The sequence below is a fragment of the Myxine glutinosa genome, chromosome 2, assembly GCF_964187855.1.
Source record: "Myxine glutinosa chromosome 2, kmMyxGlut1.1, whole genome shotgun sequence".
In the NCBI taxonomy this organism is placed as follows: domain Eukaryota; kingdom Metazoa; phylum Chordata; class Myxini; order Myxiniformes; family Myxinidae; genus Myxine; species Myxine glutinosa.
Genome location: NC_136262.1, coordinates 168,229,925 through 168,302,013, shown reverse-complemented (window position 1 = coordinate 168,302,013; position 72,089 = coordinate 168,229,925). Strand labels below are relative to the sequence as shown.

General features: G+C 40.8%; 1 protein-coding gene and 1 long non-coding RNA gene across 2 annotated transcripts; both read left to right on the top strand.

Annotated features, from left to right (window-relative positions):
* The first annotated feature begins 20,770 nt into the window (after positions 1–20,770).
* On the top strand, positions 20,771–30,206 carry LOC144890983 (uncharacterized). The gene is made up of 5 exons (XM_078772876.1): positions 20,771–20,793; positions 20,960–21,143; positions 22,257–22,354; positions 23,947–24,033; positions 30,059–30,206. Exons 1-5 carry the CDS (start codon positions 20,771–20,773, stop codon positions 30,204–30,206), a joined length of 540 nt encoding a protein of 179 aa, XP_078629002.1.
* Positions 30,207–51,000: 20,794 nt separating this feature from the next.
* LOC144890931 (uncharacterized) lies at positions 51,001–52,483 on the top strand. Its single transcript, XR_013622589.1, has 3 exons — positions 51,001–51,015; positions 51,454–51,602; positions 52,419–52,483. It is a non-coding gene; the product is annotated as an uncharacterized LOC144890931 (long non-coding RNA).
* Positions 52,484–72,089: the final 19,606 nt, after the last annotated feature.

The following is a 72,089-nucleotide window of genomic DNA, read 5'->3' as shown; positions in this document are numbered from 1 at the left end:
CTACCTGGGGACAGCCCCTCTCCTGGCTCTGTCACCCCATGGTGCCCTCTGGCACTGGGCTACCCGGGTCCGTCCTCCGGATCCTCGGGCCCCATCCACAACAACTACTACCGGCTCCCAGAGCCCACCTGCGGCCTCACCTGGCCGACATCCTTACAGTGGTGGAGTGCCCAAACCAACTACTCACACTAACAGGCTACACGCCCAGCCATTTCCACAACACCAACGCACCCATCCACATACCATTCTGTCACCCGCACCACAGATGCCAATATCCAACCACAATTTACCTGTACCCTCTACCTAACACTTACACTACCCGCCCCGGGTATCCGTGATGGGGGTCCACTCTTCCCCCATTCACACCTTCGCACCATCCACTCCACTCCACAATTTCCACCATTCTCACTCCACGACCATCCATTCCAATACTCCAGATATTCCACACTACCATTTATTCCACACAGCCACATACACCTGCTCTTCATTCACCTGTCGTTGCACACCTGTGCAATCATACCTGGTGCCACCTGCACCCTCCTTTCTTCCTGGACCATTTGGTCAGCACAACACGCAATCACCACTACTCCCTCATACACTGCTCCATTCACCTGTTCAGTTGCACACCTGTGCAATCACACCTGTTCCATTCTCACCTGTTCAATCCTCACACACACGGCATCATCTCAGCTAACTACTCCCCTCTGAAACTTGCGCTTCCCAGTCGTCCCTTTAAACTATTGCGCTCCCGCGTCATTATAATCCACCCTAATCTACCTGCGTCCCCACTACAGGTATCAGTCACTAACTAAACTTAACGTCACCTAATGTCATCTTCGCTAGGGCCCTATCAATATAACCTAACCCACCCGGGCTAGTTTTCACTGCCATACACCCCATAAGCTATAGCTCCTTTGCCCCCACGTCTGTGAGGGATGGTGGATTTGCCATCCCACCACATCGGGGGTCTTTCACTATCAATTTTGTTCGTCCAGATTCCAACCAATTCAAAAATTTTCCATTTACTGCCAATTCTATTCACTTTTCTAAATTTCGTTTCAAATCACTACCATCATCATAGTCCGCTATATCCTAGCCTCGGTGCGTCATGACATCATTAAACTCGGCTTCGTAAAGCCGAGCAATGAATTCGGGTGGTTTGGTTGCCTGCAGGTTGAATCCGTCCGGCTTTCGGTTCAAGGGAGGTGGTTTGGTTGGACCGAGGCTCCACGCACCATCTCGGCGCGGCACCTTGCGGTCCCGGGCCCGATGGCTCAATCTCCCCCGGTCGGAACCCCGTCCCCACGAGGGGGCACCGTTCCGCCTCCTCCCACTCGCCCTCGAACCGGACCGGTCGCCTCGCCCGGCAAAGCCCGGACTCGACCGTGCGGGGCGGGGCCAAGCCCGAATCGGCAACGACGCTTCGAAGAGAAGCGACGCAGCATCGATCCGCGCCGGGCCTCGCACCCAACAAAGCACCCCCCTCGCACCGAGCGCTCGCATCGGCTATCCGTCGCCCTAACCGCTAACCTGGTTACCATCGATGCTTTACTTGCATGCTTACAAGCATACGCTACCCCTTTCACCCTCACAAAACCTGGCGTTCCAACGCCGTCCGTACATTCCACCAACGCTCTCCCTGTTACACACCACACCTCTCGCGCACACTTTGGTCCACACCTCTCCTCCGTTACGTCCTCCGTAACACTCACCATGGGCATGCACTCTTGCATCCACCCACTAACGCGCTCACATGGGCTCTCCCACACCCGCGCCATGACCAATTCAGGTGTGCTTTCTCGCACACGTTCCACCACCACCTTACTCTCCGTGTCACACTTCGTACACCCCGACGTGCATTCTCGCTCGCACTCGGTTTCACACTCGCGCTCCGATGTGCCCTATCGCACCTGCGCCATCACCAACTCACTATTCGTGTCACACTCCGTACACCCCGACGTGCATTCTCGCTCGCACACGGTTTCACACTCGCGCTCCGATGTGCCCTCTCGCACCTGCGCCATCACCAACTCACTATTCGTGTCACACTCCGTACACCCCGACGTGCATTCTCACTCGCACTCGGTTTCACACTCGCGCTCCGATGTGCCCTCTCGCACCTGCGCCATCACCAACTCACCATTCGTGTCACTCTCCATACACCCCGACGTGCATTCTCGCTCGCACTCGGTTTCACTCCCACACTTTATAACACACCCACTCGCCGACGCACACTTTTTTCTCCCACGCGTGCCATTTCCACTCACATGGGACCCTTCACCAACGCCCGGGTGCCATATCGATCCCAATCGCGAGACAATTCTTTTGTCGCCAAACATCCTCTTACAAAATCTCCCCGCACAATACACAACAGCACGACTCACCTGGGGGATCCTTTTCTCCAAGAGAACCTGCAAACTTCCATTCGGGTTAAGCACAGCATCGTGATGTGAGCAGGGACTTTGTACATAATCCATTTCTCCCTGCAATTCCCGGGCTACCTCCGTCATCTCTTCAATTTTAATTATTCCCGCTACTGCTTTTTCTTTATTAACCTCGACGACCGTTGGCTTTAATAAAACACCCTCCTCTACCTCAGCGGTCGCCGGCTTTTCTAAACCCCGTGTCGCGATTTCTACCCCCGTCATTGTACCCGTGCTTTCCTCCGCTTCGCTCAACCAGCGCTTTTCGACCCGCGTTACTTCCTTGTGCACCCCTGGGACCCTTTCGCCCAACTTGCGGTCTCTGTCCCTCTGCTCCCTTTCCTCCCTATCGGCCCTCATTCTGTTTTCTATTCGTTCCATAATGTCGTTTTCTCTCTGCATTTCCACCATGAATTGGGCCATGAAGGCTCGCATGTACCCTGGCATCTCTGGCTTGGCTGCCGCGACCACGAGCGCGGCTAACTTTGGTGCCGCAATAACCATGTGCGCGAGAGCGCCATTTTGTGCGTCTGAAACCTCCGCAACCACATTGCCATTTTCCTTCTCCCTTTCCTCCACATACATTTCCCCGAGGTCCTGGGTCGATTCCACCCTGTCTATCTCTCCCACCGACATCCGATCGCCTTGATTGTCCATGGCGCGATCTCAAAATTCGGGTTTTATTTTTTTTTCGTAAAACAAAATCAAATTTCGCCGTTATAATTTCGAGCGCGTGAAACGCGCTCCGGATCGAATTCTACTTCCCAACAACAAGTTACCCTAATGGTACAATTGGTGTTCCAAAATTTGGGCCTAACAAATTTAGTCCCAGGTCCGAATCCAACTCCTCGACACCAAATGTTACAGACGCGGGTTTTAGATGTTATATTGACCGAGCGGTGGTGTATTTAACCGCGTCCGAACAGTTACTCCCCGATTAAAACCCGATTCCACCCGACGTTGACCAGATCGCGACACAGATATTCAATCGGGAAATCTCTAAAGCGACCGAAAGAGAATGAAAAAGAAGAAGAAGAAGAATACGGCGGAAGAACAGATTTTATTATACACTCACAAGCAATGGATGGAAGAAGCAGTAACACAGCGAATCCTTAACTTACACTATTCATTTTTACTTAGCCCCAAGACAAACGAGCAGGACAGGACGTTCACACTTACACAGGGGATAATGCAGGCAGGTAAGGCTTGAGATGGAGGCAAGGTCGGGAGGCCGCCGTTCGCAATTCCTCGCGGTTTTGGCGGGAAACCCTCCGTCGTGTATCCGCTGTGGTCGACGGCACGCGCTGGTTCGGCACACCTGCTCCTCTTCTGGGGTGGGGCCGTCTCCCTCCTTTCAGCGCGTCTCTCCAAAGCTGGTCTCCTTGCCGAGTACCTCTCCTCTTTGGCTTGGAGTGTTTCGCATCTCACCGCCTATTGGTGCAGCCTCTTTTCTCATCTCCCAAGGCCTCTCTCAAGTCATCTCGTAAAGCAGTCCCTTGCAGGCGCTTTTATCACCTCGAGCGAAATCAAGCCGCCGACTCCGAGGGCACGCCTACCGGGTCACTCACCGCGGTGTTGATTGGCTGTTAGGGCTGGTTCACTCCTTCCCTCTTATGACGAGGTGGAGACACGCCTTTCTTCCCCAACCTTACCTCGTGGCCAATGGTGGTTTGAAGAAAACCGGCCAAAATGCGGAAGGCAATTGGAAGGGAGGTTTTGGGGAAATTGGAAGGGCCTACGCTTATTTTGTTTGATACAATGCAAAGTCAATCTAGTGGGAAAACACATACTTAGCCTACATGGAATAAGGAAATACACTATTTAAAAGATATATCGTGACCTGCGTGTACATTTCATGCAATTAACTAGGACGCTGACTGCGACCATTATTTACATTACAGGGTGGTACCGTACGTTTGTAACGTTCACATTGTAACGTTTCCACATTCGTTACAATATGTTATTACATGCAAATATCATGAAACCATTATTAAATCAGATTAATGATCTTCATTAAACAAGAACTTTAATATCCATATATTTGCATGTAGATCAAATATAGATAAATGTAGGCTGTAGTTCAAATCATGCAGATCACAGAGTATGAAAGAAGTTGTCCTAGCAAGCATTATGAGACGTGAATCACTCCTTCAAAGCATTTACACTGGATATATTAGTACATGTATATTAGGGTGGTCCAAAAAACATCGATCTCTCCGATTTTGATGCTCTACTGGATTATTGTTAGAAATGGTCTAAAACATTCACCCACCAAATATTTTCGCTCAATTCCATCTAGAAACTCATACACACTTCAATTGAAATATGGCGTTTTTCACCAAATTTGGCTAAATGAGAACAATCCAATAGCAACCTAGGGTGGAAAAAGTACATGCACTATTGTACTGAGCCATTCTGTGGTTCATGACTTTTTGCATGCGCTTGCGCCTGTGAGTGTGAAATCATCATGGTCGAAACATGTTTGACAATGCTTGAAACATGTTTGAAACATGTTCATACATGTCTGACTCGTGTTTCGACCATGAGGACTTCACAGGGGTATGTACCATCAATGACATTATTTAGGAAAAAAATATTTCTAAAGTCTTTGTAAGCCTCTCAACATGGACGATTTTCATTAAAATTGACCAAAATGACAAATTTATATATTGAGTGTGTATGAGTTTATAGATGACTCAGATGCAAAATATTTTTTGGGTGAATGATTTAGACCATTTCTAACAATAATCCAATAGAGCATCAAAATCCAGATAAAAAAGTGATTTTTTTTGCATTTTTGGACCACCCTAATGTATATGTACCTCAAAGGGTTAAAGGGATGCTGCTAGAGTGAAATCCATGTTTATGGATTTATGGGTTGTGCTATACAAAATGATGATGGTCATAACTGAAATATGCAGTAAGATTTGACTTTAAAAAGTGCAAATTCATTAGAATGCATGTTAATGTACCCTGCTTATGGTGATTATGATGGGATATATGAGCAAAAAAAATTATGACAGGATATTTGTTTCAAGACAACAGAATATTGACACCTGGAGACTTCGTAACAGACACAATAATGGTCGTTCATTTTACGTTTGCCGATTTTACCAATGATAAGCATTTAAATTTGAAATTGAATCAATGCTCAGGACGCCTTACAAGTGAAGTAACCATACAAATGCATTCCAAAATATGCTTTTAGTTGATGTCATGACCATCCCAAAGGTTTACTTGTGCATTACTTTCTGTGCTTTCCTGTTTTTTCGCTGTTTGCTTAATTCCATCAGGTTTCTGTTCCTGAATTTCAGCGCATAGTGAATACGCAAACTCACAAAAGTACAAACAATTTTTGATTTCACTTGGTCGCTGCATAGTTCTACTTCTTTGTACTCAAATAGATTGCTGTGATTCTGAGATGAGGAACGAGACACCATTGTTACCATCTGGAACATGTGTGTTGTGAACAGCTTCCGGGTTGTTGGCGAGCGCAAGCTCACTCTGCCTGCCTGCTAAAATGGCCGCCGAGCGCGTCCATTGGATACTTCACTGTTTCGCACGAGTGGGCTAACTTGCTCCGCTTTACGATCTTTGGTTCGAAGTGAGCCGATTGTAGATGGGGAGGAGCATAGGGATGGAACCTCCCTCGCTTCCGAGACGGTCCCGATAGATACCCAGGCCTTAATGCAATTTACGAAGGGAATGGAGGAGCGAAGGAATAACAAAATGGATGCTCAGAGTGAGCAGATAGGGGGATTGAATGAAAGGATGGATGCCCAAAGGAATGACATAAATGCTCAGAGTGAGCGATTGGAAAATAAATTGATGAATTGAAGGGAGACATGAAGCGAATGATTAACAAAATGGATGCCCGGACGAATGAAGAATTGAAGGAAGGACGAAAGAATGGTGCCGGTGGGGCACAGGAGCAGGGAATTTTAACGGGATTCGAATTAAAACGGGAGACTGTTTGGAGGTGAATGGGGAGTGTCTACAGGTGAATAGGGAATGTAAAAATGTATTTGGGGGAAGTTGGGGAAGGAAATTTGGAAGTAAATGGGGAATGTTTGAGGAATGAAGGCCTGGAACTGGAAGGTTATCGGGGCCGGGTTCATGCCCCAACACACCAAAAGGGGGAGCAATTTGGATCCTTGCTGCACAAGTGCAGTGGTGCAGAGCAAGAGGGGGTAGGGGTATTGGAGGTCTGTGTGGCAGAACCGGACTGGGTGTGTAATGATGAAGGTCTGTGGGGGATCAGAACTGATTGGGAATGTGAGTGATGATGATGATGTACAGGATTTGATCCAGCGGTTGAGGACCTGGGACAGTCCCATGGAGGACAAGGTTGATTAGGCCCAAAGGAGTTTGGGGGATGAGGTGAGTCGGTCCGAGGAGGTGATCGAGGGGACCCTCACCATGCACTACAATTTGGTAACAGAGGCTCCGAAATTACATACCCAGCAGGGGGAGTGTGTTGGCTCCGAAATGGATTTGGACTTGGGAGAGTCGTGAGATAGAGTCTCGGAGGATTTGGTCCCTGTAGGGAATGTGGAACAGCTGCAGGGAGGGGCAGAACAACATGGAGGGGTTGTTACCTGCAGCTGCGGTTTGGCAGTGGGGATGAAAATTTTTAAACGAAAAATAAACTTAGATTTAAATGGGAATGTGAATTGGAGCAGCCTTGGTGGGAGTTGGTCCCCGGGTTGTGGAATTTGGACCAGGAGAGGTCATTGGGGATGGCCTTGGGGGAAATTTTCCCCCTGGAAATGTTGTTATGCCAGCCAGCTGGGGGGCTGGGCAGGCGAGATTAGGACGTGGGGTCCAGCCATGGGTGTCATGGTACGACTTGGGCCCCATCGGGGTCTGGTGGAGGGTGGCGTCCCTTGTCCAGCGGGGTGCCACCCGAGCAGGTGGCTTGGGCCGGCAGGGTCACCGGACCCTCGTGGGGGTTAAGACATCCATGGGGTCCGGGGTGGTTTCTCACAGGCCTGGGATGGCATATATTGAGGACCACTGGGGGGAGGTGTTGTGGGTCACGCTTTGGTGGTGGCATCGCGGACGGCCAACATGGGCCTGATGTGGTGACCGCCCGGGCATGTGGCCTGACACCCTCTCCCTGAGACTCTGCAACAGCCAGCATGTGATGACCTGCCTGCTGCTCTAAGGAAGCGGGTCAAACCGCATGGACAGGGATGGATTATAGCCCACCGGACAACCATTAGAGCATCTGTGGAACATGATGGTATGAGAATGATCTTCCACAGATGTCCTGTTGTGATTTGTGGACTCTCAGCTTGGGAAGTGAGCCATGGGAATTGGTAACGAGCCGAGCATATGGGCCATGCTCGGCTGGCAAGTGTATGGTGAAGCACCCTTCTTTGGTGAGATTAGTAAAATGTGAGAAATGTTTGGCATGGGTAATCTGAGGGTAGATGCAAATTTAAGGGTGAATTTTGTAATGCAATGGTGGTCACTGACAGCCGTGACACCATTATTGATCCAGGTGTGTTAGACCAAAGTGTTGGAGGCTGTGATAAAATTTGACAGGTTAGCAGGACACAGCTTTCAACTGGTTGTGGGGGCGATTGCGCCAATATTTGGAACGCGGGGTTATGGTGATGTAGTTGGGGTCTGGGGGTCAATGTGGTGCTATGGGTGTCCAAGGTGTGTGGACCATGTCTTCTGGAGGAGTCTCCTGGTGGAGCATGGCCGTCGACTGGACCTTGGCATGGTCAAGTGTGGGTGGGCACTGGGGGCTGCAGTTGTGTTGACTGGGGGATGAGGGCAGCGGAGATGATTTGAGGGTGGATGCCACGCACTGCCACCGTCTCCCCCAGGGCCAAAGTTGTGAGTGTGGTTGTGTTGTTGGCAGCAGGTGCTCACCACGTTGGTCAGCTGTGGCTATAGCAGCTGTGTTCCTCGCAGGGGGGCCAAAGGATGGATGGTGGGTCACACCCTTATGGACACTCATGGGCCATGTTGGCATTTCGACTGCTCAGCTTGTCCCAATGACCCTTGCACGGTAGAGGTGCGGAGCTGTTGTAGCCACATGTAGTTGTTTAGAACAGTTCACCTTTGGATGTGGATCCACATACCTGCCAGTACAGTGGGGAGAAAAGTGAAATTTGGTGGAATTTGATAGGCCCAATGAGAAATTTTGGGATTCTGTAGGGTGGATGACACTTTGGACCTGACGAACTGGCAAATACCTACATATCATGGTTGGGGTAAGGCCTTGATGGTTACTGTCCCGGCTTCAGGACTTGCTTGAGAAATTGGGGACATGTAATTTGGAGTAGGGGGCGGGTGAGTGTGATGACATGGTCGGTGAGGGGGATGCAATGTGTGCCACAGTGTCTTGTCGGTGGCGTTTGTTTATGTGTAGAGGTTTGGTGTTTTTGTGTGGTCGTGAGGTTGGAGATAATGGATTGAGTGATTATTATTGTGTTTTGAGATGTAATGTGATTTAAATGTAAATGGGGATTTCACATGAGGCAGGCCATAACATCTTTATGGTACCATCTTTTGATTGGAAATGTGTTTGAGAATTGAATGGCAGCGGGGGAGGAAATGTGTTTTGGGGATTTTTTGGGTGGGGAAGGTGTGTGTGTTGTCAAAGTATTTCAGGACTTCAGTATGATTGACTCTCTGAATATGTCCATCTAAGTGAGTTTTCACTTACATCCAAACTGCTTGGGTCTAAAACTCTGACAATAGCAAGATATTACAATTATTTTTGTGCTCATGCTAATAATAATGAAGATGAGCTTTGGGAAAATTATATAATCATTAGAAATATGAAATGAAACGTGCTAGAGCTTAGAGCAGAGAGAGGCTCGTGTGGTGATTTTTTTTGACCTGCTCTGAGCAGTTTGCTGGCTAAAGTGCAAACTCGTCCTCTTATCTCGGACTGCACATTCTTCCAGTCTGTAACTTGTGAAAATTCTGGACGGCGGCGCCTACTTGTCTGGGATAAAATGAACTATGATGACATTTTAAGACCCATCTGCTTCTCTCCACTGTCTTCAAAGAAACCACACAACTCTAATAGAGACAAGTCAGGAGACGACGATGGTTCACGAGCTAGCGGTATTCAATGACAAAAGTCAAAACTGACATTGAAAATATATAAATAGGAAAGTATTATCTGTTATGAGACTAGCTAGCTACACAATACCGAAAATTTGTTCGATTCCGACAACTTTGAAAATTTGACCTTTGTGACCTTCAAATGTCAAAACGAAGGTTACTGACCTTGAAATGAGATAGAAAATAATGTATAATCAGTTATGAGTTTAGTTAGCGACACAATACCGAAAATTCAGTTCGATTCCGACAACTTTGAAAATTTGACCTTTGTGACCTTCAAAGGTCAAGGGTCAAATATTCTGAAATTTGTTTCAAAACTTGTATTCCATGATGTATGTGATAATATAAGAATGTACGACATTTCATCCCATGAGGAAGCGAACAATGTAATAAAACCATCAAAAATCGACTTTTCTAAATTTCGTGACCTTGTGACCTTGACCTTGGGCCGAAAATGAAAAATCGAGCTGCGTGGGGCTCCGAGCCCTAACACATGACATTAGCCTGACTAAATATTGAAACCCCTGTCAGATTCCACCAACTCCCTCGAATAAGATGTAGCTTGAACTCGATTACCCCCTAAAAATACATCTTTTTCGGGCGTCGCTCCGCCCACAATGGGCGCAATACGCCCACTCTAGGCAGGACACAACTAGATCATGATGTCAACCTCCCACCCAAGTTTCATCAAGATCAGATGATATCATTGGGAAGTTATGCTGTGGACAGACAGACAGACAGGCAGACAGACGCACACCCATGACGAATATAGTGGTCACTCTGTTTGATAACTCATGAACCAACAGAACTCTCGGAGTGAAGAGAGAATCTATGTGGACGTCCACTGTGTGGTGTCGGGATGAAGTGCATGTGACTGTAATCTGTAAAAAAAAAAAAAAAAAAAAATTTTTTTTTTTTTTTTGTGTGACTGTAATCTGTGTTAGCAAGTATTAAATATATTGCCCTCAAGAATGTGGTTTTCTCTCTCAGTCATCTTATTGAGTAGAGAAAATAGCCACATCAGTTGGCGAGCCAGGCAACTCCGCAACTCAAAGATCTACCAAGATCCCATGCCGAACAAGGTAAGACCTACTTGGCCGGCATTTGTATTTTGTGGACCTCTGAAGACACGGGTATACCTATGAATGAAGGGACAATTTAATTAACTTGCTGTGTTGTTTGTACTGTGTTTGTGGCCTAAAGTATTTTATCATGCAAGTACATCTTGTCATTCATTTTGTTGTCTTGTTATCTCTCTTGTGTTGTTGAATGGATGGGATGAAGAGCTCTCAGGGAAACTCTGCTTGTCTAATGACTCGAATGAAGGGCTCTCCGCGCAAAATGGCAAAAACCCTGCTTGTCTAATGACTCGAATGAATGTGATGAAGAGCTCTCCAGGAAACTCTGCTTGTCTAATGAGGGATTGTGGTTGTGGATTGCAGTTGTTGTAAGAATCAGAGATACAACATTGTCTCAAGTAGAGTTTAATCGTGATCGATCTCAGACAGCATCTAGAGAGAATCAGCAATCATAGTATCAGTGTCACTACAGGTACATTCAGGTGTGTACAGGTGATATCTAATGAAGCGAGCATGCAGCGCGCAATGCAGAATCCTTACCATTCTATGGAAGCCTGGAGGTGCTATAGAGTTGCATGGCACAGAACTACCTTCTGCGCTGAAAGGCAGTCTCTTTTATAGGAGCCGCGGAGGAGTCGCGTAGCGGCAATGAGTAGAATAACATCAGGGTCGTAACTTAGGTGACAATTTCATCACATTCTCCCCACGTTTAAAACTTTACTAGCAGGCCATTGAACAGTAGGCAGATATTGATAAACAGCAGATGGATATATAGAAATGCAAAGAATCGAAATACATCTGAAAGGATGTTACTGCCAGTCGAAATGCCCGGGGCATCATCATTCCCAATTACGGGGTTTTTTTTTTTTGTATACTGTATCGAGGCTCGTGAAAGAGCTAACATTTATTTCACAAACAAATCAACCAGACAAACAAAATATATAAAAAGAGGGAGTGGAAGACAAGATGGGGAGAGAAGGGGAAGCACACAAACACAACATTTGAGAGCAGGGAGAAGTGTGGGAGGGAGAGGTCTTGGGGGGAGGAGGCGTGGGAAATGGGAGAGGTATAAAACACAAGGAGACCAAGGACTTCCAGGACAGAAGTTGGTATTTCAAAAAAGTGTAGGATTTGGGGTGAAATTAGCGGGGGTAGAGAACATCAAGGTTTTGGATGGGGGAAGATAAGAGATGGTGGTGAACAGCTGTTTTAAAGACCTGGAGGGTGGAGTGGGATTGAAGAGAGTGAGGGAGTTTGTTCCAGAGGTGGGAGAAAAGAGGAATGAAGGAGTGAAGGTGAGCAGAAAGTCTTGATTTTGGCAGTTTAACCATAAGAGGGTTGCAGGCAGATCTTGTGCGACCTGTAGGAATATTTGGGGGACAGAGCCCAGAGAGAGCTGGGGGGGGGGGGGGGGCAAGGCCAGAGAGGAGTCGGTAGAAGACGGAAAGACCACCAACCTGCCTGCGGTGAGTAAGTGAAAGGCCCTCTGAGATAGCGTCATCGCGGGAGATTCCAATGATTCTGAACGCTTTGGTTTCAACAGCGTGAAGACGAGCTAGGTGTGAGGCAGGAGCACCAGACCAGAGGGGAGAGCAGTATTCCATAGAGCTGCGGATGAAAGCCTTGGAAGTGGTGAGGAGCTCAGGTGTGCCAAGGAAGGACTTCGCACGACGGAGGATGCCCAGTCGGCGAATGGCTTTGGAGGCCAGATTTGAAATGTGGTTTTCCCAGGAAAGATCATGGCAGATAGTGAGACCCAAAAGCTTGAGTGACAGAACTTCTTGGAGAGGATTATTCAGAAAGTGGATGGGAGGGTTGTCCAGTCGGTCTTTTCGGAGAGACATCGTAAGAGTGTGAGATTTGTCAGGATTGGAAGACATGTTCCACTTGTTTGCCCAGTCTGTGATTTTGTCCAGGTCTGCAGAGAGTGAGGAGGCTGCAGACTGCCGATCTGAGGTATGAGGAATGGAGCGACAGAGAGTAGAGCCGTCAGCAAAGAGATAGAGAGGATTTTCAAGAGAGTCAGAGACATCATTGATGAAGACCAGAAAAAGCACAGGGCCTAGAACACTGCCTTGGGGAACTCCAGCCTGAACAGGAAGAGGAGATGAGAGAAACCCATTCAGGGCCACACGTTGACTACGACGAGAGAGGATGTCCACCAGCCATGCGTGGAGATTTCCATGGGTTACTGCAATTCAACCGCACACTCATAGTTTGGTTAGCAATCAGTTTCTAGATATATATGTAGAGAAAGGAAATCCCAAACAAGAAGATATCGAACAAAGCAAGCAGTGCACACCCCGTGCATCCCGAGAGAAGATGGAGAGCCCTTTGGCGGAACCTACGGACTGGACCCATCGAATTCTCCGCTAGACTTGAGATGAAACGTCGCAGTAGTCTTACAGTGGGGTAGCCGGGCACAGTAGCTAGGTCGGATGATTTGTACCACGGCGAAGAACGAATCGTCATTGGACGCACGGCTCATTTACAGGAAACAGATCCACCTCCACGTCGGCCTTTACCTGTACTAAGCCTACAGCGGATCATTCGTGCTAACCAATCACTGGCAGCGATGCACAATCGCAACCGAACAAGCAGGAGCCGCATGCAGTGAAGCGTCCAAGGGTCCATGTTGGCATGGAACAATAGCGAGAGCAGGGGTACACATCGAGGGGGAGAGAGAGCAACGATATGAGCCATTCGAGCCAATAGCTAATGCCTGACGTGCGGCCGCAGCCCCTCGTGACCAGGCCTCGCTCGGCACATACGACGAACGTCCTTGCGCACGTTAAAGTCAAACGTCAAAGATATCGTACTCGCGTAAAATGGCGATTCATGAAAATCGCGGAGAATGTCGCCTGCGGTGAGGCCCGCTCAGTCGGCCCACATTGTCACATCCGCAGCGAATGCCCCTCACCAGATCCACCCCTCACCAGATCCCTACACCAGCCGATAAGCAAAGGCCCCACGAGGCCTCCGTTCATCTCAAACACGCCCGACGGCCATGACGCGTCCCGCCCAGCAGCACAGCACTCTGTGGGTCGGTAATTACCTCGGACGGAACAAGCACGGCATGCGATGTCTCGTGACCTAACCTAAATTGTCCTCCGGAACCTAAATTAGCGTTAAGGTTATGGCGGCGGAATGGAGGACGAACTGGATCGGCCCAGTTATACTGATCGAATGAGCTCAGACCTAGCTGGATCGCTCCATGCACCGATGGCAAAGTGACGCACTGACGCCGTGGACTCGCACGTGATGTCCTGGATGGGTTCCCCCTATTGACAAAACCGAGAGGATGTTCTCATCCACCCCTCCTCCGAGATTGCAGCTGCGCCCTGAGTACCGAAGTAGAGCGACCTTCGCTGTCTAGGTCAGAGGGAAAGTTATGCAGGCAAGAACTGGATGAGGCGTCTCGCAGTCTCGATCCCGGCGCGAATGAGCTGTAAACAATCCAAGAGCTCTGTTCAAGGGCGAACAGTCGGGCGGTGCCACCGTGTCTAGCACGGGAGGCGAGGGAGTCGGGCCCCGCGCGCAGTGTTAGCGTCTCTCAGGTCACCGTGTACCCCGACTGCACTATAGTCCTACCGGATAATGGAATGAGTCCTCGTTGATGCTAGTCTGCTCGGGCGCGCATGCCTCTAGGAAGCGCCGCAAGTAACATTATAACACACACGTATTGAGCTACAGCGGCCAGTTTGAGTATGTCCGCAACCATGGAGGTACCAAGGTAGATGGAAACTCAGATAAACGAATCTCCGATCTTGAGAAGATTTGAAAAGCATGCAATTATATTAATGCGGGCAACGCGTGATTTGATAGGTGACGTCATCGGTCGCACTCGAGTTACATCAATGCCGCCTGAGGGCAAACGCGTGATTTGATAGGTGACGTCATCGGTCGCACTCGAGAAGCATGCAACGCATCATCAACGCATGCAATTACGTTAATGCCGCCTTTGGGTAAACGCGTGATTTGAGAAGGCCATCGTCCTGGCCGTAAGACCCGCGATCCAGGACTGGACCGATGGTGCCAGGCACTGCGTATTGGGTCCTCAATGTCGATTGGATCGAGCGCGTTCAGGCGGGGTTGACGGTGAATTCCCCATCATCGGATTCCCCGGGCTGAGTTCCAGCTTAGCGGAATCCCCGCAGTAGCCCCGCACAGAGCAAAATGACGCACCGAAACTATAGACTCGCGTCCATTTGGCAGCAGCACACGAGCGTGCTCGGGATTGGGGTACCGAATACGAACCTTGTTGACGAGCAGGTCGTATTTACTCGGGCAGACCGTGCGTTTGAGGAAAGCCCAAAATATATCGAAAGTGGCCTGTCGAACCAGCGCTGGGCATGCCAGGTCGAGTGGGCGAGCATGCTGGGCAGCGATAAATTGTACATCCTGAAATAGCGTCTCGTTCGATAGCTATCGGCCATGTTTGTCAGGAGTTAGATGCGGGGATAGCGTCATTAGATGATAGTTAGATGTTATGGATATATGTTATGGATATATGATATATGATAGATGTTATGGATGGATAGTTAGATGCGGGGGTATTCGGCAGAAACATGACGGATAAATCATCGAACTTCATCTCTGGCCACCCATGTCGAGGGAGGAAATTCGTGTCGAAGGTGAGCAAGACCGTTAGGCGATCATCCGTATACATCATGCTATGGTGTAACAACAACTAGCTTGATACGACATTCCCCTGTAGCGCCCGTGTGCCTGGGAGTATATGAAGATCCCGCACAATGTCCTCAGAATTGGCCTTCCATGCAGTGGTGGGTCTGCTAGGGATGCCAATCGAGCCTCAAGCATTGAGGCGATTCAGGCCAGCGGCGATCGCCGGCCTCGCAGAGTAGTCGTGCATAGGCGGGATTCCGACGATCAGCAATCCGTAGTCGCGCATAGGCGGGATTCTGACGAGCAGCAATCGGGATCGCCGGCCTCACAGAGTAGTCACACATTTTTTTTTTTTTTTTTTAATTTTTTTTTTTTTTTTTTGTATACTGAATCGAGGCTCGTGAAAGAGCTAACATTTACTTCACAAACAATTCAACCAGACAAACAAAATATATAAAAAGCGGGAGCGGAAAACAAGATGGGGAGAGAAGGTGAAGCACACAAACACAACATTTGAGAGCAGGGAGATGTGTGGAAGGGAGAGGGCTTGGGGGGAGGAGGCATGGGAAGGGGGGGGGGGGGGGTGGAGGGAGAAGTATAAAACACAAGGACACCAATGACTTCCAGGACAGAAGTTGGTATTTCAAAAAAGTGGAATTGGGGTGAAATTAGCGGGGGTAGAAAAGATCAAGGTTTTGGATGGGGGAAGATAAGAGATGGTGGTGAACAGCTGTTTTAAAGACCTGGAGGGTGGAGTGGGATTGAAGAGAGTGAGGGAGTTTGTTCCAGAGGCGGGAGAAAAGAGGAATGAAGGAGTGAAGGTGAGCAGAAAGTCTTGATTTTGGCAGTTTGACCATAAGAGGGTTGCAGGCAGATCTTGTGCGACCTGTAGGAATATTTGCGGGACAGAGCCCAGAGAGAGCTGGGGGGGCAAGGCCAGAGAGGAGTCGGTAGAAGATGGAAAGACCACCAACCTGCCTGCGGTGAGTGAGTGAGAGGCCCTTGGAGTTAGCTTCATCGCGGGAGATTCCAATGATTCTGAATGCTTTGGATTCAACAGCGTGAAGACGAGCTAGGTGTGAGGCAGGAGCACCAGCCCAGAGGGGAGAGCAGTATTCCATTGAGCTGCGGATGAAAGCCTTGTATGTGGTGAGGAGCTCAGGTGTGCCAAGGAAGGACTTCGCACGACGGAGGATGCCCAGTCGGCGACTGGCTTTGGAGGCCAGATTTGAAATGTGGTTTTCCCAGGAAAGATCATGGCAGATAGTGAGACCCAAAAGCTTGAGTGACAGAACTTCTTGGAGAGGATTAGCGGAGGAGCACACATAGACGGAATTCTGACGAGCAGCAATCGGGATCGCCGGCCTCGCAGAGTAGTGCCCGCTATGGGTGCAGCACGCGATTCGCGCATAGAAGGGGGTTCCATCCAGCGATGATCGGGTACGCCGGCGGAGTGAGGCGCGATAGACATGGGAGTCATGAGCACGCGCGTAGAAAATCACATCTCGTGCCCGGCACGCAAATCCAGGAGGACTCCGATTCTCGCATAAGCAGCCGCTAGCGTTTCCCGTAACCGAGGCAGTCACAGCCAGTCTTGTACCTTCGGTTCCGAGCACGCCCGTCGACCCGACGGGGTTTCAGCTGCAAGACGTTTCCCAGTAGCATCGTTCTCCAGGCGTCTTGCTGGAGTTCGTCGCACCTCAGCTGAATCTCAGCTGTTTCCAAAACGAAGTAGTCAACAAATAGTAGGAAAAGGAGCAGATCAAGATGAAGCACTTGATTCTGATGAAACATCTTCTACTCCACTCTTTAGTGCTTTAAGTGCTCAAGAGAGTGAGGTGGGTGATGACAACACCATCTATATAATAATACCGTAAGGACTCGACTTTGTTATCCCTTTTACGCCGTACCCAGTGACCCGATGCCCACGGCACTAATGCATTTTCCATCTACGAACCGCGCTCTTTGTTTATCACGTACAGCCATACTCGAAAAATCTGAATTCGCCGACTTTGGGACCCAAAAGCATCCGATTATCGGCCGATACGACGCCATCTTACGACACCATCGTATTGGCGTCTGCTGGGCGAAGGCGATGCGAGCCGTCCGCTGATTCGACAGTCGAGTGGTGTGAACCAAATGGTCTTTTTATTCCCTTGAACATTTTAAATTAGGATATATAAGGAAACGTCTTTATCGTCATTTTAATAAAGTTAAATGGAGTGATGCGATACTCGGGGTGCGTTGCATAAATCCTCGTAACTCAGAGAGGTGTAGCAGGTGGCGAGACGTAAGGAAGCTTAAAGATAACGAGCTGAAAACAGACGAACGATATCCCTTCCGTGGATGTTCCACGGGTTTCATGTCTTTATCGTCATTTTAATAAAGTTAAATGGAGTGACGTTGCGATCAGTGAGTTGTATACGAAGAGATAAAAGAATGGCATTGACTTCGAGACGGTACGTGATAGTTGGCTGCGGCTGGCTGATGCCACGTTTTTTTTTTCTAAGTGCCATGGATGCTGATGGACATAATAAAGGTATCGGCTGATCTCTCATCGTAATATTACCCGATGGAAATGAACTGTTTCTTTGTTTGTCATTTCCTGTGCAATAATGTCAAATTGATAAGTCAGACATCCTTTTCTATTGACAGCTGCTCTCCTTTTCGATGGCATCGTCTATTGATATGCATGTTCTTCTTTCATATAATTTTACACATTCACAATCAGTATTTCAACTCTTGCAGACATTGGAAAGGAAGTTGACTCACAGGCCAACTCTCTGGCTCAATCACAGGCCGACGCACAGGCGATGTAATTGTGAGTAGCATTTTTGCACAAGTGAAAATTGATCTTTCTTCCTAACTCTTACTCGGACAAGCAAATCCCCTATGCCATCCATAATGGTACACTCTATCCATACACCACATCCTCCCTTCCGTGGATGTTCCACGGGTTTCGGCTAGTCACCATGGTTTCTCAAGAAAATGTTATTAAGTTCCTTGATGAAACGTTGAGGAAAAGACTTGTAAAAATCAAAGACTACTTTCCGAATCTGGATGATTTTACTTTGACTGCAAAGAACATGACTCGTGAACCCTATCAGGTTAACATGTCAGAACCTCAATTCCGGAGGCTAAGAAAATGTGTAACTCGAGCGGGTAAGGAACTTCATGAATAGTTAACAGAATGGAGATAAAAGTAGCATCCTTAAACGTCAACGGTGGTCGCAGTTGTGTACGTCGTCTCCAGGTGTTTCAAATTTTTCAGAATGAAAAAAATGATGTGCTGATGTTACAAGAGACGCATGCAAATCAGTCTTCTGAGGTTGAGTGGCGTAAAATCTTTAAAGGTTGTCACTTTTTCTCCAGTGCTTTCGTTGATGCCAAGGCTGGTGTGGCAGTCGTGTTACATCCCAGACTCCAGCCGTTGGAGATCAGATGTAGGGAAATTTGCAAGGGCCATTTACTATCTGTGGAGTTTGTCAGTGGTAATCAAAAGATTTGCACGACTAATGTATACTGCCCTAGTGCTAACTCTGCAAGAAGTGCTTTTCTTCACAAGTTAGCGGGTTTTTTAAGCACTATTGACCTGTCCATGTTGGTTTGTCTGGGGGGAGACTACAACTGTACCCTCAACCCACAACTTGATAGAAATACTCCTGAGCCTCATCCACCGAGTGCAAGGCCTTTGGCACAGCTCATTAAAAAATTTCAACTTGTGGATTTGTGGCAGGTACAGAACCCTAACATCCGGCAGTACACGTGGGTTTGTGCCGCAAGAAATCTTTTGACAATGGCTCGTTTGGATAGAATTTATGTTAACCATGATAAGGTAAATCTTGTCAAGAATTCTTATATAAGGCCATCTGGTTTTTCTGATCATCACATGGTCGTTGTTGTATGTGGCTTACCTCATCACGTTTGTAGAAGTGCATATTGGACTTTCAATGTCAAACTTTTACAATGTGAGCACTTCAAAGAAGCATTCAGAATGGTATGGAAGGAATGTGAAATGCAAAAGTTTTCCTACCTAAATTTTAGGCAATGGTGGGATTACACAAAATCCCAAATTAAGTGTTTTTGCCAGCAATACTGCCGTTATAATACATGTAACACACTTGGTGTGATATCTGCCTTAAAAAACGATATACTTTATTGTGAGCAGAAATCTGGAATGTCCAACGAAAATGTCCAGCCATTGTCAGAGAAAAGAACACTACTGGCTGAAATGGTGAAAGAGCGTGCATCTGGTGCTTTCGTCCGACTGCGAATGCACAATATCCAACTTGAAAAACCAAACAAACACATTTTTCAATTTGGAAAAGACAGCCAAGATCCCTCAACAAATTCACGCTTTGCGCTCTTCTGCCGGTGCGCTTCTGTCTTCTCAAAGTGACATCAAGAATGAATTACGAAACTTTTATTCAAAGCTGTTTGCCTTGAGAACGGTGAGCCAGGAAAACAGAAACAGGATGTTTGAACTGCTCCCATCTGTCTGAAGACCAGCAACAACAACTGGAGCCTGGCATCTCACTCGGAGAACTTACTGCTACTCTATCACCCCTGTCAAGTGTGAGTCATCGTTGGAGAAATCAAGCTCCTCCATTACACGCCTTTCCGCCATTTCGGCCTCGAAGAAGAAGAGGCTGTCCGCTTGGTGCATCTTGTTTTGCCATTGGGATTTCCATATCGACCTCATCATGTTGATGGCCGTTGGTTTACCTATCGGCTCAATTCCCAAATCGACCTCTCACCTCGTAACTCCTCATCCAGTCGTGCCAATACTTGCCTGGTTGGCGTATCGACTCACAGTTGGCGTATCGTGAGTTCATTGCTTCGAGAGCATTGGGGAATGATGGTACCATCATAGGTATTGTTAATTTGATGCAAGTGACCTTTTCATTGTAGTTTCTTTAATAGTGTTATTATTGTGTATGTGAGAGTCCTTCATGCAATGACTTGTTTTGTTCTACAATTACATTGGTGTGGTTTTACCAAGGTTTATTAGAAAACGCAAAATAATAAATCTTTCTGCCGTGTTCCCACTCCAGACTCTGAGGTGCACCGTAACCTTTTGGGGATGGGTTTGGGGAGGTAATACATAACAGTAGAGAATGTCCCTTGAAGAAAAATGCCCTTTCCTTAGTGCAACAAGTGTGTGCTTGTTCAACCGGAAAAAAATGCTTCCTTCTTGATTTAGGAAGGAACAAAACGTGTTGTAAAATAAATGTTTAAGGTGTAATTTTGTTTTTGCATGAAAGGAGCACTGTTTAAAAGACTGTTATTTTTTTTACCTCGGCCACCAAAGGTGGATGGAGGTTATGTTTTCACCCCTGTTTGTTTGTCTGTCTGCCTGTGAACAATATATCTCAAAATGTTGTGGACGGATTTAGGCGAAACTTGGTGGACGAGATGGTTAGATGACAACAACAAGCCGATTCAATTTTGGTGACGATCAGAATCCGGATCAGGCCCATCAGTGGGATACAAAACAAACTGTACAGGCTGGCGGATGTTTGTGCTCTGCCCGTGCTGTTCTCGTTCACAATGTACTCCCTGCAAGAAAGCAGGTATCAGCATCTTTCATCAGCAAAGCCACACCTCAGACAATAAAAGTGTTGAGAGGACAAAAAGTGTTAAGAGCACAAAAAGTGTCGAGAGGACAAAAAGTGTTGAGAGGTGCTATATAAAGACCAGGTTAGACCTCACTATTTGTGTAAACCTTTGAGTCCACAGTTTCTACAGTTTGGAGACTGTTTTTGCCAGCCAGAAAAAGATGGATAAGTCTTTGTTCTTGTTCTTTTTCATCCTCGCTTGCTGTTTTGACATCAACCACGCCTTGAAAGTTTGTTCATTTAGTGGGCTGAATCGCAAAAGAAATACAACGAGCTGTCCTGACGCTGTAACGACACTGCTCGATGTAAGTAAAAACCTATCTGATGATAAGGGCTTTGGATGGAGGTTTTAAAAGTGGAGATGATGAAAGGGACGAGGAAAGTAATTGTTGTGTCTTCGTTGCAAAAATAAAGACAGTTCCATTAAAACTGTCTTTATTTGTGGACGGATTTGGATTTGTCACGTGGTCAAGTTCTATCATTATTCGCACATTTTAGTCAAATTAGTGACATTATACGGTTGTACATTTATCTTAATTGTTTCGAATGTAAAATAATTTGAAGGAGTGTCTCTTCATGCGATTTTAACGAGTGTAACATCACGATTTACTAAATGTGTGTCACCTCAAGAGGGTGCTCTGATCCCTCTGAAGGAGGAAAGACAACTTCTGAAGAGTTGCTCCATGACTGTACAGACAGTAAGAGAAACTTTCAATGTGGTAAAACACCTTATAACAGGTCAATATGGTCAATGATTGCTTTGAAGAGTTTCACATCGTTTCATTTGTTAATGTTTAATACTATACAAGGGGCTACCCGGCGCTACCCGATGCAGGGAGGGGTGGGGTACCCAGCTGGTGAGCTTTTCCCGACGTTGGTTTCAGAACGTGTCGGACATTGCAAAGCTTTGGTTTTATTGGACTCATGGTTGTTACCTTTTCCTGAGAGACAGAGACAGCAAAACGGACGTCGAGGACAATGCGTGGTAGCGTAAAGCCAGATTCTGAAGTACATACACCCAAAACTTGTGGTCTCTTGGTGGTACGGATCGACTGTGAAAGAGTAACGTACAAACGCACAAACAAACTCGCAAAAAACAGGAAAACAAATATTTATGTCCTATAATTGTTTTGCTTTTTGTAACCATACAAAATGAATTCTTGCATTTTTGGAATCCACACTCAAACCGTAGACTTGGGAATTTTTATGCACAATCTTCACAAATGTGGAAATGAATCATACACCTGTAGTATAGAAAATGCATTCAGTAGTTGTTCATTGTGAAACTTTACTTTATCCATTGTTTTGAATGAATTCAGGTTAATTGAGTCTAAACATGGACCTGCATCAATCCTTGTGCTTACTTTATCTTTTCAACTGCAGCTCATCATCAGTATATTCTTGCTTGTTCTCTTCAGATGGTTTCACGCTGTGACATCAGCGTCTTTTCTCCAAGGTTTTATCCAGAGGATAAAAAAATAGATAAAGTACAAATGTTTGTCGACAACCTAAACAGGTTTGGCAACTTCACCAATAACTGATTTTACAAAATCGATGTTTTTGCTGACCCTGTCTATATGAGCTATATGAGCATGAACAAGAACTTGTGTGAACTTTGCACGTGTCGATAAACAAGAGGGAAAGGGGAATTAATATAATTCACAGAATGAACCACTTATTATTATTAATTTTTTTTCTGCATATGAGATCAAGGCTCGTGTAAGAGCCAACATTAATCACAAAAAAACACAATAAAGGGACCGGGAGACAAGATGGGGAGAGAGAGAGGGAAGCACACAAGTACAACAGCAGAGAACAGGGACATCAGGAGATCTGTGGGAGGGAGAGGGCTTGGGGGAAGGGCACGGGAAAGCGGGAAGGGGCACGGGAAAGGCGGGGGAGTGTGGGGAGAGGGGGGGGGAGAATAAAACAAATGGACACTGCTTGGACTTCCAGGAAAGAGGTTGGTATTTTAGAAAAGTGGATCTGCGGTGAATTAACGGGGGAAGAAAAGATCAAGGTTTGGGATGGGGGAAGATAAGAGATGGTGGTGAACAGCTGTTTTAAAGACCTGGAGGGACGAGTGGGATTGAAGAAAGTGAGGGAGTTTGTTCCAGAGGCGGAAGAAAAGAAGAATGAAAGCGTGAAGGTGAGCAGAGAGTCTTGATGGTGGCAGTTTCACAAGAAGAGGGTTGCTGGCAGATGTTGTGCGACCTCAAGGAATATTTAATTTGGCAGACAGAGCACAGACAGAGCTGGGGGAGCTCGTCCAGAAAGGAGTCGACAGCAGACAGAGAGACCACCAACCTGCCTGCGGTGAGCGAGTCAAAGGCCCCTGAGAGTCAGCTTCATCGCCGGAGATTCCAATGATTATGAAAGCTTTGGTTTTTGCAGCATGTTTTGAGACAGATCTGGAGACTAAATATCTTGTTATGTTTCATCATGTTAAACTAATGGATAATTCAGTTTAAATTTATTAATCTATTTTATTTACTTACTCCATTATGTCATGGGCTGGCAGGATGGCCCAGACCCAGAGCGACACACACTCACCTCGAATATGTCTCGTCTCGGTTTGAATCTCAGCACAGCTATAAACTGTCATCTCGGTGTTTCACATGCAGTGTGTGTGTGTGTGTGTGCAATGCCTTGGGTGGACGTTGAACAGGACATCTCATCTGCCGGCATTAGTTTTTGGACATTAAAGATCCCACAGTGTCAGCGAAGGGTTGACGAGCGATCTCCAGCACTTTGGTCAAATTACAAATTTCTCTCCTGACTTCTTATGTCGGAGTAGCCACCTGTCCAGGATTGTAACTCGAACCATAGAAACTGCTTCGGCAGTACCGACGCTCGGTGTAGAGCATGCTTCATGATCGGATCTTTATTTCATCACATTTTACAATTACTTTGCAGATTGCCTGTTTTTCATTGCATATCTTTACGTGACTAGTACATTTTTGATTACATTTACCTTTACCTGGTCCTTTGAAAGGAGTATTCATAAAAGTGCCTGGAATCTTTGAAAGAACATTTACAAGGCATTGAAATCAAACTTACAAAGACTCAGGTTTTACTGTTAGTTATTAATTGAAGCATCTCCCACAGCAAATACAGTGGAAAGACCTTCGCTTACGTCGAGAGTGACATCTTCACGGTGAAATCCCAGAAGTTTTGGCATGTGATCATCTATCGGTACGTCATCTCATCATGCTGATGAGGATCATTAAATACAACGATGTGACATTAATTGTATTCACTGCTATACACATCGAGAGGTGACGTTTGTTGTACCAAGATTATTTGAGAATGAGACATGAATAGTGGATCAAAAAACCTTATTTAGTGGCTTCCTACACATTATATCTGCAAAAACTAGGATTTTTGACTTACAACTCCATTCCCACCATCTCAATTCAATTGAAAGAAACATTTATTTTCATAGTTGCCAATATAACGACAGTCAAACAAAAATATATGGAAGCAATACATCCGGAACTTGATGAACTCAGAAGGATACAATCAAGACAACATAAAGAGAAGTTTCAGGGTAGGAAGAATGCTGCCCTGCAAGTTATTTTGGAGTACAATTATTTCTGTTTCATAAACATTCGATCTCGAGTTGCGTGCACAACTTGTTTGCGATCGTATTCATTTTAGGTGTGGTGAGTTTTACCGCGTAGGTCCTGCCAGGAAATTTGTGGGTCCACCCGAGGCAGTCATTACGGTAGGCTGGTGCAGCCCTCGGAATGCTTCACCCATAAGTAGAAAACCGATGGATATGGAGTTTGAGTTTGAGAACAAATATGGAGGCATCATCAGAAGCCAAGGCTTGTGTTGATAGGCTTATGTACTGACAATATAAATAACAAACGATAAATTGGATTAAATCTACCGAATGGTGAAAAATGAAGGAAAAAACATTCAAGAATATTGGAAATAACAATAACAAGAATAAACAGATAAAAAGAATGAAATAGCAATAAGGCTGGTTAAAAAAAAAATCCTGTTTATCATCGCCACCCGCCCCGTAAAAGTCGTCCGCCTCTAAAAAAATCTTTTTCTTTTTTTTCCTGCTCACGAAGTCAGTAAAATCCGTTGCCTGTAACTGCTGATAGATAGATGTATAAATGCGAACCAGACATCCTTTTGATGTGGTTAATGTCCTCTTCCATGTCTGCCAAACTGCTCAATATGCATGTACCGGTACCATGAAGTGATATTTCGTGGCGAGGAATTCTAGTCAAACATCCTTGAGTGCTATGGCAAAAGCTGCTGATAGATACATGTATGGCAACCGGACATTATTCTTAAAAGCCGAAGTTTTGGTCTACCATTGTTATATGTTTCAGCAAATATGAAAAGTAAACAGAACTCAATGTGACATAGGTTTCTTTATTTTCTTTATTTGAATCATATCAGTGCGTACATACGAAGGTTTACTAGTTCAGAAATCATAACATGATTCATCATGTATGTCCGATCAAGTATATTTAAGAAAAAAACATATTGTGCGTTAAATAATCCATTAAAATTTCACTCTGAAAAAAAAAAAACCCCTCACTCCCTACCCACTTTTTTGAAAAAAAGTGATGATAAACAGGAAAAAAATTTTAACCAGCCTAAGGCAGAGATTTACAAGAGTGAACAACAAATGAACATGTGGAAAGGAAACTTTCAACAACACGAGATCAAATTTTGTTTATATGAAGACTTAAACCGGCACACAGACGACTTTGCCTTCACTGCTCCATCAGTTCTATTCCCAAGACGTGGCCGAAAATAACGTCGTGTATCAATAGAGTATGATGTGCGAGAAAAAGGGAGAAATAAGTCATCTTGTGATCTCGTGAAATGTGTGGATATCATGAGCTGCTGTAAAATATCATGGAAAGTCTTGTGGAGAAGTTTGTTGATATGCTTGAACATAAATATCGCTGTATGTAATTTATTAAATGTCAAAAGTGTCAATGTGTTAAGTTTGGTAAAAAAAGAAAAAAAGAAGGTGCAGTGTGGTCACGTGGATGAGAGAGGGTGCAGATCCTTGCAGCACTCTTTTAAATAACTGAGAGTGAGTGTGGCTGATTGAAACTAGAGCGCGCCCAGGCAAGGTTACAATGGTTCAGGTAAGGGAGGATGAAGGCATTAAAGAGGGAGAACATTCGTGTCTTTCCACGATCGTGTCTTACCGACATTCTTCCTGACTCAATTCTCATCACATCCTTTCCTTTTTTCACTGCACGCACTTACCAAAGATGTACAATTTAATGAATTGTCGATTTGTGATGAAGAGGAAGGATAAAGCTGCAAAACAGGAAGAAAATATAGAATGAAACTCGAACGTCTGCAGAGCACATACCTCTGCCAGGCTAAAAACTTTACGTTCTGTGACCCACCGGATCTGGATTCGGACCAGAACCAAAATCAAATTGTTTGTTCTTGTCACCAAACCAACTCGTACACTATGTTTTGCCACAATCAGACCACAACTCTTTGAGATATCCTGCTTTATATCGTTTTTGACCCCATCTCTCAATGGTGAAGAATAACTTTAAAAATTTTTTTTTAACTCTCGCATCCGGATAATGATTTTAACCAAAATCTAATCACTTGGGCTGTCACATCCCAAACCTGTCCACCAAATTTCGTCCAAATCCATCCACAACTTTTTAAGATATCCTGTTCACAGACAGACAGACAGACAAAAAGACAGACAGACAGGTGTGAAAACAAAACCTATATCCACCTTCAGTGGCGGAAGTATCAAATTTAAATCTCAATTGGAATGTGTACATTTTTGATGCACAATATGGCTTTGATTTCAATTTTTGTTTCCTGTTACAACCATCATCTTACACAAATTTATAAAATACCAATCATTTTAAAATACTAAAGCAGACCCCAATAAGTATGGTGAGAGCATCTGGTGTGAGTATGGGAGGTCAGCGGTGTGATTCTGCACTTCAGCGAGTCATAGCAATGATTTTATAAATGGTGAGTACGACTTCCTTGCTTAATGCTCAACATTTGAAGAATAGATCAATGATAAGCACCATATATTGGCATCCATGGGAAGGAGGAAATCTCAATGTTATCCGGGTGTGAAGAGAAAGAAACACAAAGATGGCGTCGCAAGTAAACACAATGCTGCTGGGAAGTTCGTCATGTGCCCCAAGCTCAGTGGCTGTGTTTGTTTGAAGTCAAGTCTGGTGTTATCACGTGCATTACTGCAAGGTAGGTCATGTGACTTTGATAAAATGCATCAGTAATGTTAATTGGGAGGAAGAACTCAAATATGTGCACTGAAGACGCCTGGAACCTGTTCAAAGACAGAAGCAGCCAGACATTAGAGAGACGTTTACCGAAGTCCCAGCATAAAGGAAACAATCATCTTGGCTGGATGCCCTAATCTGCGAAGGATACGATTGGAGGAAAACACCAAGTTTGGAACAACCACCAAACTATCAAGTCAGCACGAAACTGGGAAAGCTGTAAACAAGCAAGAACAAAACTATGGCAGAAATGAGGTCTTCATGAAAATTATTTGAGAGAGGGATTGCAGCAGACAACAGCATACATGCAGCAGATTTCAGCATGTGTGCTGTTGTCTCGCCCCGCCTCCTTTATCTTATTTTCTTCCACATTTTCCTTCCATCTCCAGCCGATACTCGCCTTCCAATTCTAGTTTCCACCATACTCATTCAACCCTTTCTCCTTCAACGTGTGGCCCTGAATGGATTTCTCTCATCTCCTCTTCCTGTTCAGGTGGGAGTTCCCCAAGGCAGTGTTCTGGGCCCTGTGCTTTTTCTGGTCTTCATCAATGATCTCTCCGACTCTCTGGAAAATCCTCTCGATCTGTTTGCTGATGACTCCACTCTCTGCCGCTCCATACCTCATCCCTCAGATCGGCAGTCTGCAGCCTCCTAACTCTCTGCTGACCTGGACAAAATCACAGACTGGGCAAACAAGTGGAACATGTCTTTCAATCCTGACAAATCTCACACAATCTCACTATGTCTCTACGAAAAGACCGACTGGACAACCCTCCCATATACTTTCTCAACAATCCTCGACAAGAAGTTCTGCCACTCAAGCTTTTGGGTCTCAATATCTGCCATGACCTTTCCTGGGAAAACCACATTTCCAAGCTGGCCTCCAAAGCCAGTCGCCGCTTGGGCATCCTCCATCGTGCGGAGTCCTTCCTCGGCACACCTGAGCTCCTCACCACATACAAGGCTTTCATCCGCATCTCAATGGAATACTGTTCTCCCCTATGGGCTGGTGATCCTGCCTCACACCTAGCTCGGCTTCACGCTGTTGAAACCAAAGCTTTCAGAATCATTGGAATCTCCCGCAATGAAGCTAACTCCAAGGGCCTCTCACTCACTCACTCACCACAGGCTGGTCGGTGGTCTTTCTGTCTTCTACCGACTCCTCTCCGGCCTATCTCCCACAGCTCTGTCTGTGCTCTGTCCCCCAAATATTCCTCCATGTAGCACAAGATCTGCCAGCAACCCTCTTTTGGTGAAACTGCCAAAATCAAGACCCTCTGCTCACCTTCACTCTTCTTTTCTCCCACCTCTGGAACAAACTCCCCCACTCTCTTCATTCACCCCAGATCCACTTTTTTGAAATACCGACTTCTTTCCTGGAAGTCCACTCAGTGTCCATGTGTCTTATACCCCTCTCACACCCTCCCCCACTTCCCATGCCTCCTCCCCTCAAGCGCTCTCCCTCCTACAGATCTCCCGATGTCCCTGTTCTCTACTGTTGTACTTGTGTGCTTCCTTCTCTCTCCCCATCTTGTCTCCCGCTCCCTTCTATTTTATGTTTTATGTGTCCGTTTTTTTTTTTTTGTGATGAGTGTTAGCTGTTACACTTGCCTCGATCTCGTAGACAAAAAAGAAAAAGAAATAAAGAGGGTAATTGAAATATGTGGACAAAAGAACATTTGACCTTCTTTACAAGTCGCCATGGTAACACCCAAGTTGGAATATTGTTTACCAGTCTGGAATCCCCTCCTAAATAAAGATGAGGAAACACTGGAAAAGATGCAAAGTATCATGAAAAAAACTTATCAATGAAGTGAAGGATTGCATACATCAAAATGATGAAAAACCCAAAATTATCCCAATTTTAAAGAAGAGGAAGAAGAGAGCCGATAGGTTGGTTGCAAGTCTTCAGACTAATAAACCAATTTGATAACATCCCTGAGGACATTTTCTTCAGCAGACCACCAGACAAATGCACATGAGTAAAATGGTTCACGAGATTCAAGGGGGAATTTTCGGAAGGAGATGAAGAAAAACATTCAGTCAAAGAACATTTATGAAGTGGAACAACACCATGAGATAAATGGCCAAGAGTGAAACAATCTACATTGAACCAATTTAAGTATAATCTAGTTAGTGCTGGAAGTATGACCCAGGGAAGTACGGCCCAACAGTTTCCATGTGACCACAACGAAAAATTCAACGGATATGAAGAACAGTGAGATGACTGAAAATCATGGAACAAGTGGTTGCTTAGTGTGTGTGTGTGTGTGTGTGTGTGTGTGTGTGTGTGTGTGTGTGTGTGTGTGTGTGTGTGTGTGTGTGTGTGTGTGTGTGTGTGTGTGATTTGTTGTGCAACTTCTCCAGGAGTCTGAGACCAAGTAGAAAAAATAATCCTTTGAAATTGCGCGCATTTGTCAGTAACAAAGAACTTTCATGTCTGAAAGAAGTATTCATTTCCTGAGAGGGACCAGTCCCTGAAAGGGGTCTTTGCTTTTGCAATCCTGGTGTCATGGGGTCAGCCCAAACATTAAATAAGCTGAAAACCCTTCATGTAAGAAATGTGAGCAGGACGTTTGTATTACATCAGGTACATGAGTCAATCTAAGTTTAATGACTCGTTTTCTATGTTTGCAGGTTAGCCTGGTGTTGGCTTAGCGGTTAGGGTGTCGGCTTGGGATCCTCGGATCCTGGGTTTGCATCGCGATCGATCGCTGAATTAACACCAGCGGGGTTGACTCAGCCTGTCATCCTTCCGAGGTCGGCAAATTGAGTACCAGTTCACTGGTAATTCCCTGTGTGTCGCAAGAGGCGACTCACAGGGTTGGTGGCGGGAAGGGCATCCGGCCATAAAACATTGCTTCAAAAAGGGGACCAAGGTGCCCGAAAAAGGTCAACCCCTGCTCTGCGGGGAACAATGGCCTCTCATGGTGTTTTTATGTTTGCAGGTCAGACTTGGGAGAGGTCAAATACATTGCTTCAACAAGAAGTCAGCGAATGAAAGATTATGAAATCTTTGATACAAGGAGATTCTTCATCAGGTTTCAGGCCCAGAACACCGGTCAGTATGAAAAACTTTCGCTCTACTTTACATAATGCTCTGAGTAGTGTAATAATGTTGCTTCTGGGACACCTCCGTTTAACATGGGAAATCCCTATCTAATGTCATTTACCCCCTTGTCTTTTTCAAAAATCATAAACACCTCTATTTCTCCCACCCTCATCTTTATGAACCTTTTGTCTGTAGTACCTATCCTTAATGTTGTTCATTAGACCACTCAAACACTACAAATATTTGTTTTCTCTTATAGACCTATCATCCTTCTTCTACATATCATCTGGCAGATTAATCTTTGACCCACTCAAACATTGACCCATTCACTTCCATATTAATTCTTTCCCTCCCTCATTGCCCCTAAACACCTATATTTCTCTCACCCTGTTCTTTACGAACCTTCTAACCTTTTGACATGTTATCCTTATTCATTAGACCACTTAAACACCTGTGATCCTTCTGACCTCATGGACCTTTTAACCTTTTACTCTTAATATCATCTGGTGAATATAACCCACTCAAACAACGACCCTACAAATATTTGTTTATGCGTGGGAAATAATTTAATTCTCCTACAACTCTCTTCACCATCTAATATATTAACAAAAAATATGTTTGAGTTTGGTTCTTTATTAAGATATTTTAACTGAGCTAAGATAAAATGGTAAACCTCCCTCAATGTTCTTGCTTGAGCGCCTCCAGTGCCACATACCATTTTTAAATTAAAGTATATATTTTCCTGACAACCATCAAAGTTTTCCGTCCACTCAAAAATATTTCCATCTTTTTTACCCAATTCACCGGTATTTAAATTGATTCTCTTATTTGTTTTGTGAACTTTTTTACCAGTTGCCTTTTCAATTATACCTATTTGATATTTTTCACATTCATTATGTTTTCCATTTATATACCAAGGTTGATTACACCTCCACTCTTTAGTCTGGTTGATACTTGGTTCTATCATTTATATAATAGTAAAAAAGGCGGCGGTAGCCCGTTAAAATCCCCAACCCCCCCCCCCCCTTTTTAACTTATCACTTATATATATCTTATCACTTATATATATCTTATCACTTATGTATATCTTATCACTTATATATATCTTATCACTTATATATATATCTTATCACTTATATACTTATATAACCATAAGGGAGACTATCAATTCCATTTTCTAAAATAAACCTCTTATCATCAAAAGCCCCCAATGCTTTCTTATTTATCTCTTCTGAATATAATTGATGTTTATAACTTCTTATTCCATTAATCTTTCTAAACTCTTCTTTCTTTGTTGTTAAACAGTTATAATAATCCTTAAAGTTTATTGTTTCTTTAATAACATTTTTCTTTACACCTTTTAACTTCTTATCAGTCTTTTCAACGTTATTCACAATGTATTTATAAGCATAAGCCTTTGACCTCAATCCCACAAATTCACTCATAACATTTCCTCCTAATTCATCCTTGAACTTTCCAATCACCTTTTTATTTTTAGAAGAGAACAACTCACTCTCTGGACTGTAATTACTCGTGTCATAGATATTAATGTCTCTTTTCATGTCTGAATAAACATCGTTGGTATTAATTTTCAAAATAAAACTATCTGTATCCATATAAAGTAGATTAACATCATTTTGATATTTATTCCTCAAGTTATTATAAAAGTAATCATACATTAATGACTTTGATAAATCAAGAATTGTTGTTCCAATATAAATAGGTTTGTTCATTTCAATACTCTCTTTAATCAAATGGATCGCACAAAAGTTCTCAGTAAAGACCTCAGCTCGAGTAAAACTCGGTCTATTAATTAATTTTGATGCTTGTTCCCAAGATGTTGATAGTCTGATATTTTGTCTTTTCCTCACATTCTCCATAGTCTTACCAAAGACCGCATTATTCATCAATTTATAAAAGTCTTTCTCAAAATCTGTTTTTGACTCTGTTCTTCTTTGTGTATTAAAATCAATGTACCCCTTTAACCAATGACTTTGATTGAACTTTAGAACCCTATGGATCTTCTCTACTCTTAGACCTTTTGATAAATATTGTCGCAAATTTCTTTGGTGTAGAACATAATTTTTCTTGTTATATAATGTAGTAAGTAATTTTTCTGTTGATTCACCTATATCAAACGATCGTTGATAATCACTCAACCATTCTTTCTTTGGACTTGCTTTCTCACAAGCAAATGGGAGATCTTTGTGTAGGTTATGGAGTTCCTCTGGATATTTTAAATCAATTTCAAAATAATAACCAACTTTTTCTTCATCCAATTCTTTTTGTGTAGAGATACATACATCTTGTAAAACGTTTTTGTAGTCTTTTTCCTTTACCCATCTAAGTTTTCCATAAGGAAGAGCCTGAGACATTGCCCAGCCATACAGGTTGTTCGCGTCATAGTACATCAAGTAAGAACTCTCTTTCGTTGGATCATAATTTGGAAGATATTTGTTATTTGCTTTTGCGTATCTACTCGAGCAGACTTGTGAAATTCCACCTCTTTTTGCCTTTTCAATCATCAAAAGCATATCAACATCGGTTATCAAATCCAAATCTTGTTTTGTCATTTTCAACATCGCACTCCAGGCCAATCCAGGTGCTGTGTAGTAGTGAGCAGGATCCAATCCATATCCAGTGCGACAAACAGATCTAAAGGCTTCAAATACATCGGCCAATAAAAGCACATCAGTTTTGAGATACAAATCGTGATACTCGCCAAGATTCTTGATGTTATATTTTTCCCAAACATTTTGTGCGTGTACATAATCTTTATCAGATATATGACTATTATTTAATTTGTTATAGAAATTTTCTTTTGAAGGAAGTTGTGTTTCATTGAATCTCTCAAATGAGTCCATATAGTCATAGGGGTAAATTCCCTTTTGTGTTAGAAAATCTTTATCTAAAAAATACTCTGAAAGACATGGAAACTCTTTTAGATTTTGAACCAAGTTAACCAATGGACTTGCCATGAATTTAAATGTATCAAGAAATCTGATATGAGTAATAGGAGATGTGTGAATTGTTTTTGTGAATGAAATGTATTTCTGATCCGTGTTTGGAATTGCTGAGATACTTCCAGAAGTCTTTGAGAGTTCCTTGATAAATAGATGTGTATCATAATGAGCGTTGTTATGAAGAAAGACAGGAATGAAAGAGGGGAGTTGATAATTAATATTACAACTTTGATGAGCCGGACCTCTATATTTACCAGTGAGATGACAATGGTCTCTAACCTTTAGACCTTTACCAATTTTCTCCTCACAAATATGACAGACATTGTTTTTTATAAATTCCCTTTTTTCTTTACTTGTTAAGGACATTGGTTTATTGGTTTCTCTCATTATCTTGGTTAATCGAACACAGTCTTTTTCTAGTCGTTTCACAAACTCCTCTGGGGTATTTGAGCCTCTATACATCTCTAACTTGTTATATTTATCACCAACGGATGATTTGATATAATAACAAAAACCACAAGGAGTATGTTTTTGATATTTATTTGTGTATGATTCTTTTGGATCTTGAGAAGCAGTATCAATTTTTTCTAAAATACTTTCAAAATCAGCATATATAACAAATGGATGTTTGATCTTTTTATTTTCATCTTTGAATGTGATCTTTGAGCCTTCTTTAGGCATATTGATTACCGTTGATTTATGTTCGCCACAATAATTTGAATGTTTATCTAATCTTTCTTGTGAATTGAAGAAGTTAAGACAACGCAAACAAATATATATTTTATTTGTTCTCTTACAGACTTGTGGTTTTATTAATTTAGCAATATCTTTGATGTATGTATAATGTGAATTTTCGTCTGAATTAAAATATAGAAGATTAATATGAGTTTGTTTACAATTGTCAGAAAGCTTTAAAACCTGAATGTTGTTTGTTTCTGTTAGACCATAAACATTAACTGATAAATTATTCATCTTTTCAAATTTAGGAATATCATTTAAAGTCATCGGAAACTTTAGATCTTTCGTATTTAATGTATTCTCATATTTTTTATAATGAGATACTCTTTCATCATGAAAATGTGGAGGATGTAAGTGTGCTAAAATAGACCAGAGAAAACATTTATTGTCTTTATTTTTGATATTGATAACTGCTTTTCTATTTTTGATAACACTGGGTAAATCAATGTAAGAAGAAGCTTTTAGAGGATCTGATTTAAGAATATGAATGTCTATGTAAATAATTTTTCCTATATTGAATCCACTTCCTACGATTGAATTATCCACATCTTGCTCTTGTTTAATAAGTTCATCATAGACTCCTGATGTTTTAAAATCTTGATATGAAGATATAAAGTGTGGCTCAGTTCTCATGTATGGTGCATCTATAACTCCTTCATCCTTTGTCATTTCTAATTTTACTCCCATATAAAATTTAAGTGGTTTCATTTCCTTTAGTGTTTTTTCAATCAACGTTTGAACAGCAGGTTTAACTATTTCTACAGCATCAACTATAGACTCTGGTTCAGGAGGTTTGAAGTTAAAGACTCTTATTTTAATATGTCCTTTGAATGCTCCATCAGAGTTTTTAGTTGTGATAAAATTTGATAAATGTAGATTTGTTTTAAGATGTATTTTGAAGCCTTTCTTGAGGATATTTTTATTACATGTAGAACAGTGTTTTGTTTCAGGTGGAAGAGGGGAAAGTTTGTTTAAAATGTTGTATGTATGTTTTGCGGTGAGAATATGTTGTTTATAATATTTTACTTCCTTCTCGCAAGTATCACAATAAACCATATTTATAGCGTGAGAAAACGTGGTGTTTTATATATATCACTGTGCTTAAAATAAAACACTTTTGAGCTTTACAGCTCCGTTTTATATATATCGCTGTGCTTAAACTAAAACACTTTTTCACTCAGAATCATCTAAGTCATAACTATCACATGAATACTCAGAATCATACTCAGAGTCATCAATAAAGCTACTCTCATAACTATCATTTGAGCACAAACTATTAGTATCATAACTATCATCTGTGTTCAATGAAATACTATCATCACCATCGTCCAAGTTCAATGAAATACTATCATCACTATCGTCTGAGTTCAATGAAATAGTAAAATCTTCACTGCTGTATTGACTCATATTTAATTAGCAAGAAAAATATTCCCATCAATATCTATATACTTTCTTTCATTAACAGATTCAATCTCTACAATTTTTATATCAAAAGTTATCTTTAAATAATCTCTAACTATCATAGAACGAAATGACATTTCACCAGAAATATTAACATCATTCATTTTACTTAGATCTACACCCTTTGGATTATTAAAGAAAATACAAATGTCTCCTCTAGAATTATTAATGGTCTTATCATTCTTTTTCAAAGTATCGTGGTCAATCACTTTTTCAAGCTTTGAATAAATTGCCAGGAGTAGAGGAGAAACTTTTGTTAGATTTACTTTAATGGATGTCTTTCCAGGTATAGTTAGAGCTCTTCCTTTAAATGAAATAGAGGGGCTCATGTTATTTTCCATAACTGGTTTTACCCAAAAATTTCCATATTTATCTTTGTTCAATTTAACATCTTTGACATATTTTTCTATATCTTCCACCGAAGTAGAGATTGATTGAAATTTGTCTTTTGTGCTTTGAAACATTGTATTTATTAATGAATAAACTTGCGTTTAGTTTAAGTAAAAATTTACCACATAAATATGATAAGTTCTGAAGGATATTTAGAATTTCCAGACTCTCCATATGATAAATTAGAGAATTGTCCGGCTTGTGATAGAGTGGGGCTTAATGATGAGGATTCATATAAACAATGTATTTTCTGTGATTTAATTTTAATTAATGATAATAAGAAATATAAAAAAATATATAACTCTTTTAAATTAGAACCAAAAATGAATTACTTTACAAGATTAATAAGAGAGATGAATGTTAAGTATTGTGATGATAATACACCATTTCTTTCAAGGGAAGAGACTAATTGTATTGAGGAAATGTATAAGGGTTTAATGATATTTATTATTCAAAATAATTTTAATGGAAATGTTAATACAAGATACTATATAAATAAAATAATGGATTATTTTGAAATTAAACCCGAACTCAGGATAAAATATAGAGTTTCTCAAATAGCTCAAAAAAAGTTGGATAACTTGTTTTCCAAATATATAAATGAATGATTTTTTACCCGTTTGGGAAAATAAGATAAAATTTAATAACCATAAAAACATTCCAAATTCATTGAGATGTCTAATAGTTGGTTCAAGCGGATGTGGAAAAACCTGTTTACTTTTAAAGATGCTCCTTGGTTCTAATTTTTTAGATTATGATAATTTAATAATTTTTACAAAGTCAAGTTTTCAACCCGAGTATCAACTACTCTCACAGGGTTTTAATGCGGGTCTTAAAAAGGAAGACATTATCGGTTTATTTAAACTTCAAAACAAACTAAATGATTATAATATTGATGATATAATACAATTATTTTGTGATACACAGAAATCAAAATCGAAACCCATAACTTGTATTCTCAGTGATAATACGGATGATATACCTTCACCTCAAGATTTAGATAAATCAAAAAAGAACCTTGTCATCTTTGATGATTGTGTTAATGAGAGAAACCAAACAGTAATGGATAGCTACTATACAAGAGGGAGACATTCTTCTTGTAATTGTATATATCTTAGTCAATCATATTTTCAACTCCCTCGACGCTCAATAAGAAACAATGCCAATACTTTTATTTTATTTAAGTTAAATTCAATAGATGTAAATAATTTTTGGAGAGATAATTGCTCTACGTTATGTAGTAAAAAAGAATTTGAAAATTATATGAAACACACGATTGGAAAATATAAATATATTGTTGTGAAACAAGATGAGATACTAAATGATATTTTTCAATAAATAAATACAGAAAATGAATACTGAAGAAAGAGAAAGAAAGTTTAAGGAACATCAACAATTAGTTTCAAAAGTTGTTAAACAACAGGAAGAGATAAAGAAGAAACGGAGACAGAAACTAACTGGTGAAGAAGCCTTTGAAAGAAAACAAGAGAAATTCTTTAAACCACTTTTGAAAACTCAACACCCTACAGTTCCCACGGTAGAATTTACTCCGAAAAAACTTCAAATGCTCAAAGATTTTAGTCAGATAACAAAACAAGAACTTGGTGAATTAGAATATGATGACGAGGGATTATTTCGGAAACTTGAGGAGGTAAATCAACCCCCTAATTATGTTGTGGAAGCTCTTCAAAACAATGAATATTCGGCGGGTTCAAAAACCAGAGCAGGTCTCATTCCAACAGAAGAACCAGCAGTGTTTCATCTTGTGGAAGAAAAGGTATTGATATTTAATGATGAATTGATGTTCTTGAGTTCTACTCAACCAAATGTTAAATTAACTCCAAGATTAATGTTTCTTCTAACAAACCCCGGATTCAGCGGTTCAAAATATTTTGAGGAACCACTTGATATGGAAAGAGAGGAAGATAGGGTATATATTGAGTTGCTAAATGCACTTGATTATGGAGTTTCTGTTGCTGGTAAAAGTAAGAAGAATGAGAAGGAGAAACATATTATTGATGCTTTAAGTAAGCTTGGTTCGGGTGTTAGTTTTCTTCCAAATGACCCATCACAATTAGTTAATAGGCTATTATTGTTGTTAGGTAGTAAGAAGGCTGGAAACAACAATTGTTTTAATGAATCCTCAGCCATTTTAGATCAGTTGATGAACATGAAAATAATTAATAAATGTCAATACAAAGATATTTTATTAGATATTAAATAAGATGAGAAGCACAATTCTTAGTTTTAATTTCACAACGAGCGATTACACAGCTTCATTCCCTTACCCACTACAACTTGACCCCCTTACCTCATATGAGGCATCTTTGTTGTCAATGGAAACTTACAATACCCTTTTTAATATCACAGAGAAAAACAACAAGTTTAGTTATAATCCAGGAAGTGGATATAAAACTATAACCGTTTCACCTGGAGCTTACGAGATTTCTCAAATATCTTCAGAAGTCTCTCGCCTTATGAAAGAAAAAGGTGATGAACCAAAAAATATTGTAATAGATATTCAAAAACACACTTCAAAATCAACTATTAAACTTAAAAATAATTATAAAGTTGATTTCACGATTGAAAATTCGTTTAGAGAGCTATTGGGTTTCTCTTCAAAAAAGATTGAAAATAACGGGACGTTTTACAGTGATAATGTTATCCAAATATCCTCCGGTATAAATTCAGTATTAATTCATTGTGATTTGATTGATGGTGCTTATAACGATGGAATAAGAACAAATACAATATTTTCATTCAGTGCATACTCAACCCCGATTGGTTATAAATTTAATATGGAACCAAAAAATCTTGTCTATTTACCTGTGTCAGGAAAAACCATATACAGAGTAAATTTTAGGATAACCGACCAAGATAATCGTATGATATCCTTTAATGATGAAATTATATCCATCAGAATTCACCTACGTGAAGTTTTTCAATAAATAAATAATGGTTATTGTGAGAAAACACGAGTTGGGAAAATATAAAATAATTACAGGGGAGGGCATGTTCCTTTCACCAGACTATACAAGGTATGTGGGTAGAGGATACTATAAACCTAAGAGACAACGAGGTGTAGGTCATCAATTTCGAAATAAAGGAGATGGGATAATTGATACTCTAATGGGTATTGGTTCAACCATCCTTAAACATAAAGACCTAATTGGTTCAACTGCTTCTGCCGTGGGCTCCGTTGCGGGTGCTATAAAGAGTATAAAAGATGCTCAAAAGGAGTCTCATAAATTACAAGCAATCAAAGAAATAAAAAAAGGTAAAACTCAACTATCTTCACAAGAACGACAAAAAATCATTAAAATACTTGGGTCAGGGTTTCAACAATTTTAATGCTATATAAATACAAGTATGGAAGCGATTGATAGTATCTATGATTTGGATGATACGATTATCATTTCAAACTCCACTAAAAAGGAAGACTATTTTAAGGTAAATGCTATAACAGGAACAGACTGGAATTCAAACGGAACAAAAAGTTTTGAAATAAATAATCAACAAACTTACTTGAATATAGCTGATAGTTTCTTGCTGTGTAAATTTAAATTCACTAAGGCTGCGAATAATACTAATGCTACACTCGTAAATGATTTCTTCTGGAAAATGTTTGACAGTGTCCGCCTGTATATTGGAACACAAGAGGTTGAAGCGGTTGATTATGTCTCTGCTACATCTGAAATGATGAAATTTACACTATATTCGTTTAGTGATAGAATGGGTAAGGGAGCTGTTGAGGGTTTTATTCCTGATATGTCAACGGGTACAAACGCAGACCCTGGTTATAGTCAAAGGAAGTCAATGTATAATGATGACGCAAAAGCTGAGAATAGTTTTACCGTAGCAGTACCTCTGAAAGGTATATTTGGATTTTGTGATTATGATAAAGTTTTGTATGGGCTTAAAATTAGATTTCAACTACAAAGGAATGATAATGTAAATAGATTGCTTTTTGGGGATGAAAATGCTTTTGGAGAAAATAATAAATTTGTTATTAATGATTTGTGTTGGTATATCAGTGAATATACTCCTAATCTTAAAACGGAAGAGATGTTAAATAGAAGACTTAACTCAAAGAAACCGCTAAATGTATCATACCTTAAAAGAAGATGTCAACACGTTAAACTGGAACACACTACCTACACTTGGAATTTAGGTGTTCTTCAAGGAAAGCCACGATACCTCTGGCTCATTTTTAAAAAACCAGATGGAGAGGACGGTACTAATAAGAATAATGCCCTGAGTGATAATGCAAAGGTGAAACAACTTCGGGTTTCTCTTGATGGCACATTTTATCCGCGAGATAGATTGGAAATTGATTGGGAAAAAAATGATTATGCGGAAGCCTACAAGTCCTACCAAAAGGTGTGTGAAAGTAATGGTAATAATGATCCTATTTTGGATATGGTTGCGTTTCAAAACTTTATACAATCTACGCAATTGACCTGAGTTCTCAAAAGGAAACTATAAAGTCTAATCGAGTGGATACTTCTCTATACATTGAAAGAGGGGAGAGTGAAGAGGTTAATGCATATTGTTTGCTTTTGGAGGAAACAGAATTACAGATTAATACAGATAATGGTGTTATGATTAATATCACATAGGTTTTTTCTCATAAATAAATGGTTGGGGTATATGTTAATCAAATCAATCTTAATAAATTAACATCTTGTATTCAAAATCAAAAGCCTTGTATTATTAATGTTAATACAATTCAAAGAAAAGGAGCTGTAAGAATTGATGTTTTACTCACACACACACAAGTAAAAACACTAAATGATGTTGGATCACTTAAAATTAAAATGACGAAACCTATGTTAAAGAAATATTCAATAGACGAGTCAAGAGGAGGATTTCTCCCGTTTCTAATTCCTTTATTTGCTGGTTTAAGTGCGGCGGGAGCATTGACTGGTGGTATTTCAGCAGCGGTAAAAACTGCTAACGAAAGGAAGGCACAACTAAAAGCTCAAAAAGAATTGGAAAGACATAACAAGGAGTTGGAGAAACAAATTAGTGGAAGTGGTGTAATTGTAGATTTTGCTCAAAAACTTGAAAGTCTACCTGATAAAGCTAGATTGTTGGTTGGAGATATGCTTTCCTCTATCGCTCAAGCGGGTGTTAAACTAACTAAACGGGGTAATGGATTGTATCTTTCTCATAAATAAATGGATAAATGGTTTAAACAATTTGGAAAGAATACAACGTCAAATATAGAACTAGCTAAGTATTGTAAAACACTAAAAATTGATAATGTGGTTATTTGTATGAGAGATGAATTAACACATATAAATAAGAATACAAAGAATATTATTATGAATTTAGACACACAGAATGGTTCTCATTGGGTTTGTATTCATAATAGTCAGGATAAATATTATTTTGATAGTTATGGTATGCCACCACCTGTTGAAGTAATACAATTCTTACAGAATGGTGTTTATCAAACATTCCAAGTTCAAGAAATTAATTCTAAATGTTGTGGCCAATTATGTTTATATGTATTATTTCAACTCAACAATAATGAAAATTTTTATGATATCATTTTTTATCTAATATAAATGACCTATGTTGGAAAAGATGGTTCTATCTTTGGAAAATCCTCTCAGGATATTGATTTATCAAATTATTATACAAAGGCACAGGCTGAACGACAAAAATATAGTGTAAGTAAAAATATTAATATGAAGAATACTTATAAATTAATCAATTATCCAAACCCTACAGATGCGAATGACTTGATTAGATTCAGTGATTTATCACAATATATATCTTTAAAGAAAACAGCACGTTTTGTGAAACAAGTAAAATTTACAACCACAACACCTGGTTATACTGACCATACACCTTTCCTCATTGAATTTAACTACCTGCTTACAATTAAATTTTATAAAGAAGGACATTTAGTTAATATGCGAATTAATAAATGGGGGTATGATATGCCTGATTTAGGGTATAATTGGTCTTTTTCAATAAACATAGAAGACCTACATGATTTAAATCAGTCTCGTAAAGAAGAATATTATCCACTTGGTGAAGATAAGGATTTATGTGGAAGTACAATTAGTAAACAACAAATACGTGATTTTAAGAAAATAAAAATATATGATAGTATAGCGATGGTTCGCATGACAAAGAAGGAAGGTAATGAGATAAGGATAGAAAGCCGAGGAATACAAACCGATTTGGTAGTGGAAGATGGGGTGGTATTACCTGTCATAATATTAATCTCACATATATTTCTGATACATAAATGGCAGGAAGAAGACTACAAGAGAATTATAATTTTTGTATTCAAGGATACCTACAAGAAAAAGGGTGCTCGGTATTACATACCTTATGATTTGGAGCATATACATGGGAATTTTGTCATTAAAAACTGGCCTTATACTGATATTGTTAAACCCACAAATAGAGACTTGTTTAAAATATTAAATAAAAATGAACTTCTCAAAGTTATGAAATATAAAACTCTTTTAGAAATCGTCAACAAATCTTATTGGTATCCTATTATGAGAAAAATAATTATAGATACAAGAATATCTCAAAATCCAGATGAGTATATGTATAATATTCTTTGGGGTTCAAACTCAAGGGTAGCAAGGGATGAGGAAGGAGTTGAAGAAGAGAAGGAGGAAAGAGAGAAAAAGGAGAAGGAGGAAAGGGAGAGGGAGGAGAAGGAGGAGAGGGAGAAAAAGGAGGAGAAGGAGGAGAGGGAGAAAAAGGAGAAGGAGGAAAGGGAGAAAAAGGAGAAGGAGGAAAGGGAGAAAAGGGAGAAGGAGGAAAGGGAGAAAAGGGAGAAAAAGGAGAAGGAGGAGAGGGAGAAAATGGAGGAGGAGGAGAGGGAGCAAAGAGAGAGGGAGGAAAAATATAAAAAGATGGAAATCACTGAGATTCATAAAAGATTGAGTGTATTAAAGCAAATAAATCAATCTCAACGCACCGAAGAGGAAATTAAAGAATTAACAACTCTTATGAAGATAATGGTTTCAAAAATAAGAACGTCAATGTCTTCAATTTCAGAGATTTAAACGAGAAAGTGGTGAAGAAGAAGAAGAAGAAGAAGGAAAAGATTATGTGATTGATGATGTTGTGTGGTCATTGACTTTAGTTAGTTTTTATTTGTAAATAAATGGAGGAGAGAGTGAAGGCATTCCTTAGGATTCTTTATGTTTTAAAAATAAAGATTGAAATGTATATGTTGAAAACCAAAAAGGTTTTGATACTCTGTCGGAATTTTTCTGATAAATAAATATGAGTTATTGTCTCAAATGTAAAAAGAAAACTAAATCTAAAAATATCTCTTATGTTAAAGCTAAAAATAATAGAGTTTATCAAAAAGGAATATGTCAAGTATGTGGCTCTAAAAAGTGCCAATTCATCTCTCTAAAAGAGGAGGAGACATACAAAAGTTTCTGTCAGGAAGTAAATTTACAACAACTGGAATTCCAGGGGAATTACACCTTCCAGGGTATTCTTTCTGTGGTCCAGGAACAAACTTGGATAAAAGATTAGATGAGGCTGACAATCCTAAACCTTGGTCTAAACCTACAAATAGGGTTGACGAAGTGTGTATGAAGCATGATATTGCTTATGGGAAAACCACTACGTTGACTGAAAAACATAAAGCCGACAGCGAAATGTTGTATAATTTGTCTTTGATACAAAATCCAACGTTGAGAGAGAAAGTTGATAGGTTTATTGTGAGAAATTTGATAAATGCTAAATTGAAACTTGGTCTTGGTTATTCCTCAAAAAACTATTAGGCTCTAATGATGCCATCAAGACTGAGGAGCTTTTGGCTGAAGAATTACACAAACCTATAATCACAAAGTTTAAAAGAAGGAAGGTTTATTCTAAATACACTGACCACATATGGTCCGCTGATTTAATTGAATTGAATAATGACAGGGGATACAGGTATGCTTTAACCGTTATTGATTTGAGGAGTAGATTTGCCTGGGTTGTCCCTTTAAAAAATAAAAGGGGTGATACTTTAATGTTAGCCTTTAAGCTAATATTTGATCGGGATAAAAGGAAACCAAAGAAGTTATGGACTGATGAGGGAACAGAGTTCTATAACAAAATATTCATGAAATTTCTTAAGGGGAAGGGTATTAAATTATACAGCACCTTTAATGAAGGAAAGGCAGTTGTTATTGAGCGTTTTAATCGTACTTTAAAAGAGAAATTATATAAAAAATTCACACAACTCGGTTCTCAAAAATGGGTGTATTTAATTCAGGATATTGTAGATAATTACAATAATACAGTTCATTCATCAACACAATCAAAACCATCAGAAACATTTACAAAATTAGAATATGAAAAGGAGATTAATTTGAGAAAGCCCAAGTTTAAAGTTGGTGATATTGTAAGAATATACAAATGGAAAAGTCATTTTGAGAAAGGTTATACACAAAAATGGACTCGTGAATTATTTAAAATCATTGATGTAATGGATACAGTCCCTTGGACCTACAAATTATATGATTTAAATGGAGAAGAAATCTTGGGTTCATTTTACTCACAAGAATTACAAAAAACACAAGTAAGCAGTTATACCCTTGAAAATAATAAATAAATAAATAAAATGTAATGGGGATACGTTTTTAAATCTGTGAACCCCAAACACAGAATCCCACAACTTTTTAGTTGGGGCTTAACTTTTGTGTGTGTATAATGGGGATACGTTTTTAAATCTGTGAACCCCAAACACAGAATCCCACAACTTTTTAGTTGGGGCTTAACTTTTGTGTGTGTATAATGGGGATACGTTTTTAAATCTGTGAACCCCAAACACAGAATCCCTCAACTTTTCAGTTGGGGCTTAACTTTTGTGTGTGTGTATGTGTGAGTGAGTCATAATAATATACAAACCCTAACCCAACCCCATCCCTAACCCAACCCCATCCCTAACCCAAACCCATCCCTAACCCAACCCATCCCTAACCCAACCCCATCCCTAACCCAACCCCATCCCCAACCCAACCCCATCCCTAACCCAACCCCATCCCTAACCCAACCCCATCCCTAACCCAACCCCATCCCCAACCCAACCCCATCCCTAACCCAACCCCATCCCTAACCCAACCCCATCCCTAACCCAACCCCATCCCTAACCCAACCCCATCCCTAACCCAACCCCATCCCTAACCCAACCCCATCCCTAACCCAACCCCAACCCTAACCCTCACATTCAAAATCCCAACCCTAACCCAACCCCATCCCTAACCCAATCCCAACCCTAACCCTCACATTCAAAATCCCAACCCTAACCCAACCCCATCCCTAACCCAACTCCATCCCTAACCCAACCTAATCCCTAACCCTCACATTCAAAATCCCAACCCTAACCCAACCCCATCCCTAACCCAACTCCATCCCTAACCCAACCTAATCCCTAACCCTCACATTCAAAATCCCACCCTAACCCTAACATAATCTTTTTTTTTCTTCTTTTTTAAAAATACGTATTTCTTTTTTTTTCTTCTTTTTTTAAATACGTATTTCATTTTTATTTTTTTTCCTCTTCCTCCAATTCTGTCTTTCAAGGCTTTCAAGTTTGAAGAAGTAGAAATGGGAAGAAAGAATTTTCCAGCATTTTCTTCCTCGAACTTTCTTGATATTGCTTAAATCAAGCGTCATTAAACAAAGAACATTGTTCATTGCTTTAGAATGCAAAGAGTCTCCAAGATGTACCCCACAGGTAGAGTCTCCAAAATAAAACCAACTTTCCAAGTTCCCAAGGTATAACCACAATCCTGTTGAGTCTCCAAGATAGGTATCACATTCCGAGTTATCAAAACAAAACCCCCATTCAGAGTCTCCAAAACGAAACCAGTTTTCAAAGTCTCCAAGGTAAAACTCTTTTCCTAATTTTATGAAATTTAGTGAGTCTCCAAGGTAGGCTCCACAGTTAGAACCATCTAGGCAGACCTCATAATTTGTTTTTCCCAAATTTAGTGAGTCTCCAAGGTAGGCTCCACAGTTAGAACCATCTAGGCAGACCTCATAATTAGTTTTTCCCAAATTTAGTGAGTCTCCAAGGTAGGCTCCACAGTTAGAACCATCTAGGCAGACCTCATAATTTGTTTTTCCCAAATTTAGTGAGTCTCCAAGGTAGGCTCCACAGTTAGAACCATCTAGGCAGACCTCATAATTAGTTTTTCCCAAATTTAGTGAGTCTCCAAGGTAGGCTCCACAGTTAGAACCATCTAGGCAAACCTCATAATTTGTTTTTCCCAAATTTAGTGAGTCTCCAAGGTAGGCTCCACAGTTAGAACCATCTAGGCAGACCTCATAATTTGTTTTTCCCAAATTTAGTGAGTCTCCAAGGTAGGCTCCACAGTTAGAACCATCTAGGCAGACCTCATAATTTGTTTTTCCCAAATTTAGTGAGTCTCCAAGGTAGGCTCCACAGTTAGAACCATCTAGGCAGACCTCATAATTAGTTTTTCCCAAATTTAGTGAGTCTCCAAGGTATAACTCTTTGGCTGGGTCATCAAGGTAGAACTCGTTCAGTGGGTTTTGTTTTGATAACTCACAATAAGTATCATCATGGTAGAACTCTTTTTCAGGATTTTGTGGATCTCCAAGGTATAACTCTTTGGCTGGGTCATCAAGGTAGAACTCGTTCTGTGGGTCTTGGTTGTTCAAAAGATCTTCAAACAAAAAAATAACTTTATCCCAAGTTGTGTTAAAAGTAGAATTTTCATTTCGTAGCTCAGATACAATTTCCTCCATCGACAAGAGGTTCGAGTCCAGTTCATCAATCTGAAGGTTGAGCGCTACACAGGTAGTAGGACTCCAAGGAATAGCAAAGTTATCCCATTCCATTTCGGCATAGGAGTCCATTCTCAAGTGAAGCAGAAAGCGTGTTTGAAAAAGCCTGTGTGGTCGGTGCCTTTTATAAGAAGGGCTGGGTGTGTGTCATTTCCTGTGGAAATTCCCTGGGCGTGTCTTAACTGGAAATGATGTGATGGAAATTCCCTGAAAATGATGTTATGTATTACCTGGAAATGATACAATGCTGAAGAGTTTATAAAGTGGGTGGGACTTAGCAAAAGTGGGCGGAGCTTAGCAAAAGTGGGCGGGGCGTAGCAAAAAGTGGGCGTGGCTTAACAAAAAGTGGGCGGGGCTTAGTAAAAGATGGGCGTGGCTTACCAAAAAGTGGGCGGGGTTTTTCCAAAAAGTGGACGGAGCTTAACAAAAGGTGGGCAGAGCCTACCAAAAAGTGTGTGGCACTGGAGGCGCTCAAATAAGAACATTGAGGGAGGTTTACCATTTTATCTTAGCTCAGTTAAAATATCTTAATAAAGAACCAAACTCAAACATATTTTTTGTTAATATATTAGATGGTGAAGAGAGTTGTAGGAGAATTAAATTATTTCCCACGCATAAACAAATATTTGTAGGGTCGTTGTTTGAGTGGGTTATATTCACCAGATGATATTAAGAGTAAAAGGTTAAAAGGTCCATGAGGTCAGAAGGATCACAGGTGTTTAAGTGGTCTAATGAATAAGGATAACATGTCAAAAGGTTAGAAGGTTCGTAAAGAACAGGGTGAGAGAAATATAGGTGTTTAGGGGCAATGAGGGAGGGAAAGAATTAATATGGAAGTGAATGGGTCAATGTTTGAGTGGGTCAAAGATTAATCTGCCAGATGATATGTAGAAGAAGGATGATAGGTCTATAAGAGAAAACAAATATTTGTAGTGTTTGAGTGGTCTAATGAACAACATTAAGGATAGGTACTACAGACAAAAGGTTCATAAAGATGAGGGTGGGAGAAATAGAGGTGTTTATGATTTTTGAAAAAGACAAGGGGGTAAATGACATTAGATAGGGATTTCCCATGTTAAACGGAGGTGTCCCAGAAGCAACATTATTACACTACTGCTCTGTTATTGGTACAAAACAATATTTGCTACTCTGAACAAATATAATTTTGAAATTAAGGAGCGCTTCAGGTTGTCAAAATATATTTTCATAGCTGACGATACTCAGACGTAGCTTTGAATATAAAGCGCTGAAATATCACACATGTCTTATTGCCGGAGGGTTTTGGTTCTTTGTGTGCTGAGTGCATCAAGAGCCCCCAATAAATGGTGACCAATGAGAGCCTCTTGTCTGGATAGGCAGGAATATTTGGAATTTGGTCAGAGTGATGGTGATTGCTTCCTAAATATTCACCCAGTGACTGTGGGATCATTCACATATTCCAGCCATAGTTCTGAGATGTGTTTGATCAGATGGTTTTGACTATTATTTTGTGGAGAAAGGATTCCTTTTGTATTCTATTGATGTTTTGTACTTGGAGTATAAAATGGCCGAACAATATCGCTGAGACATACGCACACTCACCTCCAAGCTATCTCGCCTGGGTTCGAAGCTGACCAAGCTATAAACTGTCATCCTGTGGTTTCATAGACAGGGTGATTCATCAATGTGTGTTCCGTCCTTCAGATGGATGTTAAACTGGGACTCTCATCTGCCAGCATTATTTACCTGAACAAGTTCCAAATTCCTGCACACTTAGTTGGCCATGCTGCATCAGAATGGTGACCCATCCAAGATTGTAACATTCCAAATGAAACTGCTTCGGGAGCCTTACGCACCCCAAGGCAGGAAAAGGGTTTTTTTTTTATTCCATGGAAAGGTATTTAAATGTGTATGTGGAAGCATGATAAAATATCGTAATTTTCGAAAAGCCGAATGATAAATTGAAATATTCCATCCTGAGACAAGGTTCCAGAGGTGGAAGCATAAATTTTGAGGAATAAAATATTGACCAATGTTTTTTCATAAAAAGCATCTCTATCAGAGTTCATGAAGATCTGAATACTACAAAAGTCGAGAGCACTTGTATCCTCATGGATGTCGCCAATATCCCCCCTTTCCCTCAGCCCGGATTTTGTGTCCAAAAATATGGATTAAATTAAATATAAAGTAATTATTTTCCACTACAACCCAAGGATATTAGGGGAGGAGAACGTTTTGTTGAATGCGTGTATCAACTTTGAACTCTCCTTTGCATCTCATGTCAGGATGAATTGATGAACAAAACTAGACGACACTTGGTGGAGCGCAAACCTCTGCCAGGCTGAACAGTTTACGTTTTGTATCCCACTGATGGGCCAGATCCGGATTCGGACCGGAGCCAAAATCGAATTAGCTTGTTCTTGTCGCCTTCCCAACTCATCCCTGTAGTTTTGTCATAATGCATCCACAACTTCATGAAATATCATGCTATATATCGGTTCTTTCCCCCGATCTCTCAATGGTTAAGTGATCGGATCCAGATGTGGATCCGGAACTTCACCAAAATCGAATCGAAAGACAATTTTGTCTGAATCCGTCCACAACTTTATGAGATATCCCATTCACAAATAGACAAAAGCAAACAGACAGGGATGAAAACGTAACCTCTATCCACCTTCTGTGGTGGAGGTGATAAGGTTATGCCTGACAGACATCATCATTCTGTTTGGTGGAGACATTCGCCAGTGTGTCAGAAAATAAATAAACATTCTTGTTTTTGGTTTATCTTGCACCATCAGAGTTCTAAAAAGATGACACAACAATCATTCTTCCAATCAGGGAGTTCTGCATTTACTTCAGGTTTAGGCAGTCTAGATTAGTAATGGGAATTACCTGAACTCTTTTTTTGTATACATCGTCGAGGTTCGTGGAAGAGCGAGTACTAATATGGTCAGGCAACAACAGGCCAAAAGAAACAGTGGAGAGAAGGGGAATACCAACAGCAGGGCTGAAGGCTAAGATAGAGGCAGGAAAGTCTTTGTATGATGGAGGATGTCCATTCGGTGGCTGGCTTTGGAGACCAACTTTGAAAGGTAATTTTCCGAGAAAGATCATGCCTCAAAGTGAGACCCAGGAGTTTGAATGACTGCACTTCCTCAAGAGGTGTTGTAGATAGGAGGGTTTGCCACATGCCACATGGTCCTTTCAGAGAGATCGTGAGAGAGATTTCTCAGCATTGATAGACATGTTCCATGTGTTTGACAATCTTGTGATTATTTTCAAGGTCTGAAGAGAGCACGTCTGGCTATCTGTCTGAAGGATGGAGGATGTCATGGCAGAGGGAGGAGTCATCAGCAAATAGCTGAAGAGGACTTTTCAGAGAGTCAGCGAGATCATTTCTGAATATCAGGAATATGACTGGGCCAAAAACACTGCCTTGGTGCACTCTAGTCTTGACAGAAAGAGGAGATGAATGGATGCACATTGACTACGAGAGCAGAAGTAGTCAGGAAGACATATGTGGTGTTGGCCTTGGATTCCATGGGCAGAAAGTTTGGAGAGCAAGGTGGGATGCCAGACTGTGTCGAAAGCACAATATTTATCCAAAGAGATGGCAAAGATCTCATGTCTGACATTGGGGACCTTTTTTTTTTTTTTTTTTTTTGTACACAAGATCGAGGCTCCTGAAAGAGCTAACATTAATCACACAAAAAGTCAACCAACACATAAAACACAAAATAAGGGGAGCGGAACACAATATGGGGAGAGAGGGGAAAGGACACAAACACAACATTTGAGACCAAGGACATCGAGAGAAATGTGGGAGGGTGAGCGCTTGGGGGGAGGTGGGAGATGTATAAAACATATCAACACTGCAAAGACTTCCAGGAAAGAACTTGGAATTTCAAAAAAAGTGTATCGGGTGAATTAGCGGGGGTAGAAAAGATCAAGGTTTTGGATGGGGGAAGATAAGAGATGGTGGTGAACAGCTGTTTTAAAGACCTGGAGGGAGGAGTGGGATTGAAGGGAGTGGGGGAGTTTTTTCCAGAGGTGGGAGAAAAGGGGAATGAAAGAGTGAAGGTGAGCAGAGAGCCTAGATTTTGGCAGTTTAACCAAAAGTGTTGCTGGCAGATCTTGTGCGACCTGTAGGAATATTAGGGGGACAGAGCACAGAGAGAGCTGGGGGAGCAAGGCCGGAGAGGAGTCGGTAAAAGACAGAAAGACCACAAACCTGCCTCCGGTGAGTGAGTGAAAGGCCCTTGGAGTTAGCTTCATCGCAGGAGATCCCAATTATTCTGAAAGCTTTGGAAATATATTGTTTCTATTAGAGATACACCTGGTGGTACCTTTTGTGCATGTCTGTTACTGAATGGAGTTTCTCAATTAGAAACTACAATAAATTTTGGTTTTCTCAGGTATCAGTGATTGCATTCTTGTCCCTGTTTTGACAACTACAAACGTGAAAAAAGAAGTTGATGAACTTTTTGATATGTTTGATTCAGTTGAAAAGCATTGGCCCAACAAGGTAAGAACAATATATAACTCGCTTTTATCACTTGGGCAGCTGTCCTATTGCAAATTGAATAGCCTTTCTACATACTCTCGGACTCTTGAAATATTTTTATCACAACTATAAATTCAAGAGGTTATAATCAAATATTGTTCCTTTAATCTTTGACAAAACTTTGAGACGTGCTCCATAAAGTTTAATACCCATGTTGTAAAGACTCGGCTTGAATACGTACGTGTGTTTGGATGCATTCCTTGTTTTAAGGATCCAACAATCAAACGCCATTATTGCTGTCATGAAAGGAGTTTCTTGGATTCAAATAAATTTTCACAACTACGATCAGACATCCCTCAATCCTTAAACTGGAAAGAAGGATGGAAATTAAATATATAATTCTGGTGATGGAGGATTCAAAGAGAGAATGTGACCTTTTTCTATTTCTTCTATATACAGAATGTCATGTTTCTTGGAGACTTTTCCACCATCGCAAAATATCTGGATACACAGGAGCCAAGAATAAACAATTATGGCAAATTCCAATGGCTTATTGATGGCGAAATGGACACAATGGTGAAACCGGATATCAACTACGCAAATGACCGGTTTGTTTGCTATTCCTCAATTGCATTGGGACATTATATAGTATGAGCACCTACAATACTTTATGATGATACTATTTGGGAATATTCAGTTTCAACATTCACAAAAATGGCAAAATTGCAGTTCTCCCGTCCACACTCTGTCCTGATTCTTTAAACATGACCTACCCCTACTCCCTTTCCTTTGTATCCCTTGGTCTCAACCTATTTCCTTTTGGTTCCTTTTCCTGCAACAATGACATACCTTCAGCTGTTATACGCAGGCCTGGTGTTGGCTTTACAGGTCAGGTGGCTGGCTGAAGATCTTAGGGTCTTGAGTTCAAACCCCTGTCATGCTATTCAATAACACCAGGTGGGTTGATTCAGCCTGTCATCCTTCTGAGGTTGGCAAAATGAGTATCACTTATTGGAAACAAGGGAAACTGTATTCCATCACAATCCCACAACAAAAGCAAAATGTCAAAATATGGTCATCCATAAGAGCATTGTGATGTTGTATTGTGGTGTCATTCCTTCCTTGTTTGGTTGTTTTGTGCAATGTCATCCCTCTAGGTTTTTCCTTTTTTTTAATGTAAAAATAACGATCAGCTGTCGTGTTTTCATTGAATGAGCAGTCAATGTATACCAAATGGTGCCCATGACCCATGTGACCAGTTATTTCCGGGACACACCATGTCGCTATTCCTGGTATATCGCAAGCCTCGTTTTGACTCCCATCCCCATCATCCTCTTTGCCCTACTCTGTGTGTAAGGGTTTATTGCCCCCACATTTCCCCTTCATTTCTGAGACATAATACTCACGTGTTATCCAACTTACAGATTTGTTGCTTTTGGAACGCAAGTACAAAATGCTGTTGTACCTGGATCGGCAAAACCTTTCAACTTTTTGATCAATTACTCCTCAGTCAGGAGGAGGTATGATGCAGTGTATACCTGCCACCGGTGGGAGATTCAAAACATACCGATTATTCATCGTGAAGTTTGATATTGACGGTTCATAGTTTTGTACTTGGTTATACCTGGCGTTCCATACAATCCGCAGAAGTACACCAATCGGGTTTTACATGGCCTCAAAGGATGAAAATGTTGTATTTTTACTTGATTTAGAATTATCAGGTTTACAACTAATACAGTTGTGTGTGTTCCATGGACACAACTATTTTTTTGGTTCTCCCAGTTAATGGAAATCTCTGTTTTAAGATTACACTTTTTCCCCATTGTAACTGAGGGTTCAATGAACCTGGACCAAAATTTCAGGCGGAGATAAATGTCCATCGTAAACACATAAGATGACCAATGTTTGTTTGTAATGTGAAATACTCAGAGAAGAGTGTAAAATTCTCAACAATAGATGTTATCTCACAAGTCAACAGGTTGCTTTGGAAAAGATGAGGTTTGAAATGTTTATGATGACATGTTGACAGTAACCTTGCTAATGCATTCCTCTTGCTCACACTCCCACAGGGCCTGTGTATCATGGACCATTACCCTATCGAATTGGACCTGGAGCCACCACCCCACGGCATTCAATTGGCGGCGCGTATGTAAAAGAAATTGGTTTGTTATCATGAAACAAATGTGTGATCATTCAGCATTTCTGCTAATGTTGTCTCTGTGCAAATGGTATGCTTAACATAATTATATGAATGATTTATTGAATAATTGGGAGATGGTATTCTGTTGGGTTCATCAGTGAAATAATGGGGCAGTCTTTTGACAAATTCTTCATATTATGCACGTCAATTAACCTTTTATCATTCTTCTTCTGATTTGCTTGCTCATCCTATACTCTTTGTGTAATGCTCTTGCATGAATGTCTTGTTTCTGCAAATAAAACTGATTAAACAGATGAATATTGTGTTTGAATTTGCTCATCTGCTGTCGATTTAAATATGGCTTCATTTAATCTCTCCTCGTAAATGTGTGAAGGCGATGAACTCGAAGAAGAAATCATTTGTGGACACATGCCATGCTATTGTCATTATTCCAGAATAATTTACAGAATCTGCACCATTTTAGGTGTTTGCAAGCAGTCATGGGTCACATGATATCCTGCAAAATTGAGCAGATGTGCACTGAGAAGAGCTGCAATTGGGAACACCATTTACAGACACATAGTTCAGCAGAACAATGTAAATGATTTCCCAAGAGAAATGATGGATAAAGCTCACACAGCTGAGTTATCAGTCCCTTGAAGGACTTCTTCCATGAAAAAACAAAACTAAATTGGTCGCCATTTATTTTATGATGGTGCAATGTTTGAAAACCTCATGCAGTTTTTCGGTGAATGTTCATTAAAGCTTAAAGAATTTCAACACAGTGAAGGTTTTTGTCCAATTTTCCAAAACGAGTCAGAAGTGGTTCTTTGTAAATGAAGTAGGGAAAGTATCACAACATCACAATTACCCCAGATTCAGTGACGTAATGGTTTAATAGTCCATTGTGAATCTGGGAGGTCGGTGGTTCAAACCCCGGCCGAGTCACACCAAATACTTTAAAATGGTATGTGCTGCTTCCTTGCTTTATGATCAGAATTTCAAAAGATGAAATATGATGGCAATGCCATTTCTAACAACCATAAGATGGGAGTGCGTTAGTAAGTGCGTAAGTGCAGGTTTTGAAGATGGCCTCCTCAAGCATCGAAGTTCATTGTAACGGAACTCGTATTATTATTTTCTGGCGGATCCTACCCGTTGCTTCCCTGCAGGACTAATTGAGACAGTGACCAAGTGATTTGGCTGTGAAGGGTATTTTTGATTCATTGATTAATCAAATGATCGAGTATTTATGACGTCATAGGTCGTGTGGTACGGGCGCCATTTTGGAACACCTGAAAAACTTTGCACTTCTATATCTCCAAAACCGCTTTATTGAAAAAAGGAAATATGCCTCATTGTCAAGTACTCCCCATGGTGAACAACATATAATCATGATATCATCAGTGCCTCATTATGACGTCATAATTAGACAAGTAGAATGCTTGATCCAAGGAGTTTTAAATTTCTTGAGCATGATATACACAAGCATAGCTTGGCAGAATTAAATTGATGACGTCATTGGTCACGTGGTTCGGGGTCATATTGGATTGAAAATGAAAACTTTCTCAAAAATCATATTTTCTGGAACGGCTTCCTGGTTTGTCTGTTTGTCCGCACAAAACATTAGTATGTGTATTAATTACAGTCGACCCTATATAACCTAAAGACCCTTTAAGCACCTTAAAGACCCAAAAGACCCTGAAGACCCAGAGGACTCAAAAGACTCTTAAAGACCCAGAAGACCCAACATACCTTAAAAAAACCCAAAGACCCAGAGGACCAAAAAGACACAAAAGACCACCCAAAGACCATTTCAAAGACCTTTTAGACCCATTTGACCATTTTGACTCATAATACCCCACAGACCCCATGACACCCTTTAGAACCCTTAGACGAATAAGACCCTCAGACTCCTTTCCACCATTTTGACCATTCGACATTCACAGTTTGACCTTCACTTCACATTAGACCCGGTAGACCCCTTTGACCTTTCGATCCTTTTTGGAGAATTATGACTGTTTATATCCCTTCAGATAGTTCCAAACGTTCAGACCTTAAATCATACTCTTCAGACGCCTTCAATCTTTTAAGACTATTTCGACCCTTCAGACCCATTTAGACCATTAAACCTTCTCAGATCTTTGTCCTTTACACATTTACAACTGGACCATTTAGACCTTTTATTTGCAATCAGCAACCTCTCATTTAGCACATACTTCCATTTTTTTGCCAAATAAAATACATCACACACAAATACCCCGCTCTAGCGGGGAAAATTGCCTTAAAACGATCATTCATTCATATATTCATATATACACAAAACAAGTCCTGCCAAGGGTCTGCAATCTTTGAGCCAAGACAATTAAGACTCTTAAGATCCTGTTAGACCCTACAACCACATAGATCCCTTTTATCTTTAAGACATCTTCATCCTTTAGACCCCTTTTTAAACTCCAAGACCCTTTAGACTTTTACAGCCCTCAAGTCCATCGAATTCCTTTTGACCTCAATACTCTTTAGGCACCTTCCAACTCAAACACTTCAGACCTGTTACACAGCTTTCCATTGCTTGGACCCTTTACTATTTAGAGCTTGAGACCTTTATTCCACTTTGACACTTTTGAGACACTTTCGACTCCTCAGACCCTCACTAGAATTGGAACATACCCTTTACACCACACAAACTCTATTTAGTCTTCTGGCAAAACACAGAAGTTCCCTTGTAAGGAAGTGTAGTGCACGAGGAGGCCATTAGGCGCATCAAAACATGCGCTATTATTACCAATCTATGGTTGCTTGCCTGTTGTCCAGGGGCATTGATCGCTATTGAAAAGTGGAAAGACGAGAAAGAAAAAAGACGAGAACAGCAGGCAGGTATTGTCGTGGCTGTGGAGGAAGAGTTACGAGGTGAGAGGTCGATATGGGAATTGAGCCGACATGGAAACCAACGCAATCCACACGGAGATGTTGATATGGGAATCCCAATGACAAAACAAGATGAACCAAACTGACAGCCTCTTCTTCTTCGAAGACAAAATGGTGTATAGGCCTGAAAAAGAGGCGCTTGATTTCTCTCCAACAATAACTCACTATTGGTGATAAAAACCTGCCGCAGGTTTAATTGCAATTGCAATATAGGATGATGTCACGGGCAATCCCTCCCCGGGGAAGCTTCAACTCATCCACAAACAATATCAAAAAGGTCTGCTCGCAGCCTCGACGCGATTAACGGCTGTATCTCTATCATGGCCATCTACTCATCTCTCTGCCCATCTCGATCCTCTTCTTCCAGTCTCTTTGCCGCGTTTTCCTTTTTCCTTCACAAACCTTTACTTTTTTTAAATCGATTTCACCTGTTATTAAATCGTTTAAAAAGCGAGATAAATTTCATCAGTAATTAAAATGTTTAAAAAGAGAGATCAATTTCATCTGTTATTAAATCGTTTAAAAAGCGAGATAAATTTCATCAGTAATTAAATTGTTTAAAAAGAGATCAAATTCACCTGTTATTAAATCGTTTAAAAAGAGAGATCAATTTCACCTGTTATTAAATTGTTTAAAAAGAGAGATCAATTTCACCTGTTATTAAATTGTTGAAAAAGGGAGATCAATTTCACCTGTTATTAAAATGTTTAAAAAGAGAGATCAATTTCACCTGTTATTAAGTTGTTTAAAAAGCGAGATAAATTTCATCAGTAATTAAAATGTTTAAAAAGAGAGATCAATTTCATCTGTTATTAAATCGTTTAAAAAGCGAGATAAATTTCATCAGTAATTAAATTGTTTAAAAAGAGATCAAATTCACCTGTTATTAAATCGTTTAAAAAGCGAGATAAATTTCATCAGTAATTAAAATGTTTAAAAAGAGATCAAATTCACCTGTTATTAAATTGTTTAAAAAGAGAGATCAATTTCACCTGTTATTAAATTGTTTAAAAAGAGAGATCAATTTCACCTGTTATTAAATTGTTGAAAAAGGGAGATCAATTTCACCTGTTATTAAAATGTTTAAAAAGAGAGATCAATTTCACCTGTTATTAAATTGTTGAAAAAGGGAGATCAATTTCACCTGTTATTAAAATGTTTAAAAAGAGAGATCAATTTCACCTGTTATTAAAATGTTTAAAAAGAGAGATCAATTTCACCTGCAAATAAATTGTTCAAAAAGAGAGATCAATTTCACCTGCAAATAAATTGTTCAAAAAGAGTGATCAATTTCACTTCTTATTAAAATTTATAAAAAAAAGAGATCAATTTCACCTGTTATTAAGTTGTTTTGAATGAGACTTTTGTCACTTCAACTTTAACCAGTTATTCACCATATCAACTCTCGAGGGTAGTGTTACGGATCCATCACTTCCGCGTTTGTTGTTGTTATATACTTGTCAGATTTTTAGTTTCAGGTAATATTGTTGTTAAGATTTTTGTGTGAAATGGAGATGACTTTAGTAAAAGGTAAAAATAAATGTTTGTGAAGGAAAAAGGAAAACGCGGCAAAGAGACCGGAAGTGGAGAGATCGAGATGGGCAAAGAGAGGAGGAGAGAGCTGTGAGTCACCTCAAGGCTGCGAGCGGACTTGTTTTTCTATATTGGTCGCGAATGAGTTGAGGTTTCCCATGAAAGGGATTGCGCGACATCGTCATATATTGCGAGTGCAATTAAACCTGCGTCTCAGGTTTTATCACCAAGGGTGAGTCATTGTTGGAGAAATCAAGCGCCTCCATTACTGGCCTGTACGCCATTCAGTCCTCGAAGAAGAAGAGGCTGTCCACTTGGTGCATCTTGTTTTGCTTTTGGGATTTCCATATCGACCTCATCGTGTTGAATGCCGTTGGTTTACCTTTGGGCTCAATTCCCATATCGCCCTCTCAGCTCGTAACTCTTAATCCACAGGCGCGCCAAAACCTGCCTGTTGTTTTGCCGTTCTACACGAACTCGAGCTTCACCCCACGTGGAGATTCGTGCACGGATTTTGGGGAATGTTACATTCTACTCACGGTTGGCGTATCCTGAGTTAATTGCTTCGAGAGCATTGGGGAATGATGGTACCATCATATGTATTGTTACAGACGCGGTTTTAGATGTTATGATGGGCCGAGCGGATGGTCCAACCGCGACCGTTACAGGATCCCCAATTGGCCCGATTCCACCCGACGTTGACCAGATCGCACCACAGATATTCAATCGGGAAACCTCTAAAGCGACCGAAAGAGAATGAAAAGAGAAGAAGAAAGAGTACGGAGGAAGAACAGATTTATTATACACACACAAGCAAAAAGAAAGAGCGACCAAAATTATTTACAGCAATGGATGGAAGAAGCAGTCACACAGTGCATCGTTAGCTTAAACTATTCAATTTACTTAACCCCAGGACAACGAGTAGGACAGACGACGTTCACACTTACACGGGGGATATTGCAGGCAGGTAGGACTTGAGGTGGATTGCTGGAGAGGGAGGCAGGGTCGGAGGCAGCAGCTCTCAATTCCTCGCGTTTTTGGCGGGAAAACCCTCCGTCGCGTATCCGCTGCCGATGCTGTAGACGTCACGCGCTGGCTCGGGCACACCTGCTCCTCTCCTTCTGGTGGAGCCGTCTCCCTCCTTTCAGCGCGTCTCTCCAAAGCTGGTTTCCTCTCCGAGTACCTCTCCTCTTTGGCTTGGAGCGTCTCGCATCTCACCGCTCAGCTCACATATGTCACCTCTTCGCTCATCTCCCAGGTCATCTGCCGAAGCAGTCCCTTCCAGTCGCTTTTATCACTCGGGGCGGAATCGAGCCGCCGGCTGCGAGGGCACACCTACCGGGTCGCTAACCGCGGTGCTGGTTGGCCAAGTGGGGTTGGCTCACTCCTCCCCTCTATGACGAGGTGGAGACACGCCTTTCTTCTCCGAGATTAACACATGGGCAATGGCGGCTTGCGGGATTGAACACCACTCGCACCGCTTTTGAAAGGAACTTTGGGAGAGCGGAGATGATTGGGGAAATTGAAAGGGCCTACGCTTATTTCGTTTGATACAATGCAAAGTCAATCTAGTGGGAAACACATATTTAGCCTACATAGAATAAGGAAATCCACTATTTAAAAAGATATATCGTGGCCTGTGTGTAAGTTTCATGGAATTAACTAGGAGGACGGCTGCGACCATTATTTACATTACGAGGGTGTTACACATAACAAAACCATACTTTTTACATTCGTTACACTTCCTCCAAAATTGTTACACTTCTCAAAAACCGTTACACTTCTCAAATTCGTTACACTTCTCAAAACCGTTACAGTATTGTTCATTTGATGCAAGTGACATTTTCATTGTCGTTTATTTAACAGTGTTATTATTGTGTATGTGAGAGTTCTTCATGCAATGACTTGTTTTGTTCTACAATTGCATTGGTGTTGTTTTACCAAGGTTTATTAGAAAGCGCAAAATAATAAATCTTTCTGCCGTGTTCCCGCTCCAGACTCTGAGGTGCACCGTAACCGGGGTTTGGGGAGGTAATACATAACAGTAGAGAATGTCCTTTGAACAAAAATGCCCTTTCCTTCTTGCAACAAGTGTGTGCTTGTTCAACCGGAAAAAAATGCTTCCTTCTTGATTTAGGAAGGAACAAAACATGTTGTAAAATAAATGTTTAAGGTGTAATTTTGTTTTTGCATGAAAGGAGCACTGTTTGAAAGGCTGTTATTTTTTACCTCAGCCACCAAAGGTGGATGGAGATTATGTTATCACCCCTGTCTGTTTGTCTGTCTGCCTGTGAACAAGATATCTCAAAATGTTGTGGATAGACTGAGACGAAAATTTTCGTTGAGGTCGTTTATGTGACAAGGACGAAATGATTACATTTTGGTGAAGATCTGGATTCGGATCCGGCCAGTAGAATGCTTTAAGTGATGTTTCACCATTGGAAGATAGGGCCAAAAACTATATATAGCATGATATCTCAAAAGGTTGTGGACGGATTTAGGCGAAACTTGGTGGACGAGATGATTAGAAGACAAGAACAAGCCGATTCAATTTTGGTGACGATCAGAATCCGGATCAGGCCCATCAGTGGGATACAAAACAAACTGTACAGGCTGGCGGATGTATGTGCTCTGCCCGTGCTGTTCTCGTTCACAATGTACTCCCTGCAAGAAACAGGTGTCAGCATCTTTCATCAGCAAAGCCACACCTCAAACAATAAAAGTGTTGAGAGGTCAAAAAATGTTGAGAGGACAAAAAGTGTTGAGAGGTGCTATATAAGGACCAGGTTAGACCTCACTGTTTGTGTAACCCTTTGAGTCTGCAGTTTCTACAGTTTGGAGACTGTTTTTACTCGCCAGAAAAAGATGGATAAGTCTTTGTTCTTGTTCTTTTTCATCCTTGCTTGCTGTTTTGACATCAACCATGCCTTCAAAGTTTGTTCATTTAGTGGGCTGAATCTCAACAGAAGAAAAACGAGCTGTCCTCACGCTGAAACGACCCTGCTCGATGTAAGTAAAAACCTCTCTGATGCTAAGGGCTTTTGATGGAGGTTTTAAAAGGGAAGATGATTTTTTTCGTTGCAAAAGTTAAGACAGTTCCATTAAAACTGTCTTTATTTGTGGACGGATTTGGATTTGTCACGTGGTCAAATTCTATCATTATCCACACATTTTAGTCAAATTAGTGACACTAGGGCATGCCCGTACTATATCTATATCTAAAATTATATCCCCCCCTCTATTTACATGAAATGGTTTGGTTCATGAAATGTTTTGGTCCATTCGCAACGCCAAAGCGAACGGCGAACGCTTTACATGAAATGGTTTGGTGCATGAAATGTTTTGGTTCATTCGCAACGCCAAAGCGAACGGCGAACGGCTTGCGAGTACAGTGACAATCCCCCCGGGGTTTTTATTAGTTTTAAAACATAGTTTAACGCCAACATAGCGCCAACATAGTTTGCAAACGTGAAATAAATGAATACGCTCTCAAATGTGCCATCCGAGGCAGAGTGTGTCCGCCACGTTCGGCACACGCGATAGCTCGCTGCTCTCTGATTGGTTGAATCGTTTTTTGGACATAGCTCGGTAAGTAATTGTCCGATTAATATGAAACCTTGAAAAGGCACATCCTCGGGTCCCCAGCAATATACCTGGCAAGTTTAAAGTATATCGGACCCGTGGTTGTCGAGAAACAGCGGTCACAGACAAACAAACGTACAAACGTACAAACAAACAAACACACAGAGATTACTGGAATTATAGATAGATTATAAGGCTGTACATTTATTTTAATGGTTTCGAATGCAAAATCATATGAAGGAGTTCAGAAGAATCATGCGATTTCAACGAGTGTTACATCATGATTTACGAAATATGTGTCACCTCAAGAGGGTGCTCTGATCCCTCTGAAGGAGTAAAGACAAATTCTGAAGAGTTGCTCCATGACTATATAGACCAGTGGTTATAGAATCAGTGGTTATACATAGAATCTGGCTTAAAGCCAGATTCTGAAGTACCTACACCCAAAACTTGTGGTCTCTTGTTGGTACGCCTAGAGATCGCCTGTGAAAGAGTAACGTAGAAACGCACAAACAGACACGCAAAAAACATGCAAACAAATATTTATAATGTCTTCCAGTCACGTGAAAAAGTAAGTACACCCCATGTAAAGTTTTGACTTTTTCAACATATTTCAACATAGAGCTATTTGATCTTCATTTCAACAATATTGAGAGATAAAGGTGATATAATATAACAAATTTCATGCAACATTTACATTTTGTAGTCCATTGTATAATTTAAATAAACATAAATGCAAATTTCACATGTGGAAAAAGTAAGTATACCCCTACATTTATCACTACTTCAAATACCTAAAATTAGAATCAGGTGCACCAGCTCAGGTGCAAATGATTAGAACATCGTTAGAGTGGATCTTGGAGGAACCTGTCTTATTTAAACCTCAGACATTTAGTTTGGTTTGCTCTTTGTTGTTGAAGTGTGCGGCGTCACCATGCCAAGATCAAAAGAGTTCTCTGAGTCCTTCAGAAAGAATGATATAGATGCCTATGAGTCTGGGAAGGGATTTAAAAAGATCTCCAAACAAATTGAAATCAACCATTCGACTGTCCGGAAGATCATCTACAAGTGGAGAAGATTCCAAACAACTGCCAACTTGTTCAGGCCAGGCCGCCCCACCAAGTTCAGCCCGAGAGCAGACCGCAAGATGCTGAAAGAAGTCTCTAAGAATCCCGGAATGTCATCCCGGGACCTACAGGTAGCTCTTGCCACTGTTGATATCAAAGTGCACGAGTCTACCATTAGAAAGAGGCTGCACAAATTTGATCTCCATGGGAGGTAGGCCAGGAGGAAACCTTTGCTGTCCAGAAAGAACATCAGGGCAAGACTAAAGTTTGCCAATGAACACCTCGGCAAAGACCAGCACTTCTGGAACAATGTGCTCTGTACAGATGAGTCAAAGGTAGAGCTGGATGATCCAAAGGTTGGATCAGGAGTTCGAGTTGAGCGCAGAGAGCCCAAGCAGTGCGCAGTTCGCAGTTCAAGTGCAGAGCCCGAGTCCGTTTTGAGCAGTTGGTTTGAGATGCGGCAGGACTTTGGTCCGAATCGACCTCGTGTGGAGCCGCTAGCCTGCGTGGGATGCGTGGCGTTTGAAGCGAGGCCTTGTGGGACTTGGAGCAAGGGACCTCATGGTGTGCGATCGGGCCGGAAGGAGCGGTGTTGGACGGCAGCCACCAAGACGACAAAGACAAGATAAGGCCAAGCTCCGCGTACACTGTACACGACGTGACGTGTTCTTTTCTTTAATTGATCTCCCTCGTATCGTGTTTGATATCTGTTGTGTGTGGGATCCCCATTTAGCTACCTTATTTTATTGCTGACGCGTGCTTTTTCACTGTCTTTGCTTTTCCTTGAATAAACCCTTGTATTCGTTTCCTTTCCCATTCAAACCTGTGCCGCTTGAGTTAATTTCCTCTCACAGGACCGGAGCTGCAGTTAAGTGCTTTCGCCGCAGCCTCCATTTCCCTTCTTCCTCCCGCGCGGCCATAGCCGAATCCGTGTTTGGATAGTTGCCTCTGAATAAGACCGTTTAGGCTATCCGCAACTCTGATGTTAATTGGAGTTGCGAGACAATATTTAAGAATAATAAAAAAATATTTAAAACTTTTGAAAATCCGACCCGAGAAGTATTTGTTTTAGTATTTGTCGTGCTTGCGGGGTTAGTTCGGTTTTACTCCTTTTAATTTCTTTAAGTTCTTTGAGAGCCTGTAATTTATGAGACTCCTGAGCATCTTTTATACTCTTTACAGCACCCACTACATTTCCTACGGCAGAAGCGACTGGACCAATTATATCTTTATGTTTAAGAATAGTTGAACCAATACCCATTAGAGTATCAATTAACCCATCTCCTTTATTTCTGAATTGTTGTCCTATGCCCCATTGTCTCTCGGGTTTATAGTATCCTCTCCCAAGAAACATACCTTCAACCTTATAGTACGGTGAAAGATACATACCTTCCTCAATCCCATCTCCATCTTTCGTAATGATTTTATATTTTCTCAACTCATGTTTTTGTACAACAACCATCGTGTTTTTATTTACTAAAAAAAATAATAATTTCATGTTATATTGTTTTATATTGTCAATTAATTCTTGAAAAACTCCACGTAGGTGGGTTCCATCTATTTGTTGAACAACTTCACGTATGTAGGTGAATTCTGATGGTTATAATTTCATCATTGAAATAAATCAGACGATTATTTTGATCGGTTATCCTAAAATGTTCTTTATTAATGGTTTTTCTTGACACGGGCAAATAGTTGGGATTTGTTGGTTCCATACTGAATTTATAACCAATCGGGGTCGAGTAAGCGATAAATGAGAATATTGTATTTGTTCTCACACCGTCGTCATAAGCACCATCAATCAAATCGCAGTGAATTAACATTGAATTTGTACCTGAGGATATATCAATGACGTTATCACCGACAAACGTATTATTATCTTCAATATTTTTTGAGGAGAAACCCAATAGCTCTCTGAATGAATTATTAATCGTGAAATCAATTTTATAATTATTTTAAAGTTTAATGGTTGATTTTGATGTGTGTTTGAATCCCTATAACAATATTTTTTGGTTCATCTCCCTGTTCTTTTATAAGACGACCAATTTCAGAAGTTAATGTAGAAATCTCGTAAGCTCCGGGTTTAACGTCTATAGTTTTATATCCACTCCCTGGATTATAACTAAACTTGTTATTTTTTCCCGTGATATTAAACAATGTATTATAAGTTCCCACAGACACTAACGCCGCTCCATTTTCCTTTGTGGGATCAAGTTGTAATGGGTATGGCAATGAAGCCGTGTAATCACTCTTTGTAAAGTTAAAACTTAAAGGTATGTTTCTCATTTTATTTAACATGTGATAAAATATCTTTGTATTGACATTTATTAATTATTTTCATATTCATCAACTGATCTAGAATGGCTGATGTTTCATTAAAACAATTGTTGTTTCCCGCCTCCTTACTACCTAACAACAGTAATAATCTATTAACTAATTGTGATAAGCCACTCGGAAGAAAACTAACGCCAGAGCCTGAAGCCATTCCAAGCATATCTAAAGCATCGTTAATATGCTTTTATTTCTTATTCTTTTTATTTTTATTATAATCACTATAACCAAGTGAGTTTAACAACTCAATATACCCCATATCTTCATCCTTTTCTATATCAAGGGGATTATCAAAATATTTTGAATTAGCATACCCCGCGCTTGTGAGAAGAAACATTAATCTTGGGTTTAATTTAACATTTGGGTGAGTAGAATTTAAAAACATCAATTCATCACCAAATATCAATATCGGTTCTTCCACAAGAAAAAACACCCCTGGTTTGTTTTTTGATGGAATGAGACCCGTTATGGTTTTTTAGTCTTCTATATAATCACTGGTTTGAATGGCTGCTACAACATAATCGGGATTATGATTGTGGCATAACATGGTGTTAAATTTACCTCTTTAATTTCTTGAAGTAGTAATCCTTCATCATATTTTGGATATTCTAATTCTCTTCTAGCTCTTATATCTCATATCTCTAAGCTCTTGCTCTGTTTTTTGGCTAAGGTCTTCTTACATTTGTCGTTTTTGGGGAGTAAATTCCACTGTTGGATTTTGAAATGAAACCGCTTTTTGTTCGGCAGATTTTAAAAGAGGTTTAAAAAAACCTCTCTTGTTTTCTTTCAAATATTTCTTCACTCGATACTTTCCGACTCCATTTCTTCTTTATCTCTTCCTGTTGTTTAACAACTTTTGAAAGCAATTGATTATATTCCTTAAATTTTCTTGCTTGGTCTTCGGCATTCATTTTATTTATACGAGAAAATTATTGGTTATTATATCATCTTCTTTAACAACAATATATTTATATTTTCCAACCGTATGTTTCATAACACCCTCAAATTCCTATTTACTACATAAGGTAGAGCAGTTATCTCTCCAAAAATTATTTATATCTATTGAATTTAGTTTGAATAAAATAAAAGTATTAGCATTGTTTCTTATTGAGCGGCGAGGGAGTTGAAAGTATGACTGACTGAGATAAATACAATTACAAGAAGAATGTCGCCCCCTTGTATAGTAACTGTCCATAACCGTTTGGTTTCTCTCATTAACACAATCGTCAAAGATAACGAGATTCTCTTTTGTTTCATCTAAATCTTGGGGTAAAGGTATATCATCCGTATTATCTCTGAGAATACAAGTTATAGGTATAGACGATGTGGGTTTTGATTTATTTTTACCCTTTTGTTGAGTATCACAAAATAGTTGTATTACATCTTCAATGTTATAATCATTTGGTTTGTGTTGAAGTTTAAATAACCCGATTATATCTTCTTTTTTAAGCCCTGCATTAAAACCTTGTGATAGTAGTTGATACTCTGGTTGAAAACTTGACTTTGTGAAAATTATTAAATTTTCATAGTCGAAAAAGTTTGGGGTAAGGAGCATCTTTAAAAGCAAACAGGTTTTCCCACAGCTGCTTAAACCAACGAATTAGACATCTTAATGAATTTGGGATATTCTCATGATTGTTAAATTTTATCTTACTTTCCCAAACGGGTAAAAAATCACTCATTTTATATATGTTTAAAAAGAATTAACGTTTAATCATTCATCCTGTGCGTTATCTCTATTTGCATTATAATTGTTTATACATATTAGAAGTTTCTCAACCAAACGCTTAATTGCGTTTAAGTGTATATTGAAATATTCTGTCTTGTTGTTCATTCATTTTATATATACCAACAAAAAAATTGATTTTTTTTCGAAACATTACATGTTATTTTCAAAATCTACTATTTTGGGAAACAAGAGGGATGTGGAAGCCTGCCCTTTGCGTCACATGTTAGTTAGGTGTACCCTTTACCCCACTTGCGTCATATATAGAAATTTGAAAATGTGAAATTTTGGGACATTTTGGGGAAATCGTGAAAATGCGAAAAGGTGAAATTAATTATTTAATAATTTGATTAATTAAATAATTCGACCACTTGCGGTTTGTGGTGAGTCACCTCCTGTTTTGGGGGCAAGGGGGGATACGGGGATGTGGCCTGTCCCAGAACCGACCATTCTACACTACTATTGTGAAATTTACTTTATCCATTGTTTTGAATGAATTAAGGTTAATTGAGTCTAAACATGGACCTGCATCAATCCTTGTGCTTACTTTGTCTTTTCAAATGCACCCCATCATCAGTATATTCTTGTCTGTTCTCTTTAGATGGTTTCACGCTGTGACATCAGCCTCCTGATTATAAAGAAATCTCAACAACAACACAACAGGCATTTTGAGGCCATTTTCCCTGCTCCAGCGAGGGTTGGCGGATCTGGAAAGAAATCTCGAAAGCATGAAAAAATAAACAAAGAACAAATGTTTGTCGACAACCTGAACAGGTTTGGAAACTTCACCAAAAACTGATTTTACAAAATCGATGTTTTTGCTGACCCTATAAGTGGCTATATGAGCATGAACAAGAACTTGTGTGAACTTTGCACGTGAAGATGAACAAGAGGGGAAAAAATAAATTTTATTTTTTCTGGATATGAGATCAAGGCTTGTGCAAGAGGTAACATTAATCACAAAAAAACATAAGTGGACACAGAAAACATATAATAAAGGGAACGGAAGACAAGATGGGGAGAGAGAGAGGGAAGCACACAAGTACAACAGCAGAGAACAGGGACATGAGGAGATCTGTGGGAGGGAGAGGGCTTGGGGGGAGGGGCACAGGAAGGGGGGTAGGAGTGGGTGGGAGAGGTATAAAACAAATGGACACTGCCAGGACTTCCAGCAAAGAAGTCGGTAATTAAAAAAAGTGGATCTGGGGTGAATTAACCGGGGAAGAAAAGATCAAGGATTTGGATGGGGGAAGATAAGAGATGGTGGTGAACAGCTGTTTTTAAGACCTAGAGGGGGGAGTGGGATTGAAGAGAGTGAGGGAGTTTGTTCCAGAGGCGGAAGAAAAGAAGAATGAAAGCGTGAAGGTGGGCAGAAAGTCTTGATTTTGGGAGTTTTACCAGAAGAGGGTTGCTGGCAGATGTTGTACGACCTGAAGGAATATTTGGCAGACAGAGCACAGACAGAGCTGGGGGAGCTAATCCAGAAAGGAGTCGATAGAAGACAGCGAGACCACCAACCTGCCTGCGGTGAGTGAGTGAAAGGCCCCTGAGAGTCAGCTTCATCGCCGGAGATTCCAATGATAATTATGAAAGCTTTGGTTTCTACAGCATGTTTTGAGACAGATCGGGAGACTAAATATCTTATGTTTCATCATGTTAAACTAATGGATAATTCAGTTTAAATTTATTAATCTATTTTATTTACTTACTCCATTATGTCATGGGCTGGCAGGATGGCCCAGACCCAGAGCGACACACACTCACCTCGAATATGTCTCGTCTCGGTTTGAATCTCAGCACAGCTATAAACTGTCATCTCGGTGTTTCACATGCAGTGTGTGTGTGTGCAATGCCTTGGGTGGACGTTGAACTGGACATCTCATCTGCCGGCATTAGTTTTTGGACATTAATGATCCCACAGTGTCAGCGAAGGGTTGACGAGCGATCTCCAGCACTTTGGCCAAATTACAAATTTCTCTCCTGACTTCTTATGTCGGAGTAGCCACCTGTCCAGGATTGTAACTCGAGCCATATAAACTGCTTCGGCAGTACCGACGCTCGGTGTAGAGCATGCTTCATGATCGGATCTTTATTTCATCACATTTTACAATTACTTTGCAGATTGCCTGTTTTTCATTGCATATCTTTATGTGATTAGTACCTTTTTGATTACATTTACCTTTACCTGGTCCTTTGAAAGGAGTATTCATAAAAGTGCCTGGAATCTTTGAAAGAACATTTACAAGGCATTGAAATCAAACTTACAAAGACTCAGGTTTTACTGTTAGTTATTAATTGAAGCATCTCCCACAGGAAATACAGTGGAAAGACCTTCGCTTACATCAAGAGTGACATCTTCCCAGGATCGACAGGATATCGGCACGAGAGAATCGGCTCGAGGAAATCCCAAAAGTCTGTGTGTGTGATCATCTATCGGTACGTCATCTCATCATCCTGATCATTAAATACAAGGATGTGACATTAATTGTATTCACTGCTATAAACATCGAGGGGTGACGTTTGGTGCACCAAGATTATTTGAGAATTGGACATGAATCGTTGATCAAAAAACCTTATTTTGTGGCTTTCTACACATTATATCTGCAAAAACTAGGATTTTTGACTCACAATTCCATTCCCACCATCTCAATAATTCAATTCAAAGAAACATTTATTTCCATAGTTGCCAATATAACGAGTCAAACAAAAATATACGAAAGCAATACATCAGGAACTTGATGACCTCAGAAGGATACAATCAAGACAACATGAAGAGAAGCAAATATGGAGGCATCATCAGAAGCCAAGGCTTGTGTTGATATGCTTATGCACTAGCAATATAAATGACAAACGATAAATTCGTTTAAATCTACCGAATGGTAAAAAATGAAGGAAAAAACATTCAAGAATACAGGAAATAACAATAACTAGAATAAACAGATAAAAATAATGAAATAGTAATAACGCAGAGATTTACAAGAGTGAACAACAAATGAACATGTGGAAAGGAAACTTTCAACAACACGAGATCAAATTTTGTTTATATGAAGACTTAAACCGGCACACAGACGACTTTGCCTTCACTGCTCCATCAGTTCTATTCCCAAGACGTGGCCGAAAATAACGTCGTGTATCAATAGAGTATGATGTGCGAGAAAAAGGTAGAAATAAGTCATCTTGTGATCTCGTGAAATGAGTGTGGATATCATGAGCTGCTGTAAAATATCATGAAAAGACATGTGGAGAAGTTTGTTGATATGCTTGAACATAAATATCCCTGTATATAATTTATTAAATGTCAATAAGTGTCAATGTGTTAAGTTTGGTAAAAAGAAAGAAAAGGTGCAGTGTGGTCACGTGGATGAGAGAGGGTGCAGATCCTTGCAGCACTCTTTTAAATAACTGAGAGTGAGTGTAGCTGATTGTAACTAGAACGTGCACAGACAAGGTTACAATAGTTCAGGTAAGGGAGGATGAAGGCATTAAAGAGGGAGAACAATCGTGTCTTTCCTCGATCGTGTCTTATTATCAGTATCAAAAGTATCAAATTTAAATCTCAATTGGAATGTGTACATTTTTGTTGCACAATATGGCTTTGATTTCAATTTTTGTTTCCTGTTACAACCATCAGCTTACACAAATTTATAAAATACCAATCATTTTAAAATACTAAAGCAGACCCCAGTAAGTATGGTGAGCGCATCTGGTGTGAGTATGGGAGGTCAGCGGTGTGATTCTGCACTTCAGCGAGTCATAGCAATGATTTTATAAATGGTGAGTACGACTTCCTTGCTTAATGCTCAACATTTGAAGAATAGATCAATGAAAAGCACCATATATTGGCATCCATGGGAAGGAGGAAATCTCAATCTTATCCGGGTGTGAAGAGAAAGAAACACAAAGATGGCGTCGCAAGTAAACACAATGCTGCTGGGAAGTTCGTCATGTGCCTCAAGCTCAGTGGCTGTGTTTGTTTGAAGTCAAGTCTGGTGTTATCACATGCATTACTGCAAGGTCGGTCTTGAGACTATGATAAAATACATCAGCAATGTTAATTAGGAGGAAGAACTCAAATATGAGGACTGAGGACGCCTGGAACCTGTTCAAAGACAGAGGCAGCCAGACATTAGAGAGACGTTTACCCAAATCCCAGCATAAAGGAATTGGAGGAAAACACAAAGTTTGGAACAAGCACCAAAATATCAAGTCAGCACGAAACTGGGAAAGCTGTAAACAAGCAAGGACAAAACTATGGCAGAAATGAGGTCTTCATGAAAATTATTTGAGAGAGGGATTGCAGCAGACAAAGGAAAACCCCAATAATATTGTCCTGTGGCTCGCTCATTTAACACCGAGAGGACGCCATGGATGGCTAATCGAGCTTAACGAGGCATCCGGGTCAATGGCGGATTTGACTATGCAACTACGGGAGGAAGAAGGGGAAGAATAAGAAGTGGGGATTTACCTGACACGATCCGAGCAGTCTTCAATCCTGCAAATTAATCTCACACAAACACGGGATTTGGAATGAAAGGGAAAATAATAAAAGGGTTTATTCAAAATAAATATCAGGACAGGGAAACATGCCAGAAAATAAATGTCCTAAATAGGGACATCCCCACAACTCACTTCAAATACACAACACAGGAATTAATTAATAAAATTAACGTTTTGTTGTGCTTGTGTGTGATGCGCCTTAGCTGTGTGTAGATATAGCGTCCGTCAGAAATCGTCCAGGCTCCGGTGTTCGGGACCCAAGTGTGCAGTCTGGGCATGGCTCCGGTTGGCGCGAAATGGCTCGGTCATTGGCGCGAACCGCTTGGGCGTTGGCGCGAACACCCCACTCTGCATGGTCCATCTGGCGCTACACAGCACAGCACACAGGCACCAGGAGCACGGCACAGGGGAGGATGATCGTCAGCGGTGGTCTCTCCACCATCCTACGAATGTCCACACATTGGAACAGGTCCAACACGAAGGGATAGTCAAGGGAAAGCAAGAGGCAAAAGGAACAACTCTGGGCAGGAAGGAACCAGGAACGAGAAGGCCAAGGGAAGAAGAGAGAGAGGAAAATGCTGGCGAGCGAGCAGTTTTACGCTCCGGTCTTCCGACGTCAGCTCCTTCCCCTCCAACCAGTGCGGCGCTTCTAACCTTCCCAAATCTTCTGATCTCCTCCGTCCCTTCCCATTGGCCGAGCTCTTGGTGCCCTGCTCCATGCCGTTGGTCGATGGCCAACCACAAGTCCTTCTTTTTCTCTCCAATCACGAGGAAGCTCTCTGCCCTACTCTGCCAATCGGTGTGGTGTTTGCTGCTCGCCTGTCCGCCTGTCCAATCAAGAGTTCTCCCGGGCGTGGATCCCAGCCTGCCTGGTCAATGCGTGAAAGCCATGGTGTACCACTGCGCGGCCGCTGCCTGCTTGTCTTTCCAGTCAGTTCTTGTAAGGGGGGTGATTTAATGAAGGTGTGCACTAAGGGCCTATCTGATGTCTATAAGAGTGCGTTGCCATAAGGGACAAAGGAATGATCACCAGGTCTGACACACAGGGGTCTTATCTTAGTCCCTACAACTATTTAACACACGAACATCCTTGTATGATCACAGGTATACACTTGATCCTACAAACCGGGCTAAACACAGAACTACTTATTGAACATCTAGGTGGTTCTAGCTATAACGACAGACGTAGCATAATACCTACACAGATCTACCTAGATCTAGATATGCCTACCCAACCGACATTACAATATTTAGACTTACGTGAAGAACCAAACAAGGACCAAGCTGAATT

Bases quoted from the DNA above. Each gene is read 5' to 3' on its own strand.
- LOC144890983 (XM_078772876.1), top strand. From the start codon at position 20,771: ATGTACTCCCTGCAAGAAAGCAG. The intron at 20,794-20,959 runs GTATCAGCATCT...TTGAGTCCACAG, and splicing joins TACTCCCTGCAAGAAAGCAG to TTTCTACAGTTTGGAGACTG. The intron at 22,355-23,946 runs GTTTGGCAACTT...CATCTCCCACAG, and splicing joins TTTGTCGACAACCTAAACAG to CAAATACAGTGGAAAGACCT.